The following is a 68,585-nucleotide window of genomic DNA, read 5'->3' as shown; positions in this document are numbered from 1 at the left end:
GCGCAGAGAGAGAAAGAGCGCAGAGAGAAAGAAAGAGCGCAGAGAGAGAGAGAGCGCAGAGAGAGAGAAAAAAAGAGCGCAGAGAGAGAGAAAAAAAGAGCGCAGAGAGAGAGAAAAAAAGAGCGCAGAGAGAGAGAAAGAAAAAGCGCAGAGAGAGAGAGAAAGAGCGCAGAGAGTGAGAAAGAAAGAGTGCAGAGAGAAAGAAAGAGCGCAGAGAGAGAGAGAAAGAAAGAGCGCAGAGAGAGAAAGAAAGACCGCAGAGAGAGAGAGGAAGAAAGAGCGCAGAGAGAGAGAAAGAGCGCAGAGAGAGAGAAAGAGCGCAGCGAGAGAGAGAAAGAGCGCAGAGAGTGAGAAAGAAAGAGTGCAGAGAGAAAGAAAGAGCGCAGAGAGAGAGAGAAAGAAAGAGCGCAGAGAGAGAAAGAAAGACCGCAGAGAGAGAGAGGAAGAAAGAGCGCAGAGAGAGAGAAAGAGCGCAGAGAGAGAGAAAGAGCGCAGAGAGAGAGAAAGAGCGCAGAGAGGGAGAAAGAGCACAGAGAGAGAGAAAGAGCACAGAGAGAGAGAAAGAGCACGGAGAGAAAGAAAGAGCGCAGAGAGAGAGAAAGAAAGAGCGCAGAGAGAGAAATAAAGAGCGCAGAGAGAGAAATATAGAGCGCAGAGAGAGAAATAAAAAGCGCAGAGAGAGAAATAAAGAGCGCAGAGAGAGAAATAAAGAGCGCAGAGAGAGAAATAAAAAGCGCAGAGAGAGAAATAAAGAGCGCAGAGAAAGAAAGAGCGCAGAGAGAGAGAAAGAAAGAGCGCAGAGAGAGAGAAAAAGAGCGCAAAGAGAGAAAAAAAGAGCGCAGAGAGAAAGAAAGAAAGAGCGCAGAGAGAAAGAAAGAGCGCAGAGAGAGAGAGCGCAGAGAGAGATAGAGAAAGAAAAAGAAAGAGCGCAGAGAGAGAGAGAGAGAAAGAGCGCCGAGAGAGAGAGAGAAAGAGCGCAGAGAGAGAGAGAAAGAGAAAGAAAGAGCGCAGAGAGAGAAAGTGCGCAGAGAGAGAAAGAGCGCAGAGAGAAAGAAAGAGCGCAGAGAGAGAGAGAGAGAGAAAGAGCGCAGAGAGAGAAAGAAAGAGCGCAAAGAGAGAAAAAAAGAGCGCAGAAAGAAAGAAAGAGCGCAGAGAGAGAGAGAGAGCGCAGAGAGAGAAAGAGAAAGAAAGAGCGCAGAGAGAGAAAGAGCGCAGAGAGAGAAAGAGCGCAGAGAGAGAAGGAGCGCAGAGAGAGAAAGAGCGCAGAGAGAGAAAGAGCGCAGAGAGAAAGATAGAGCGCAGAGAGAAAGAAAGAGCGCAGAGAGAAAGAAAGAGCGCAGAGAGAAAGAAAGAGCGCAGAGAGAAAGAAAGAGCGCAGAGAGAGAGAAAGAGCGCAGAGAGAGAGAAAGAGCGCAGAGAGAGAGAAAAAAAGAGTGCAGAGAGAGAAAGAAAAAGCGCAGAGAGACAAAGAGCGCAGAGAGAGAGAAATAAAGAGCGCAGAGAGAGAAAGAAAGAGCGCAGAGAGAGAAAGAAAGAGCACAGAGAGTGAGAGAGAAAGAGCGCAAAGAGAAAGAAAGAGCGCAGAGAGAGAGAGAAAGAAAGAGCGCAGAGAGAGAGAGAAAGAAAGAGCGCAGAGAGAGAAAGAAAGAGTGCAAAGAGGGAGAAAGAGCGCAGAGAGAGAGAAATAGCGCAGAGAGAGAGAAATAGCGCAGAGAGAGAGAAAGAGCGCAGAGAGAGAAAGAGCGCAGAGAGAGAAAGAGCGCAGAGAGAAAGAAAGAGCGCAGAGAGAGAGAGAGCGCAGAGAGAGAGAAAAAAAGAGCGCAGAGAGAGAGAAAAAAAGAGCGCAGAGAGAGAGAAAAAAAGAGCGCAGAGAGAGAGAAAGAAAAAGCGCAGAGAGAGAGAGAAAGAGCGCAGAGAGTGAGAAAGAAAGAGTGCAGAGAGAAAGAAAGAGCGCAGAGAGAGAGAGAAAGAAAGAGCGCAGAGAGAGAAAGAAAGACCGCAGAGAGAGAGAGGAAGAAAGAGCGCAGAGAGAGAGAAAGAGCGCAGAGAGAGAGAAAGAGCGCAGAGAGAGAGAAAGAGCGCAGAGAGAGAGAAAGAGCACAGAGAGAGAGAAAGAGCACAGAGAGAGAGAAAGAGCACAGAGAGAAAGAAAGAGCGCAGAGAGAGAGAAAGAAAGAGCGCAGAGAGAGAAATAAAGAGCGCAGAGAGAGAAATATAGAGCGCAGAGAGAGAAATAAAAAGCGCAGAGAGAGAAATAAAGAGCGCAGAGAGAGAAATAAAGAGCGCAGAGAGAGAAATAAAAAGCGCAGAGAGAGAAATAAAGAGCGCAGAGAAAGAAAGAGCGCAGAGAGAGAGAAAGAAAGAGCGCAGAGAGAGAGAAAAAGAGCGCAAAGAGAGAAAAAAAGAGCGCAGAGAGAAAGAAAGAAAGAGCGCAGAGAGAAAGAAAGAGCGCAGAGAGAGAGAGCGCAGAGAGAGATAGAGAAAGAAAAAGAAAGAGCGCAGAGAGAGAGAGAGAGAGAAAGAGCGCCGAGAGAGAGAGAGAAAGAGCGCAGAGAGAGAGAGAAAGAGAAAGAAAGAGCGCAGAGAGAGAAAGAGTGCAGAGAGAGAAAGAGCGCAGAGAGAGAAAGAGCGCAGAGAGAAAGAAAGAGCGCAGAGAGAAAGAAAGAGCGCCGAGAGAAAGAAAGAGCGCAGAGAGAGAAGAACGCAGAGAGAAAGAAAGAGCGCAGAGAGAGAGAGAGCGCAGAGAGAGAGAAAAAAAGAGCGCAGAGAGAGAGAAAAAAAGAGCGCAGAGAGAGAGAAAAAAAGAGCGCAGAGAGAGAGAAAGAAAAAGCGCAGAGAGAGAGAGAAAGAGCGCAGAGAGTGAGAAAGAAAGAGTGCAGAGAGAAAGAAAGAGCGCAGAGAGAGAGAGAAAGAAAGAGCGCAGAGAGAGAAAGAAAGACCGCAGAGAGAGAGAGGAAGAAAGAGCGCAGAGAGAGAGAAAGAGCGCAGAGAGAGAGAAAGAGCGCAGAGAGAGAGAAAGAGCACAGAGAGAGAGAAAGAGCACAGAGAGAAAGAAAGAGCGCAGAGAGAGAGAAAGAAAGAGCGCAGAGAGAGAAATAAAGAGCGCAGAGAGAGAAATATAGAGCGCAGAGAGAGAAATAAAAAGCGCAGAGAGAGAAATAAAGAGCGCAGAGAGAGAAATAAAGAGCGCAGAGAGAGAAATAAAAAGCGCAGAGAGAGAAATAAAGAGCGCAGAGAAAGAAAGAGCGCAGAGAGAGAGAAAGAAAGAGCGCAGAGAGAGAGAAAAAGAGCGCAAAGAGAGAAAAAAAGAGCGCAGAGAGAAAGAAAGAAAGAGCGCAGAGAGAAAGAAAGAGCGCAGAGAGAGAGAGCGCAGAGAGAGATAGAGAAAGAAAAAGAAAGAGCGCAGAGAGAGAGAGAGAGAGAAAGAGCGCCGAGAGAGAGAGAGAAAGATCGCAGAGAGAGAGAGAAAGAGAAAGAAAGAGCGCAGAGAGAGAAAGTGCGCAGAGAGAGAAAGAGCGCAGAGAGAAAGAAAGAGCGCAGAGAGAGAGAGAGAGAGAAAGAGCGCAGAGAGAGAAAGAAAGAGCGCAAAGAGAGAAAAAAAGAGCGCAGAAAGAAAGAAAGAGCGCAGAGAGAAAGAAAGAAAGAGCGCCGAGAGAGAGAAAGAGCGCAGAGAGAGAAAGAGAAAGAAAGAGCGCAGAGAGAGAGAGAGAGAGTGCAGAGAGAGAGAGAAAGAGCGCAGAGAGAGAGAGAGAGCGCAGAGAGAGAAAGAGAAAGAAAGAGCGCAGAGAGAGAAAGAGTGCAGAGAGAGAAAGAGCGCAGAGAGAGAAAGAGCGCAGAGAGAAAGAAAGAGCGCAGAGAGAAAGAAAGAGCGCCGAGAGAAAGAAAGAGCGCAGAGAGAGAAGAGCGCAGAGAGAAAGAAAGAGCGCAGAGAGAGAGAGAGCGCAGAGAGAGAGAAAAAAAGAGCGCAGAGAGAGAGAAAAAAAGAGCGCAGAGAGAGAGAAAAAAAGAGCGCAGAGAGAGAGAAAGAAAAAGCGCAGAGAGAGAGAGAAAGAGCGCAGAGAGTGAGAAAGAAAGAGTGCAGAGAGAAAGAAAGAGCGCAGAGAGAGAGAGAAAGAAAGAGCGCAGAGAGAGAAAGAAAGACCGCAGAGAGAGAGAGGAAGAAAGAGCGCAGAGAGAGAGAAAGAGCGCAGAGAGAGAGAAAGAGCGCAGAGAGAGAGAAAGAGCACAGAGAGAGAGAAAGAGCACAGAGAGAAAGAAAGAGCGCAGAGAGAGAGAAAGAAAGAGCGCAGAGAGAGAAATAAAGAGCGCAGAGAGAGAAATATAGAGCGCAGAGAGAGAAATAAAAAGCGCAGAGAGAGAAATAAAGAGCGCAGAGAGAGAAATAAAGAGCGCAGAGAGAGAAATAAAAAGCGCAGAGAGAGAAATAAAGAGCGCAGAGAAAGAAAGAGCGCAGAGAGAGAGAAAGAAAGAGCGCAGAGAGAGAGAAAAAGAGCGCAAAGAGAGAAAAAAAGAGCGCAGAGAGAAAGAAAGAAAGAGCGCAGAGAGAAAGAAAGAGCGCAGAGAGAGAGAGCGCAGAGAGAGATAGAGAAAGAAAAAGAAAGAGCGCAGAGAGAGAGAGAGAGAGAAAGAGCGCCGAGAGAGAGAGAGAAAGAGCGCAGAGAGTGAGAAAGAAAGAGTGCAGAGAGAAAGAAAGAGCGCAGAGAGAGAGAGAAAGAAAGAGCGCAGAGAGAGAAAGAAAGACCGCAGAGAGAGAGAGGAAGAAAGAGCGCAGAGAGAGAGAAAGAGCGCAGAGAGAGAGAAAGAGCGCAGAGAGAAAGAAAGAGCGCAGAGAGAGAGAAAGAGCGCAGAGAGAGAGAAAGAGCGCAGAGAGAGAGAAAAAAAGAGTGCAGAGAGAGAAAGAAAAAGCGCAGAGAGACAAAGAGCGCAGAGAGAGAGAAATAAAGAGCGCAGAGAGAGAAAGAAAGAGCGCAGAGAGAGAAAGAAAGAGCGCAGAGAGTGAGAGAGAAAGAGCGCAAAGAGAAAGAAAGAGCGCAGAGAGAGAGAGAAAGAAAGAGCGCAGAGAGAGAGAGAAAGAAAGAGCGCAGAGAGAGAAAGAAAGAGTGCAAAGAGGGAGAAAGAGCGCAGAGAGAGAGAAATAGCGCAGAGAGAGAGAAATAGCGCAGAGAGAGAGAAAGAGCGCAGAGAGAGAAAGAGCGCAGAGAGAGAAAGAGCGCAGAGAGAAAGAAAGAGCGCAGAGAGAGAGAGAGCGCAGAGAGAGAGAAAAAAAGAGCGCAGAGAGAGAGAAAAAAAGAGCGCAGAGAGAGAGAAAAAAAGAGCGCAGAGAGAGAGAAAGAAAAAGCGCAGAGAGAGAGAGAAAGAGCGCAGAGAGTGAGAAAGAAAGAGTGCAGAGAGAAAGAAAGAGCGCAGAGAGAGAGAGAAAGAAAGAGCGCAGAGAGAGAAAGAAAGACCGCAGAGAGAGAGAGGAAGAAAGAGCGCAGAGAGAGAGAAAGAGCGCAGAGAGAGAGAAAGAGCGCAGAGAGAGAGAAAGAGCGCAGAGAGAGAGAAAGAGCACAGAGAGAGAGAAAGAGCACAGAGAGAGAGAAAGAGCACAGAGAGAAAGAAAGAGCGCAGAGAGAGAGAAAGAAAGAGCGCAGAGAGAGAAATAAAGAGCGCAGAGAGAGAAATATAGAGCGCAGAGAGAGAAATAAAAAGCGCAGAGAGAGAAATAAAGAGCGCAGAGAGAGAAATAAAGAGCGCAGAGAGAGAAATAAAAAGCGCAGAGAGAAATAAAGAGCGCAGAGAAAGAAAGAGCGCAGAGAGAGAGAAAGAAAGAGCGCAGAGAGAGAGAAAAAGAGCGCAAAGAGAGAAAAAAAGAGCGCAGAGAGAAAGAAAGAAAGAGCGCAGAGAGAAAGAAAGAGCGCAGAGAGAGAGAGCGCAGAGAGAGATAGAGAAAGAAAAAGAAAGAGCGCAGAGAGAGAGAGAGAGAGAAAGAGTGCCGAGAGAGAGAGAGAAAGAGCGCAGAGAGAGAGAGAAAGAGAAAGAAAGAGCGCAGAGAGAGAAAGTGCGCAGAGAGAGAAAGAGCGCAGAGAGAAAGAAAGAGCGCAGAGAGAGAGAGAGAGAGAAAGAGCGCAGAGAGAGAAAGAAAGAGCGCAAAGAGAGAAAAAAAGAGCGCAGAAAGAAAGAAAGAGCGCAGAGAGAAAGAAAGAAAGAGCGCCGAGAGAGAGAAAGAGCGCAGAGAGAGAAAGAGAAAGAAAGAGCGCAGAGAGAGAGAGAGAGAGTGCAGAGAGAGAGAGAAAGAGCGCAGAGAGAGAGAGAGAGCGCAGAGAGAGAAAGAGAAAGAAAGAGCGCAGAGAGAGAAAGAGTGCAGAGAGAGAAAGAGCGCAGAGAGAGAAAGAGCGCAGAGAGAAAGAAAGAGCGCAGAGAGAAAGAAAGAGCGCCGAGAGAAAGAAAGAGCGCAGAGAGAGAAGAGCGCAGAGAGAAAGAAAGAGCGCAGAGAGAGAGAGCGCAGAGAGAGAGAAAAAAAGAGCGCAGAGAGAGAGAAAAAAAGAGCGCAGAGAGAGAGAAAAAAAGAGCGCAGAGAGAGAGAAAGAAAAAGCGCAGAGAGAGAGAGAAAGAGCGCAGAGAGTGAGAAAGAAAGAGTGCAGAGAGAAAGAAAGAGCGCAGAGAGAGAGAGAAAGAAAGAGCGCAGAGAGAGAAAGAAAGACCGCAGAGAGAGAGAGGAAGAAAGAGCGCAGAGAGAGAGAAAGAGCGCAGAGAGAGAGAAAGAGCGCAGAGAGAGAGAAAGAGCACAGAGAGAGAGAAAGAGCACAGAGAGAAAGAAAGAGCGCAGAGAGAGAGAAAGAAAGAGCGCAGAGAGAGAAATAAAGAGCGCAGAGAGAGAAATATAGAGCGCAGAGAGAGAAATAAAAAGCGCAGAGAGAGAAATAAAGAGCGCAGAGAGAGAAATAAAGAGCGCAGAGAGAGAAATAAAAAGCGCAGAGAGAGAAATAAAGAGCGCAGAGAAAGAAAGAGCGCAGAGAGAGAGAAAGAAAGAGCGCAGAGAGAGAGAAAAAGAGCGCAAAGAGAGAAAAAAAGAGCGCAGAGAGAAAGAAAGAAAGAGCGCAGAGAGAAAGAAAGAGCGCAGAGAGAGAGAGCGCAGAGAGAGATAGAGAAAGAAAAAGAAAGAGCGCAGAGAGAGAGAGAGAGAGAGAGAAAGAGCGCCGAGAGAGAGAGAGAAAGAGCGCAGAGAGAGAGAGAAAGAGAAAGAAAGAGCGCAGAGAGAGAAAGTGCGCAGAGAGAGAAAGAGCGCAGAGAGAAAGAAAGAGCGCAGAGAGAGAGAGAGAGAGAAAGAGCGCAGAGAGAGAAAGAAAGAGCGCAAAGAGAGAAAAAAAGAGCGCAGAAAGAAAGAAAGAGCGCAGAGAGAAAGAAAGAAAGAGCGCCGAGAGAGAGAAAGAGCGCAGAGAGAGAAAGAGAAAGAAAGAGCGCAGAGAGAGAGAAAGAGAGTGCAGAGAGAGAGAGAAAGAGCGCAGAGAGAGAGAGAGAGCGCAGAGAGAGAAAGAGAAAGAAAGAGCGCAAAGAGAGAAAGAGTGCAGAGAGAGAAAGAGCGCAGAGAGAGAAAGAGCGCAGAGAGAAAGAAAGAGCGCAGAGAGAAAGAAAGAGCGCAGAGAGAAAGAAAGAGCGCCGAGAGAAAGAAAGAGCGCAGAGAGAGAAGAGCGCAGAGAGAAAGAAAGAGCGCAGAGAGAGAGAAAGAGCGCAGAGAGAGAGAAAGAGCACAGAGAGAGAGAAAAAAAGCGTGCAGAGAGAGAAAGAAAAAGCGCAGAGAGAGACAAAGAGCGCAGAGAGAGAGAAATAAAGAGCGCAGAGAGAGAAAGAAAGAGCACAGAGAGAGAAAGAAAGAGCGCAGAGAGTGAGAGAGAAAGAGCGCAGAGAGAAAGAAAGAGCGCAGAGAGAGAGAGAAAGAAAGAGCGCAGAGAGAGAGAGAAAGAAAGAGCGCAGAGAGAGAGAAAGAAAGAGCGCAGAGAGAAAGAAAGAGCGCAGAGAGAGAGAAAGAAAGAGCGCAGAGAGAAAGAAAGAGCACATAGAGAGAGAAAGAGTGCAGAGAGAGAGAGAGAAAGAGCGCAGAGAGAGAGAGCGCAGACAGGGAGAGAGCGCAGAGAGAGAGAGCGCAGAGAGAGAGAAAGAAAGAGCGCAGAGAGAGAGAAAGAGCGTAGAGAAAAAAAGAGCGCAGAGAGAGAGAGAGGAAGAAAGAGCGCAGACAGAGAAAGAAAGAGCGCAGACAGAGAAAGAAAGAGCGCAGAGAGAGAGAAAGAACGCAGAGAGAGAGAAAGAGCGCAGAGAGAGAGAAAGAGCGCAGAGAGAGAGAAAGAGCGCAGAGAGAGAAAGAGCGCAGAGAGAGAAAGAGCGCAGAGAGAGAGAAAGAGCGCAGAGAGAGAGAAAGAGCGCAGAGAGAGAGAAAGAGCGCAGAGAGAGAGAAAGAGCGCAGAGATCGAAAGAAACAGCGCAGAGAGAGAAAGAAAGAGCGCAGAGAGAGAGCGCAGAGAGAGAGCGCAGAGAGAGAGAGAGAGCGCAGAGAAAGAAATAAAGAGCGCAGAGAGAGAAAGAAAGAGCGCAGAGAAAGAAAGAGCGCAGAGAGAGAAAGAAAGAGCGCAGAGAGAAAGAAAGAGTGCAGCGAGAAATAAAGAGCGCAGAGAGAGAGAGCGCAGAGAGAGAGAGAGCGCAGAGAGAGAAAGAGAAAGAAAGAGCGCAGAAAGAGAGAGAGAAAGAGCGCAGAGAGAGAGAAAGAAAGAGCGCAGAGAGAGAAAGAAAGAGCGCAGAGAGAGAGAGCGCAGAGAGAAAGAAAGAGCGCAGAGAGAGAGAAAGAAAGTGCGCAGAGAGAAAGAAAGAGCGCAGAGAGAGAGAAAGAGCGCAAAGAGAGAGAAAGAAAGTGCGCAGAGAGAAAGAAAGAGCGCAGAGAGAAAGAGCGCAGAGAGAGAAGGAGAAAGAAAGAGCGCAGAGAGAGAAAGAGAAAGAAAGAGCGCAGAGAGAGAGAGAGAAAGAGCGCAGAGAGAGAGAGAGAAAGAGCGCAGAGAGAGAGAGAGAAAGAGCGCAGAAAGAGAGAAAGAAAGAGCGCAGAGAGAGAAAGAAAGAGCGCAGAGAGAAAGAAAGAGCGCAGAGAGAGAGAAAGAGCGCAGAGAGAGAGAGAAAGTGCGCAGAGAGAAAGAAAGAGCGCAGAGAGAAAGAGCGCAGAGAGAGAAAGAGAAAGAAAGAGCGCAGAGAGAGAGAGAGAAAGAGCGCAGAGAGAGAGAGAGAAAGAGCGCAGAGAGAGAGAAAGAGAAAGAAAGAGCGCAGAGAGAAAGAAAGAGCGCAGAGAGAGAGAAAGAAAGAGCGCAGAGAGAGCGCAGAGAGAGAGAGCGCAGAGAGAGAAATAAAGAGCGCAGAGAGAAAGAAAGAGCGCAGAGAAAGAAAGAGCGCAGAGAGAGAGAAAGAAAGAGCGCAGAGAGAGAAAGAAAGAGCGCAAAGAGAGAAAAAAAGAGCGCAGAAAGAAAGAAAGAGCGCAGAGAGAAAGAAAGAAAGAGCGCCGAGAGAGAGAAAGAGCGCAGAGAGAGAAAGAGAAAGAAAGAGCGCAGAGAGAGAGAGAGTGCAGAGAGAAAGAGCGCAGAGAGAGAGAGAGAGCGCAGAGAGAGAAAGAGAAAGAAAGAGCGCAGAGAGAGAAAGAGCGCAGAGAGAGAAAGAGCGCAGAGAGAGAAAGAGCGCAGAGAGAGAAAGAGCGCAGAGAGAAAGAAAGAGCGCAGAGAGAAAGAAAGAGCGCAGAGAGAAAGAAAGAGCGCAGAGAGAGAAGAGCGCAGAGAGAAAGAAAGAGCGCAGAGAGAAAGAAAGAGCACATAGAGAGAGAAAGAGTGCAGAGAGAGAGAGAGAAAGAGCGCAGAGAGAGAGAGCGCAGACAGAGAGAGAGCGCAGAGAGAGAGAGCGCAGAGAGAGAGAAAGAAAGAGCGCAGAGAGAGAGAAAGAGCGTAGAGAAAAAAAGAGCGCAGAGAGAGAGAGAGGAAGAAAGAGCGCAGACAGAGAAAGAAAGAGCGCAGACAGAGAAAGAAAGAGCGCAGAGAGAGAGAAAGAACGCAGAGAGAGAGAAAGAGCGCAGAGAGAGAGAAAGAGCGCAGAGAGAGAGAAAGAGCGCAGAGAGAGAAAGAGCGCAGAGAGAGAAAGAGCGCAGAGAGAGAGAAAGAGCGCAGAGAGAGAGAAAGAGCGCAGAGAGAGAGAAAGAGCGCAGAGAGAGAGAAAGAGCGCAGAGATCGAAAGAAACAGCGCAGAGAGAGAAAGAAAGAGCGCAGAGAGAGAGCGCAGAGAGAGAGCGCAGAGAGAGAGAGAGAGCGCAGAGAAAGAAATAAAGAGCGCAGAGAGAGAAAGAAAGAGCGCAGAGAAAGAAAGAGCGCAGAGAGAGAAAGAAAGAGCGCAGAGAGAAAGAAAGAGTGCAGCGAGAAATAAAGAGCGCAGAGAGAGAGAGCGCAGAGAGAGAGAGAGCGCAGAGAGAGAAAGAGAAAGAAAGAGCGCAGAAATAGAGAGAGAAAGAGCGCAGAGAGAGAGAAAGAAAGAGCGCAGAGAGAGAAAGAAAGAGCGCAGAGAGAGAGAGCGCAGAGAGAAAGAAAGAGCGCAGAGAGAGAGAAAGAAAGTGCGCAGAGAGAAAGAAAGAGCGCAGAGAGAGAGAAAGAGCGCAAAGAGAGAGAAAGAAAGTGCGCAGAGAGAAAGAAAGAGCGCAGAGAGAAAGAGCGCAGAGAGAGAAAGAGAAAGAAAGAGCGCAGAGAGAGAAAGAGAAAGAAAGAGCGCAGAGAGAGAGAGAGAAAGAGCGCAGAGAGAGAGAGAGAAAGAGCGCAGAGAGAGAGAGAGAAAGAGCGCAGAAAGAGAGAAAGAAAGAGCGCAGAGAGAGAAAGAAAGAGCGCAGAGAGAAAGAAAGAGCGCAGAGAGAGAGAAAGAGCGCAGAGAGAGAGAAAGAAAGTGCGCAGAGAGAGAGAAAGAGAAAGAAAGAGCGCAGAGAGAAAGAAAGAGCGCAGAGAGAGAGAAAGAAAGAGCGCAGAGAGAGAGAAAGAAAGAGCGCAGAGAGAGCGCAGAGAGAGAGAGCGCAGAGAGAGAAATAAAGAGCGCAGAGAGAAAGAAAGAGCGCAGAGAAAGAAAGAGCGCAGAGAGAGAGAAAGAAAGAGCGCAGAGAGAGAAAGAAAGAGCGCAAAGAGAGAAAAAAAGAGCGCAGAAAGAAAGAAAGAGCGCAGAGAGAAAGAAAGAAAGAGCGCCGAGAGAGAGAAAGAGCGCAGAGAGAGAAAGAGAAAGAAAGAGCGCAGAGAGAGAGAGTGCAGAGAGAGAGAGAAAGAGCGCAGAGAGAGAGAGAGAGCGCAGAGAGAGAAAGAGAAAGAAAGAGCGCAGAGAGAGAAAGAGCGCAGAGAGAGAAAGAGCGCAGAGAGAGAAGGAGCGCAGAGAGAGAAAGAGCGCAGAGAGAGAAAGAGCGCAGAGAGAGAAAGAGCGCAGAGAGAAAGAAAGAGCGCAGAGAGAAAGAAAGAGCGCAGAGAGAAAGAAAGAGCGCAGAGAGAGAAGAGCGCAGAGAGAAAGAAAGAGCGCAGAGAGAGAGAAAGAGCGCAGAGAGAGAGAAAGAGCACAGAGAGAGAGAAAAAAAGAGTGCAGAGAGAGAAAGAAAAAGCGCAGAGAGAGACAAAGAGCGCAGAGAGAGAGAAATAAAGAGCGCAGAGAGAGAAAGAAAGAGCGCAGAGAGAGAAAGAAAGAGCGCAGAGAGTGAGAGAGAAAGAGCGCAGAGAGAAAGAAAGAGCGCAGAGAGAGAGAAAGAAAGAGCGCAGAGAGAGAGAGAGAAAGAAAGAGCGCAGAGAGAGAGAAAGAAAGAGCGCAGAGAGAAAGAAAGAGCGCAGAGAGAGAGAAATAAAGAGCGCAGAGAGAGAAAGAAAGAGCGCAGAGAGAGAAAGAAAGAGCGCAGAGAGTGAGAGAGAAAGAGCACAGAGAGAAAGAAAGAGCGCAGAGAGAGAGAGAAAGAAAGAGCGCAGAGAGAGAGAGAAAGAAAGAGCGCAGAGAGAGAGAAAGAAAGAGCGCAGAGAGAAAGAAAGAGCACATAGAGAGAGAAAGAGTGCAGAGAGAGAGAGAAAGAGCGCAGAGAGAGAGAGCGCAGACAGAGAGAGAGCGCAGAGAGAGAGAGCGCAGAGAGAGAGAGCGCAGAGAGAGAGAGAAAGAAAGAGCGCAGAGAGAGAGAAAGAGCGTAGAGAAAAAAAGAGCGCAGAGAGAGAGAGAGGAAGAAAGAGCGCAGACAGAGAAAGAAAGAGCGCAGACAGAGAAAGAAAGTGCGCAGAGAGGGGAGAGAGAGAGCGCAGAGAGAGAAAGAGCGCAGAGAAAGAAAGAGAAAGAAAGAGCGCAGAGAGAGAAAGAGAGAGCGCAGAGAGAGAAAGAAAGAGCGCAAAGAGAGAAAAAAAGAGCGCAGAAAGAAAGAAAGAGCGCAGAGAGAAAGAAAGAAAGAGCGCAGAGAGAGAGAAAGAGCGCAGAAAGAAAGAAAGAGAAAGTAAGAGCGCAGAGAGAGAGAGAAAAAGAGCGCAGAGAGAGAGAGAGAAAGAGCGCAGAGAGAGAGAAAGAGCGCAGAGAAAGAAAGAGAAAGAAAGAGTGCAGAGAGAGAAAGAGCGCAGAGAGAGAAAGAGCGCAGAGAGAGAAAGAGCGCAGAGAGAGAAAGAGCGCAGAGAGAGAAAGAGCGCAGAGAGAGAGCGCAGAGAGAGAGCGCAGAGAGAGAAAGAGCGCAGAGAGAGAGAAAGAGCGCAGAGAGAGAGAAAGAGTGCAAAGAGAGAGAAAGAGCGCAGAGAGAGAGAAAGAGCGCAGAGAGAGAGAAAGAAAGAGCGCAGAGAGAGAAAGAAAGAGCGCAGAGAGAGAAAGAAAGAGCGCAGAGAGAGAAAGAAAGAGCGCAGAGAGAGAAAGAAAGAGCGCAGAGAGAGAAAGAAAGAGCGCAGAGAGAGAAAGAAAGAGCGCAGAGAGTGAGAGAAAGAGCACAGAGAGAAAGAAAGAGCGCAGAGAGAGAGAGAAAGAAAGAGCGCAGAGAGAGAGAGAAAGAAAGAGCGCAGAGAGAGAAAGAGCGCAGAGAGAGAGAGAGGAAGAAAGAGCACAGAGAGAGAGAAAGAAAGAGCGCAGAGAGAAAGAAAGAGCGCAGAGAGAGAGAAAGAAAGAGCACAGAGAGAGAAAGAAAGAGAGCAGAGAGAGAAAGAAAGAGCGCAAAGAGAGAAAAAAAGAGCGCAGAGAGAAAGAAAGAAAGAGCGCAGAGAGAAAGATAGAGCGCAGAGAGAGAGAGCGCAGAGAGAGAAAGAGAAAGAAAGAGCGCAGAGAGAGAAAGAGAAAGAAAGAGCGCAGAGAGAGAGAGAGAAAGAGCGCAGAGAGAGAGAGAAAGAGCGCAGAGAGAGAGAAAGAGAAAGAAAGAGCGCAGAGAGAGAAAGAAAGAGCGCAGAGAGAGAAAGAAAGAGCGCAGAGAGAGAGAAAGAGCGCAGAGAGAGAGAAAGAGCGCAGAGAGAGAGAAAGAGCACAGAGAGAGAGAAAGAGCACAGAGAGAGAGAAAGAAAGAGCGCAGAGAGAGAAAGAGCGCAGAGAGAGAAAGAAAGAGCGCAGAGAGAGAGAGAGAAAGAGCGCAGAGAGAGAGCGCATAGAGAGAGAGAAAGAGCGCAGAGAGAGAAATAAAGAGCGCAGAGAGAGAAATAAAGAGGGCAGAGAGAGAAATAAAGAGCGCAGAGAAAGAAAAGCGCAGAGAGAGAGAAAGAAAGAGCGCAGAGAGAGAAAGAAAGAGCGCAAAGAGAGAAAAAAAGAGCGCAAAGAGAGAAAAAAAGAGCGCAGAGAGAAAGAAAGAAAGAGCGCAGAGAGAAAGAAAGAGCACAGATAGAGAGAGCGCAGAGAGAGAAAGAGAAAGAAAGAGCGCAGAGAGAGAGAGAGAAAGAGCGCTGAGAGAGAGAAAGAGCGCAGAGAGAGAGAAAGAGAAAGAAAGAGCGCAGAGAGAGAGAGAGAAAGAGCGCAGAGAGAGAGAAAGAGCGCAGAGAAAGAAAGAGAAAGAAAGAGCGCAGAGAGAGATAGAGCGCAGAGAGAGAAAGAGCGCAGGGAGAGAGAGAGCGCAGAGAGAGAAAGAGCGCAGAGAAAGAAAGAGAAAGAAAGAGCGCAGAGAGAGAAAGAGAGAGCGCAGAGAGAGAAAGAGCGCAGAGATAGAAAGAAAGAAAGAGCGCAGAGAGAGAAAGAAAGAGCGCAGAGAGAGAGAAAGAGCGCAGAGAGAGAAAGAGAAAGTAAGAGCGCAGAGAGAGAGAGAGAAAGAGCGCAGAGAGAGAGAGAAAGAGCGCAGAGAGAGAGAAAGAGCGCAGAGAGAGAGAAAGAGCGCAGAGAAAGAAAGAGAAAGAAAGAGTGCAGAGAGAGAAAGAGCGCAGAGAGAGAAAGAGCGCAGAGAGAGAGCGCAGAGAGAGAGCGCAGAGAGAGAAAGAGCGCAGAGAGAGAGAAAGAGCGCAGAGAGAGAGAAAGAGAGCAAAGAGAGAGAAAGAGCGCAGAGAGAGAGAAAGAGCGCAGAGAGAGAGAAAGAGCGCAGAGAGAGAGAAAGAGCGCAGAGAGAGAGAAAGAAAGAGCGCAGAGAGAGAAAGAAAGAGCGCAGAGAGAGAAAGAAAGAGCGCAGAGAGAGAAAGAAAGAGCGCAGAGAGAGAAAGAAAGAGCGCAGAGAGAGAAAGAAAGAGCGCAGAGAGTGAGAGAGAAAGAGCACAGAGAGAAAGAAAGAGCGCAGAGAGATAGAGAAAGAAAGAGCGCAGAGAGAGAGAGAAAGAAAGAGCGCAGAGAGAGAAAGAGCGCAGAGAGAGAGAGGAAGAAAGAGCGCAGAGAGAGAGAAAGAAAGAGCGCAGAGAGAAAGAAAGAGCACATAGAGAGAGAAAGAGCGCAGAGAGAGAGAAAGAAAGAGCGCAGAGAGAGAGAAAGAGCGCAGAGAGAGAGAGAAAGAGCGCAGAGAGAGAAATAAAGAGCGCAGAGAGAGAAAGAAAGAGCGCAGAGAAAGAAAGAGCGCAGAGAGAGAGAAAGAAAGAGCGCAGAGAGAGATTGAAAGAGAGCAGAGAGAGAAAGAAAGAGAGCAGAGAGAGAAAGAAAGAGCGCAAAGAGAGAAAAAAAGAGCGCAGAGAGAAAGAAAGAAAGAGCGCAGAGAGAAAGAAAGAGCGCAGAGAGAGAGAGAGCGCAGAGAGAAAGAGAAAGAAAGAGCGCAGAGAGAAAGAGAAAGAAAGAGCGCAGAGAGAGAGAGAGAAAGAGCGCAGAGAGAGAGAAAGAGAAAGAAAGAGCACAGAGAGAGAGAGAGAGCTCAGAGAAAGAGAAAGAAAGAGCGCAGAGAGAGAAAGTGCGCAGAGAGAGAAAGTGCTCAGAGAGAGAAAGAGTGCAGAGAGAAAGAAAGAGCGCAGAGAGAGAGAGAGAGAAAGAGCGCAAAGAGAGAAAAAAAGAGCGCAGAAAGAAAGAAACAGCGCAGAGAGAAAGAAAGAAAGAGCGCAGAGAGTGAGAGAGAAAGAGCACAGAGAGAAAGAAAGAGCGCAGAGAGAGAGAAAGAAAGAGCGCAGAGAGAGAGAAAGAGAAAGAAAGAGCGCAGAGAGAGAGAGAGAAAGAGCGCAGAGAGAGAGAAAGAGCGCAGAGAAAGAAAGAGAAAGAAAGAGCGCAGAGAGAGAAAGAGCGCAGGGAGAGAAAGAGCGCAGGGAGAGAGAGAGCGCAGAGAGAGAAAGAGCGCAGAGAAAGAAAGAGAAAGAAAGAGCGCAGAGAGAGAAAGAGAGAGCGCAGAGAGAGAAAGAAAGAGCGCAAAGAGAGAAAAAAAGAGCGCAGAAAGAAAGAAAGAGCGCAGAGAGAAAGAAAGAAAGAGCGCAGAGAGAGAGAAAGAGCGCAGAGAGAGAAAGAGAAAGTAAGAGCGCAGAGAGAGAGAGAGAAAGAGCGCAGAGAGAGAGAGAGAAAGAGCGCAGAGAAAGAAAGAGAAAGAAAGAGTGCAGAGAGAGAAAGAGCGCAGAGAGAGAAAGAGCGCAGAGAGAGAAAGAGCGCAGAGAGAGAAAGAGCGCAGAGAGAGAAAGAGCGCAGAGAGAGAGCGCAGAGAGAGAGCGCAGAGAGAGAAAGAGCGCAGAGAGAGAGAAAAAGCGCAGAGAGAGAGAAAGAGCGCAAAGAGAGAGAAAGAGCGCAGAGAGAGAGAAAGAGTGCAGAGAGAGAGAAAGAGCGCAGAGAGAGAGAAAGAAAGAGCGCAGAGAGAGAAAGAAAGAGCGCAGAGAGAGAAAGAAAGAGCGCAGAGAGAGAAAGAAAGAGCGCAGAGAGAGAAAGAAAGAGCGCAGAGAGTGAGAGAAAGAGCACAGAGAGAAAGAAAGAGCGCAGAGAGAGAGAGAAAGAAAGAGCGCAGAGAGAGAGAGAAAGAAAGAGCGCAGAGAGAGAAAGAGCGCAGAGAGAGAGAGAGGAAGAAAGAGCGCAGAGAGAGAGAAAGAAAGAGCGCAGAGAGAGAGAAAGAGCGCAGAGAGAGAGAAAGAAAGAGCGCAGAGAGAGAGAAAGAGCGCAGAGAGAGAGAAAGAGCGCAGAGAGAGAGAAAGAGCGCAGAGAGAGAAAGAGCGCAGAGAGAGAAAGAGCACAGAGAGAGAAAGAGCACAGAGAGAGAGAAAGAAAGAGCGCAGAGAGAGAAAGAAAGAGCGCAAAGAGAGAAAAAAAGAGCGCAAAGAGAGAAAAAAAGAGCGCAGAGAGAAAGAAAGAAAGAGCGCAGAGAAAAAGAAAGAGCGCAGAGAGAGAGAGCGCAGAGAGAGAAAGAGAAAGAAAGAGCGCAGAGAGAGAGAGAGAGAAAGAGCGCCGAGAGAGAGAAAGAGCGCAGAGAGAGAGAAAGAGAAAGAAAGAGCGCAGAGAGAGAGAGAGAAAGAGCGCAGAGAGAGAGAAAGAGCGCAGAGAAAGAAAGAGAAAGAAAGAGCGCAGAGAGAGAAAGAGCGCAGAGAGAGAAAGAGCGCAGAGAAAGAAAGAGAAAGAAAGAGCGCAGAGAGAGAAAGAGAGAGCGCAGAGAGAGAAAGAGCGCAGAGATAGAAAGAAAGAAAGAGCGCAGAGAGAGAAAGAAAGAGCGCAGAGAGAGAGAAAGAGCGCAGAGAGAGAAAGAGAAAGTAAGAGCGCAGAGAGAGAGAGAAAAAGCGCAGAGAGAGAGAGAAAGAGCGCAGAGAGAGAGAAAGAGCGCAGAGAGAGAGAAAGAGCGCAGAGAAAGAAAGAGAAAGAAAGAGTGCAGAGAGAGAAAGAGCGCAGAGAGAGAAAGAGCGCAGAGAGAGAGCGCAGAGAGAGAGCGCAGAGAGAGAAAGAGCGTAGAGAGAGAGAAAGAGCGCAGAGAGAGAGAAAGAGAGCAAAGAGAGAGAAAGAGCACAGAGAGAGAGAAAGAGCGCAGAGAGAGAAAGAAAGAGCGCAGAGAGTGAGAGAGAAAGAGCACAGAGAGAAAGAAAGAGCGCAGAGAGATAGAGAAAGAAAGAGCGCAGAGAGAGAGAGAAAGAAAGAGCGCAGAGAGAGAAAGAGCGCAGAGAGAGAGAGAGAAAGAGCGCAGAGAGAGAGAAAGAGAAAGAAAGAGCACAGAGAGAGAGAGAGAGAAAGAGCGCCGAGAGAGAGAGAGAGAGCGCAGAGAGAGAGAAAGAAAGAGCGCAGAGAGAGAAAGTGCGCAGAGAGAGAAAGTGCGCAGAGAGAGAAAGAGTGCAGGGAGAAAGAAAGAGTGCAGAGAGAGAGAGAGAGAAAGAGCGCAAAGAGAGAAAAAAAGAGCGCAGAAAGAAAGAAACAGCGCAGAGAGAAAGAAAGAAAGAGCGCAGAGAGAGAGAAAGAGCGCAGAGAGAGAGAGAGAAAGAAAAAGCGCAGAGAAAGAAAGAGCGCAGAGAGAAGAAGAAAGAGCGCAGAGAGAGAGAGAAAGAGCGCAAAGAGAGAGAAAGAGCGCAGAGAAAGAAAGAGAAAGAAAGAGCGCAGAGAGAGAAAGAGCGCAGAGAGAGAAAGAGTGCAGAGAGAGAAAGAGCGCAGAGAGAGAAAGAGCGCAGAGAGAGAAAGAGCGCAGAGAGAGAGAGAGCGCAGAGAGAGAGCGCAGAGAGAAAGAAAGAGCGCAGAGAGAGAGAAAGAGCGCAGAGAGAGAGAAAGAGCGCAGAGAGAGAGAAAGAGCGCAGAGAGAGAAAGAAAGAGCGCAGAGAGAGAAAGAAAGAGCGCAGAGAGAGAAAGAAAGAGCGCAGAGAGAGAAAGAAAGAGCGCAGAGAGAGAAAGAAAGAGCGCAGAGAGAGAAAGAAAGAGCGCAGAGAGTGAGAGAGAAAGAGCACAGAGAGAAAGAAAGAGCGCAGAGAGAGAGAGAAAGAAAGAGCGCAGAGAGAGAGAGAAAGAAAGAGCGCAGAGAGAGAGAGAAAGAAAGAGCGCAGAGAGAGAAAGAGCGCAGAGAGAGAGAGGAAGAAAGAGCGCAGAGAGAGAGAAAGAAAGAGCGCAGAGAGAAAGAAAGAGCACATAGAGAGAGAAAGAGCGCAGAGAGAGAGAAAGAAAGAGCGCAGAGAGAGAGAAAGAGCGCAGAGAGAGAGAGAAAGAGCGCAGAGAGAGAAATAAAGAGCACAGAGAGAGAAAGAAAGAGCGCAGAGAAAGAAAGAGCGCAGAGAGAGAGAAAGAAAGAGCGCAGAGAGAGAAAGAAAGAGAGCAGAGAGAGAAAGAAAGAGAGCAGAGAGAGAAAGAAAGAGCACAAAGAGAGAAAAAAAGAGCGCAGAGAGAAAGAAAGAAAGAGCGCAGAGAGAAAGAAAGAGCGCAGAGAGAGAGAGAGAGCGCAGAGAGAAAGAGAAAGAAAGAGCGCAGAGAGAGAGAGAGAAAGAGCGCCGAGAGAGAGAGAGAGAGCGCAGAGAGAGAGAAAGAGAAAGAAAGAGCGCAGAGAGAGAAAGTGCGCAGAGAGAGAAAGAGCGCAGAGAGAAAGAAAGAGCGCAGAGAAAGAAAGAGCGCAGAGAGAGGAAGAAAGAGCGCAGAGAGAGAGAGAAAGAAAGAGCGCAGAGAGAGAGAAAGAGCGCAGAGAGAGAGAGAAAGAACGCAGAGAGAGAGAAAGAGCGCAGAGAGAAAGAAAGTGCGCAGAGAGAGAGAAAGAGCGCAGAGAGAGAGAGAGAAAGAAAAAGCGCAGAGAAAGAAAGAGCACAGAGAGAGGAAGAAAGAGCGCAGAGAGAGAGAGAAAGAAAGAGCGCAGAGAGAGAGAAAGAGCGCAGAGAGAGAGAGAAAGAAAGAGCGCAGAGAGAGAGAAAGAGCGCAGAGAGAGAGAGAAAGAACGCAGAGAGAGAGAAAGAGCGCAGAGAGAGAGAAAGAGCGCAGAGAGAGAGAAAGAGCGCAGAGAGAGAGAAAGAGCGCAGAGAGAGAGAAAGAAAGAGTGCAGAGAGAGAGAAAGAGCGCAGAGAGAGAGAAAGAAAGAGCACAGAGAGAGAAAGAAAGAGAGCAGAGAGAGAAAGAAAGAGCGCAAAGAGAGAAAAAAAGAGCGCAGAGAGAAAGAAAGAAAGAGCGCAGAGGGAAAGATAGAGCGCAGAGAGAGAGAGCGCAGAGAGAGAAAGAGAAAGAAAGAGCGCAGAGAGAGAGAGAGAAATAAAGAGCGCAGAGAGAGAAATAAAGAGCGCAGAGAGAGAAATAAAGAGCGCAGAGAGAGAAATAAAGAGCGCAGAGAGAGAAATAAAGAGCGCAGAGAAATAAAGAGCGCAGAGAAAGAAAGAGCGCAGAGAGAGAGAAAGAAAGAGAGCAGAGAGAGAAAAAAGAGCGCAAAGAGAGAAAAAAAGAGCGCAAAGAGAGAAAAAAAGAGCGCAAAGAGAAAGAAAGAAAGAGCGCAGAGAGAAAGAAAGAGCGCAGATAGAGAGCGCAGAGAGAGAAAGAGAAAGAAAGAGCGCAGAGAGAGAGAGAGAGAAAGAGCGCCGAGAGAGAGAAAGAGCGCAGAGAGAGAGAAAGAGAAAGAAAGAGCGCAGAGAGAGAGAGAGAAAGAGCGCAGAGAGAGAGAAAGAGCGCAGAGAAAGAAAGAGAAAGAAAGAGCGCAGAGAGAGAAAGAGCGCAGAGAGAGAAAGAGCGCAGAGAGAGAGCGCAGAGAGAGAAAGAGCGCAGAGAAAGAAAGAGAAAGAAAGAGCGCAGAGTGAGAAAGAGAGAGCGCAGAGAGAGAAAGAAAGAGCGCAGAAAGAAAGAAAGAGCGCAGAGAGAGAGAAAGAAAGAGCGCAGAGAGAGAGAAAGAAAGAGCGCAGAGAGAGAGAAAGAAAGAGCGCAGAGAGAGAGAGAAAGAACGCAGAGAGAGAGAAAGAGCGCAGAGAGAGAGAAAGAGCGCAGAGAGAGAGAAAGAGCGCAGAGAGAGAGAAAGAGCGCAGAGAGAGAGAAAGAGCGCAGAGAGAGAAAGAGAAAGTAAGAGCGCAGAGAGAGAGAGAGAAAAAGCGCAGAGAGAGAGAGAAAAAGCGCAGAGAGAGAGAGAAAGAGCGCAGAGAGAGAGAAAGAGCGCAGAGAGAGAGAAAGAGTGCAGAGAAAGAAAGAGAAAGAAAGAGTGCAGAGAGAGAAAGAGCGCAGAGAGAGAAAGAGCGCAGAGAGAGAGCGCAGAGAGAGAGCGCAGAGAGAGAAAGAGCGCAGAGAGAGAGAAAGAGCGCAGAGAGAGAGAAAGAGAGCAAAGAGAGAGAAAGAGCGCAGAGAGAGAGAAAGAGCGCAGAGAGAGAGAAAGAGCGCAGAGAGAGAGAAAGAGCGCAGAGAGAGAGAAAGAAAGAGCGCAGAGAGAGAAAGAAAGAGCGCAGAGAGAGAAAGAAAGAGCGCAGAGAGAGAAAGAAAGAGCGCAGAGAGAGAAAGAAAGAGCGCAGAGAGTGAGAGAGAAAGAGCACAGAGAGAAAGAAAGAGCGCAGAGAGATAGAGAAAGAAAGAGCGCAGAGAGAGAGAGAAAGAAAGAGCGCAGAGAGAGAAAGAGCGCAGAAAGAGAGAGAGAAAGAGCGCAGAGAGAGAGAAAGAGAAAGAAAGAGCACAGAGAGAGAGAGAGAGAAAGAGCGCCGAGAGAGAGAGAGAGAGCGCAGAGAGAGAGAAAGAAAGAGCGCAGAGAGAGAGAGAGAGAAAGAGCGCAAAGAGAGAAAAAAAGAGCGCAGAAAGAAAGAAACAGCGCAGAGAGAAAGAAAGAAAGAGCGCAGAGAGAGAGAAAGAGCGCAGAGAGAGAGAAAGAAAAAGCGCAGAGAAAGAAAGAGCGCAGAGAGAAGAAGAAAGAGCGCAGAGAGAGAGAGAAAGAGCGCAGAGAGAGAGAAAGAGCGCAGAGAAAGAAAGAGAAAGAAAGAGCGCAGAGAGAGAAAGAGCGCAGAGAGAGAAAGAGCGCAGAGAGAGAAAGAGCGCAGAGAGAGAAAGAGCGCAGAGAGAGAGAGCGCAGAGAGAGAGCGCAGAGAGAAAGAAAGAGCGCAGAGAGAGAGAAAGAGCGCAGAGAGAGAGAAAGAGCGCAGAGAGAGAGAAAGAGCGCAGAGAGAGAGAAAGAGCGCAGAGAGAGAGAAAGAGCGCAGAGAGAGAAAGAAAGAGCGCAGAGAGAGAAAGAAAGAGTGCAGAGAGAGAAAGAAAGAGCGCAGAGAGAGAAAGAAAGAGCGCAGAGAGAGAAAGAAAGAGCGCAGAGAGAGAAAGAAAGAGCGCAGAGAGTGAGAGAGAAAGAGCACAGAGAGAAAGAAAGAGCGCAGAGAGAGAGAGAGAAAGAAAGAGCGCAGAGAGAGAGAGAAAGAAAGAGCGCAGAGAGAGAAAGAGCGCAGAGAGAGAGAGGAAGAAAGAGCGCAGAGAGAGAGAAAGAAAGAGCGCAGAGAGAAAGAAAGAGCACATAGAGAGAGAAAGAGCGCAGAGAGAGAGAAAGAAAGAGCGCAGAGAGAGAGAAAGAGCGCAGAGAGAGAGAGAAAGAGCGCAGAGAGAGAAATAAAGAGCACAGAGAGAGAAAGAAAGAGCGCAGAGAAAGAAAGAGCGCAGAGAGAGAGAAAGAAAGAGTGCAGAGAGAGAAAGAAAGAGAGCAGAGAGAGAAAGAAAGAGAGCAGAGAGAGAAAGAAAGAGCGCAAAGAGAGAAAAAAAGAGCGCAGAGAGAAAGAAAGAAAGAGCGCAGAGAGAAAGAAAGAGCGCAGAGAGAGAGAGAGCGCAGAGAGAAAGAGAAAGAAAGAGCGCAGAGAGAGAGAGAGAAAGAGCGCCGAGAGAGAGAGAGAGCGCAGAGAGAGAGAAAGAGAAAGAAAGAGCGCAGAGAGAGAAAGTGCGCAGAGAGAGAAAGAGCGCAGAGAGAAAGAAAGAGCGCAGAGAAAGAAAGAGCGCAGAGAGAGAGAAAGAGCGCAGAGAGAGAGAGAAAGAATGCAGAGAGAGAGAAAAAGCGCAGAGAGAAAGAAAGTGCGCAGAGAGAGAGAAAGAGCGCAGAGAGAGAGAGAGAGAAAGAAAAAGCGCAGAGAAAGAAAGAGCGCAGAGAGAGGAAGAAAGAGCGCAGAGAGAGAGAGAAAGAAAGAGCGCAGAGAGAGAGAAAGAGCGCAGAGAGAGAGAGAAAGAACGCAGAGAGAGAGAAAGAGCGCAGAGAGAGAGAAAGAGCGCAGAGAGAGAGAAAGAGCGCAGAGAGAGAGAAAGAGCGCAGAGAGAGAGAGAGCGCAGAGAAAGAGCGCAGAGAGAGAGAAAGAGCGCAGAGAGAGAAATAAAGAGCGCAGAGAGAGAAATAAAGAGCGCAGAGAGAGAAATAAAGAGCGCAGAGAGAGAAATAAAGAGCGCAGAGAAATAAAGAGCGCAGAGAAAGAAAGAGCGCAGAGAGAGAGAAAGAAAGAGTGCAGAGAGAGAAAAAAGAGCGCAAAGAGAGAAAAAAAGAGCGCAAAGAGAGAAAAAAAGAGCGCAAAGAGAAAGAAAGAAAGAGCGCAGAGAGAAAGAAAGAGCGCAGATAGAGAGCGCAGAGAGAGAAAGAGAAAGAAAGAGCGCAGAGAGAGAGAGAGAGAAAGAGCGCAGAGAGAGAGAAAGAGCGCAGAGAGAGAGAAAGAGAAAGAAAGAGCGCAGAGAGAGAGAGAGAAAGAGCGCAGAGAGAGAGAAAGAGCGCAGAGAAAGAAAGAGAAAGAAAGAGCGCAGAGAGAGAAAGAGTGCAGAGAGAGAAAGAGCGCAGAGAGAGAAAGAGCGCAGAGAGAGAGAGAGCGCAGAGAGAGAGCGCAGAGAGAAAGAAAGAGCGCAGAGAGAGAGAAAGAGCGCAGAGAGAGAGAAAGAGCGCAGAGAGAGAGAAAGAGCGCAGAGAGAGAGAAAGAGCGCAGAGAGAGAGACAGAGCGCAGAGAGAGAAAGAAAGAGCGCAGAGAGAGAAAGAAAGAGCGCAGAGAGAGAAAGAAAGAGCGCAGAGAGAGAAAGAAAGAGCGCAGAGAGAGAAAGAAAGAGCGCAGAGAGAGAAAGAAAGAGCGCAGAGAGTGAGAGAGAAAGAGCACAGAGAGAAAGAAAGAGCGCAGAGAGAGAGAGAGAGAGAGAAAGAGCGCAGAGAGAGAGAGGAAGAAAGAGCGCAGAGAGAGAGAAAGAAAGAGCGCAGAGAGAAAGAAAGAGCACATAGAGAGAGAAAGAGCGCAGAGAGAGAGAAAGAAAGAGCGCAGAGAGAGAGAGAAAGAGCGCAGAGAGAGAAATAAAGAGCACAGAGAGAGAAAGAAAGAGCGCAGAGAAAGAAAGAGCGCAGAGAGAGAGAAAGAAAGAGCGCAGAGAGAGAAAGAAAGAGAGCAGAGAGAGAAAGAAAGAGAGCAGAGAGAGAAAGAAAGAGCGCAAAGAGAGAAAAAAAGAGCGCAGAGAGAAAGAAAGAAAGAGCGCAGAGAGAAAGAAAGAGCGCAGAGAGAGAGAGAGCGCAGAGAGAAAGAGAAAGAAAGAGCGCAGAGAGAGAGAGAGAAAGAGCGCCGAGAGAGAGAGAGAGAGCGCAGAGAGAGAGAAAGAGAAAGAAAGAGCGCAGAGAGAGAAAGTGCGAAAAGAGAGAAAGAGCGCAGAGAGAAAGAAAGAGCGCAGAGAAAGAAAGAGCGCAGAGAGAGGAAGAAAGAGCGCAGAGAGAGAGAGAAAGAAAGAGCGCAGAGAGAGAGAAAGAGCGCAGAGAGAGAGAGAAAGAACGCAGAGAGAGAGAAAAAGCGCAGAGAGAAAGAAAGTGCGCAGAGAGAGAGAAAGAGCGCAGAGAGAGAGAGAAAGAAAAAGCGCAGAGAAAGAAAGAGCGCAGAGAGAGGAAGAAAGAGCGCAGAGAGAGAGAGAAAGAAAGAGCGCAGAGAGAGAGAAAGAGCGCAGAGAGAGAGAGAAAGAACGCAGAGAGAGAGAAAGAGCGCAGAGAGAGAGAAAGAGCGCAGAGAGAGAGAAAGAGCGCAGAGAGAGAGAGAGCGCAGAGAAAGAGAAAGAGCGCAGAGAGAGAGAAAGAGCGCAGAGAGAGAAATAAAGAGCGCAGAGAGAGAAATAAAGAGCGCAGAGAGAGAAATAAAGAGCGCAGAGAGAGAAATAAAGAGCGCAGAGAGAGAAAAAAAGAGCGCAAAGAGAGAAAAAAAGAGCGCAAAGAGAAAGAAAGAAAGAGCGCAGAGAGAAAGAAAGAGCGCAGATAGAGAGCGCAGAGAGAGAAAGAGAAAGAAAGAGCGCAGAGAGAGAGAGAGAGAAAGAGCGCAGAGAGAGAGAAAGAGCGCAGAGAGAGAGAAAGAGAAAGAAAGAGCGCAGAGAGAGAGAGAGAAAGAGCGCAGAGAGAGAGAAAGAGCGCAGAGAAAGAAAGAGAAAGAAAGAGCGCAGAGAGAGAAAGAGCGCAGAGAGAGAGAGAGCGCAGAGAGAGAAAGAGCGCAGAGAAAGAAAGAGAAAGAAAGAGCGCAGAGAGAGAAAGAGAGAGCGCAGAGAGAGAAAGAAAGAGCGCAGAAAGAAAGAAAGCGCGCAGAGAGAGAGAAAGAAAGAGCGCAGAGAGAGAGAAAGAAAGAGCGCAGAGAGAAAGAACGCAGAGAGAGAGAAAGAAAGAGCGCAGAGAGAGAGAAAGAGCGCAGAGAGAGAGAGAAAGAGCGCAGAGAGAGAAATAAAGAGCACAGAGAGAGAAAGAAAGAGCGCAGAGAAAGAAAGAGCGCAGAGAGAGAGAAAGAAAGAGCGCAGAGAGAGAAAGAAAGAGAGCAGAGAGAGAAAGAAAGAGCGCAAAGAGAGAAAAAAAGAGCGCAGAGAGAAAGAAAGAAAGAGCGCAGAGAGAAAGAAAGAGCGCAGAGAGAGAGAGAGAGCGCAGAGAGAAAGAGAAAGAAAGAGCGCAGAGAGAGAGAGAGAAAGAGCGCCGAGAGAGAGAGAGAGAGCGCAGAGAGAGAGAAAGAGAAAGAAAGAGCGCAGAGAGAGAAAGTGCGCAGAGAGAGAAAGAGCGCAGAGAGAAAGAAAGAGCGCAGAGAAAGAAAGAGCGCAGAGAGAGGAAGAAAGAGCGCAGAGAGAGAGAGAAAGAAAGAGCGCAGAGAGAGAGAAAAAGCGCAGAGAGAGAGAGAAAGAACGCAGAGAGAGAGAAAGAGCGCAGAGAGAAAGAAAGTGCGCAGAGAGAGAGAAAGAGCGCAGAGAGAGAGAGAGAAAGAAAAAGCGCAGAGAAAGAAAGAGCGCAGAGAGAGGAAGAAAGAGCGCAGAGAGAGAGAGAAAGAAAGAGCGCAGAGAGAGAGAAAGAGCGCAGAGAGAGAGAGAAAGAACGCAGAGAGAGAGAAAGAGCGCAGAGAGAGAGAAAGAGCGCAGAAAGAGAGAAAGAGCGCAGAGACAGAGAAAGAGCGCAGAGAGAGAGAGAGCGCAGAGAAAGAGAAAGAGCGCAGAGAGAGAGAAAGAGCGCAGAGAAAGAAATAAAGAGCGCAGAGAGAGAAATAAAGAGCGCAGAGAGAGAAATAAAGAGCGCAGAGAGAGAAATAAAGAGCGCAGAGAAATAAAGAGCGCAGAGAAAGAAAGAGCGCAGAGAGAGAGAAAGAAAGAGCGCAGAGAGAGAAAAAAGAGCGCAAAGAGAGAAAAAAAGAGCGCAAAGAGAGAAAAAAAGAGCGCAAAGAGAAAGAAAGAAAGAGCGCAGAGAGAAAGAAAGAGCGCAGATAGAGAGCGCAGAGAGAGAAAGAGAAAGAAAGAGCGCAGAGAGAGAGAGAGAGAAAGAGCGCCGAGAGAGAGAAAGAGCGCAGAGAGAGAGAAAGAGAAAGAAAGAGCGCAGAGAGAGAGAGAAAGAGCGCAGAGAGAGAGAGAAAGAGCGCAGAGAGAGAGAAAGAGCGCAGAGAAAGAAAGAGAAAGAAAGAGCGCAGAGAGAGAAAGAGCGCAGAGAGAGAAAGAGCGCAGAGAGAGAAAGAGCGCAGAGAGAGAAAGAGCGCAGAGAGAGAGAAAGAGCGCAGAGAGAGAGAAAGAGCGCAGAGAGAGAGAAAGACCGCAGAGAGAGAGAAAGAGCGCAGAGAGAGAGAAAGAGCGCAGAGAGAGAGAAAGAGCGCAGAGAGAGAAAGAAAGAGCGCAGAGAGAGAAAGAAAGAGCGCAGAGAGAGAAAGAAAGAGCGCAGAGAGAGAAAGAAAGAGCGCAGAGAGAGAAAGAAAGAGCGCAGAGAGAGAAAGAAAGAGCGCAGAGAGTGAGAGAGAAAGAGCACAGAGAGAAAGAAAGAGCGCAGAGAGAGAGAGAAAGAAAGAGCGCAGAGAGAGAGAGAAAGAAAGAGCGCAGAGAGAGAGAGAAAGAAAGAGCGCAGAGAGAGAAAGAGCGCAGAGAGAGAGAGGAAGAAAGAGCGCAGAGAGAGAGAAAGAAAGAGCGCAGAGAGAAAGAAAGAGCACATAGAGAGAGAAAGAGCGCAGAGAGAGAGAAAGAAAGAGCGCAGAGAGAGAGAAAGAGCGCAGAGAGAGAGAGAAAGAGCGCAGAGAGAGAAATAAAGAGCACAGAGAGAGAAAGAAAGAGCGCAGAGAAAGAAAGAGCGCAGAGAGAGAGAAAGAAAGAGCGCAGAGAGAGAAAGAAAGAGAGCAGAGAGAGAAAGAAAGAGCGCAAAGAGAGAGAAAGAGAAAGAAAGAGCGCAGAGAGAGAGAGAGAAAGAGCGCAGAGAGAGAGAAAGAGCACAGAGAAAGAAAGAGAAAGAAAGAGCGCAGAGAGAGAAAGAGCGCAGAGAGAGAGAGAGCGCAGAGAGAGAAAGAGCGCAGAGAAAGAAAGAGAAAGAAAGAGCGCAGAGAGAGAAAGAGAGAGCGCAGAGAGAGAAAGAAAGAGCGCAGAAAGAAAGAAAGCGCGCAGAGAGAGAGAAAGAAAGAGCGCAGAGAGAGAGAAAGAAAGAGCGCAGAGAGAAAGAACGCAGAGAGAGAGAGAAAGAAAGAGCGCAGAGAGAGAGAAAGAGCGCAGAGAGAGAGAGAAAGAGCGCAGAGAGAGAAATAAAGAGCACAGAGAGAGAAAGAAAGAGCGCAGAGAAAGAAAGAGCGCAGAGAGAGAGAAAGAAAGAGCGCAGAGAGAGAAAGAAAGAGAGCAGAGAGAGAAAGAAAGAGCGCAAAGAGAGAAAAAAAGAGCGCAGAGAGAAAGAAAGAAAGAGCGCAGAGAGAAAGAAAGAGCGCAGAGAGAGAGAGAGAGCGCAGAGAGAAAGAGAAAGAAAGAGCGCAGAGAGAGAGAGAGAAAGAGCGCCGAGAGAGAGAGAGAGAGCGCAGAGAGAGAGAAAGAGAAAGAAAGAGCGCAGAGAGAGAAAGTGCGCAGAGAGAGAAAGAGCGCAGAGAGAAAGAAAGAGCGCAGAGAAAGAAAGAGCGCAGAGAGAGGAAGAAAGAGCGCAGAGAGAGAGAGAAAGAAAGAGCGCAGAGAGAGAGAAAAAGCGCAGAGAGAGAGAGAAAGAACGCAGAGAGAGAGAAAGAGCGCAGAGAGAAAGAAAGTGCGCAGAGAGAGAGAAAGAGCGCAGAGAGAGAGAAAGAAAAAGCGCAGAGAAAGAAAGAGCGCAGAGAGAGGAAGAAAGAGCGCAGAGAGAGAGAGAAAGAAAGAGCGCAGAGAGAGAGAAAGAGCGCAGAGAGAGAGAGAAAGAACGCAGAGAGAGAGAAAGAGCGCAGAGAGAGAGAAAGAGCGCAGAAAGAGAGAAAGAGCGCAGAGACAGAGAAAGAGCGCAGAGAGAGAGAGAGCGCAGAGAAAGAGAAAGAGCGCAGAGAGAGAGAAAGAGCGCAGAGAGAGAAATAAAGAGCGCAGAGAGAGAAATAAAGAGCGCAGAGAGAGAAATAAAGAGCGCAGAGAGAGAAATAAAGAGCGCAGAGAAATAAAGAGCGCAGAGAAAGAAAGAGCGCAGAGAGAGAGAAAGAAAGAGCGCAGAGAGAGAAAAAAGAGCGCAAAGAGAGAAAAAAAGAGCGCAAAGAGAGAAAAAAAGAGCGCAAAGAGAAAGAAAGAAAGAGCGCAGAGAGAAAGAAAGAGCGCAGATAGAGAGCGCAGAGAGAGAAAGAGAAAGAAAGAGCGCAGAGAGAGAGGGAGAGAAAGAGCGCCGAGAGAGAGAAAGAGCGCAGAGAGAGAGAAAGAGAAAGAAAGAGCGCAGAGAGAGAGAGAGAAAGAGCGCAGAGAGAGAGAGAAAGAGCGCAGAGAGAGAGAAAGAGCGCAGAGAAAGAAAGAGAAAGAAAGAGCGCAGAGAGAGAAAGAGCGCAGAGAGAGAAAGAGCGCAGAGAGAGAAAGAGCGCAGAGAGAGAAAGAGCGCAGAGAGAGAGAAAGAGCACAGAGAGAGAGAAAGAGCGCAGAGAGAGAGAAAGACCGCAGAGAGAGAGAAAGAGCGCAGAGAGAGAGAAAGAGCGCAGAGAGAGAAAGAAAGAGCGCAGAGAGAGAAAGAAAGAGCGCAGAGAGAGAAAGAAAGAGCGCAGAGAGAGAAAGAAAGAGCGCAGAGAGAGAAAGAAAGAGCGCAGAGAGAGAAAGAAAGAGCGCAGAGAGTGAGAGAGAAAGAGCACAGAGAGAAAGAAAGAGCGCAGAGAGAGAGAGAAAGAAAGAGCGCAGAGAGAGAGAGAAAGAAAGAGCGCAGAGAGAGAGAGAAAGAAAGAGCGCAGAGAGAGAAAGAGCGCAGAGAGAGAGAAAGAAAGAGCGCAGAGAGAGAGAAAGAGCGCAGAGAGAAAGAAAGAGCGCAGAGAAAGAAAGAGCGCAGAGAGAGAGAAAGAAAGAGCGCAGAGAGAGAGAAAGAGCGCAGAGAGAGAGAGAAAGAGCGCAGAGAGAGAAATAAAGAGCACAGAGAGAGAAAGAAAGAGCGCAGAGAAAGAAAGAGCGCAGAGAGAGAGAAAGAAAGAGCGCAGAGAGAGAAAGAAAGAGAGCAGAGAGAGAAAGAAAGAGCGCAAAGAGAGAAAAAAAGAGCGCAGAGAGAAAGAAAGAAAGAGCGCAGAGAGAAAGAAAGAGCGCAGAGAGAGAGAGAGAGCGCAGAGAGAGAGAAAGAAAGAGCGCAGAGAGAGAAAGAAAGAGAGCAGAGAGAGAAAGAAAGAGCGCAAAGAGAGAAAAAAAGAGCGCAGAGAGAAAGAAAGAAAGAGCGCAGAGAGAAAGAAAGAGCGCAGAGAGAGAGAGAGAAAGAGCGCCGAGAGAGAGAGAGAGAGCGCAGAGAGAGAGAAAGAGAAAGAAAGAGCGCAGAGAGAGAAAGTGCGCAGAGAGAGAAAGAGCGCAGAGAGAAAGAAAGAGCGCAGAGAAAGAAAGAGCGCAGAGAGAGGAAGAAAGAGCGCAGAGAGAGAAATAAAGAGCACAGAGAGAGAAAGAAAGAGCGCAGAGAAAGAAAGAGCGCAGAGAGAGAGAAAGAAAGAGCGCAGAGAGAGAAAGAAAGAGAGCAGAGAGAGAAAGAAAGAGCGCAAAGAGAGAGAAAGAGAAAGAAAGAGCGCAGAGAGAGAGAGAGAAAGAGCGCAGAGAGAGAGAAAGAGCACAGAGAAAGAAAGAGAAAGAAAGAGCGCAGAGAGAGAAAGAGCGCAGAGAGAGAGAGCGCAGAGAGAGAAAGAGCGCAGAGAAAGAAAGAGAAAGAAAGAGCGCAGAGAGAGAAAGAGAGAGCGCAGAGAGAGAAAGAAAGAGCGCAGAAAGAAAGAAAGCGCGCAGAGAGAGAGAAAGAAAGAGCGCAGAGAGAGAGAAAGAAAGAGCGCAGAGAGAAAGAACGCAGAGAGAGAGAGAAAGAAAGAGCGCAGAGAGAGAGAAAGAGCGCAGAGAGAGAGAGAAAGAGCGCAGAGAGAGAAATAAAGAGCACAGAGAGAGAAAGAAAGAGCGCAGAGAAAGAAAGAGCGCAGAGAGAGAGAAAGAAAGAGCGCAGAGAGAGAAAGAAAGAGAGCAGAGAGAGAAAGAAAGAGCGCAAAGAGAGAAAAAAAGAGCGCAGAGAGAAAGAAAGAAAGAGCGCAGAGAGAAAGAAAGAGCGCAGAGAGAGAGAGAGAGCGCAGAGAGAAAGAGAAAGAAAGAGCGCAGAGAGAGAGAGAGAAAGAGCGCCGAGAGAGAGAGAGAGAGCGCAGAGAGAGAGAAAGAGAAAGAAAGAGCGCAGAGAGAGAAAGTGCGCAGAGAGAGAAAGAGCGCAGAGAGAAAGAAAGAGCGCAGAGAAAGAAAGAGCGCAGAGAGAGGAAGAAAGAGCGCAGAGAGAGAGAGAAAGAAAGAGCGCAGAGAGAGAGAAAAAGCGCAGAGAGAGAGAGAAAGAACGCAGAGAGAGAGAAAGAGCGCAGAGAGAAAGAAAGTGCGCAGAGAGAGAGAAAGAGCGCAGAGAGAGAGAGAAAGAACGCAGAGAGAGAGAAAAAGCGCAGAGAGAAAGAAAGTGCGCAGAGAGAGAGAAAGAGCGCAGAGAAAGAAGAGAAAGAAAGAGCGCAGAGAGAGAAAGAGCGCAGAGAGAGAGAGAGCGCAGAGAGAGAAAGAGCGCAGAGAAAGAAAGAGAAAGAAAGAGCGCAGAGAGAGAAAGAGAGAGCGCAGAGAGAGAAAGAAAGAGCGCAGAAAGAAAGAAAGCGCGCAGAGAGAGAGAAAGAAAGAGCGCAGAGAGAGAGAAAGAAAGAGCGCAGAGAGAGAGAAAGAGCGCAGAGAGAGAGAAAGAGCGCAGAGAGAGAGAAAGAGCGCAGAGAAAGAGTGCAGAGAGAGAGAAAGAGCGCAGAGAGAGAAATAAAGAGCGCAGAGAGAGAAATAAAGAGCGCAGAGAGAGAAATAAAGAGCGCAGAGAAATAAAGAGCGCAGAGAAAGAAAGAGCGCAGAGAGAGAAAGAAAGAGCGCAGAGAGAGAAAGAAAGAGCGCAAAGAGAGAAAAAAAGAGCGCAAAGAGAGAAAAAAAGAGCGCAGAGAGAAAGAAAGAAAGAGCGCAGAGAGAAAGAAAGAGCGCAGATAGAGAGAGAGAGAAAGAGCGCCGAGAGAGAGAAAGAGCGCAGAGAGAGAGAAAGAGAAAGAAAGAGCGCAGAGAGAGAGAGAGAGAAAGAGCGCAGAGAGAGAGAGAGAGAAAGAGCGCCGAGAGAGAGAAAGAGCGCAGAGAGAGAGAAAGAGAAAGAAAGAGCGCAGAGAGAGAGAGAGAGAAAGAGCGCAGAGAGAGAGAAAGAGCGCAGAGAAAGAAAGAGAAAGAAAGAGCGCAGAGAGAGAAAGAGCGCAGAGAGAGAGAGAGCGCAGAGAGAGAAAGAGCGCAGTGAAAGAAAGAGAAAGAAAGAGCGCAGAGAGAGAAAGAAAGAGCGCAGAAAGAAAGAAAGAGCGCAGAGAGAAAGAAAGAAAGAGCGCAGAGAGAGAGAAAGAGCGCAGAGAGAGAAAGAGAAAGAAAGAGCGCAGAGAGAGAGAGAGAAAGAGCGCAGAGAGAGAGAGAAAGAGTGCAGAGAGAGAGAGAAAGAGCGCAGAGAGAGAGAAAGAGCGCAGATAAAGAAAGAGAAAGAAAGAGCGCAGAGAGAGAAAGAGCGCAGAGAGAGAAAGAGCGCAGAGAGAGAGCACAGAGAGAGAAAGAGCGCAGAGAGAAAGAAAGAGCGCAGAGAGAGAGCGCAGAGAGAGAGAGAAAAAGCGCAGAGAGAGAGAGAAAGAGCGCAGAGAGAGAAATAAAGAGCACAGAGAGAGAAATAAAGAGCGCAGAGAGAGAAATAAAGAGCGCAGAGAAAGAAAGAGTGCAGAGAGAGAAAGAAAGAGCGCAGAGAGAGAAAGAAAGAGCGCAAAGAGAGAAAAAAAGAGCGCAAAGAGAGAAAAAAAGAGCGCAGAGAGAAAGAAAGAAAGAGCGCAGAGAGAAAGAAAGAGCGCAGATAGAGAGCGCAGAGAGAGAAAGAGAAAGAAAGAGCGCAGAGAGAGAGAGAGAGAAAGAGCGCCGAGAGAGAGAAAGAGCGCAGAGAGAGAGAAAGAGAAAGAAAGAGCGCAGAGAGAGAGAGAGAGAAAGAGCGCAGAGAGAGAGAAAGAGCGCAGAGAAAGAAAGAGAAAGAAAGAGCGCAGAGAGAGAAAGAGCGCAGAGAGAGAGAGCGCAGAGAGAGAAAGAGCGCAGAGAAAGAAAGAGAAAGAAAGAGCGCAGAGAGAGAAAGAAAGAGAGCAGAAAGAAAGAAAGAGCGCAGAGAGAAAGAAAGAAAGAGCGCAGAGAGAGAGAAAGAGCGCAGAGAGAGAAAGAGAAAGAAAGAGCGCAGAGAGAGAGAGAGAGAAAGAGCGCAGAGAGAGAGAGAAAGAGCGCAGAGAGAGAGAGAAAGAGCGCAGAGAGAGAGAAAGAGCGCAGATAAAGAAAGAGAAAGAAAGAGCGCAGAGAGAGAAAGAGCGCAGAGAGAGAAAGAGCGCAGAGAGAGAGCGCAGAGAGAGAAAGAGCGCAGAGAGAAAGAAAGAGCGCAGAGAGAGAGAGAATGAGCGCAGAGAGAGAAATAAAGAGCGCAGAGAGAGAAATAAAGAGCGCAGAGAAATAAAGAGCGCAGAGAAAGAAAGAGCGCAGAGAGAGAGAAAGAAAGAGCGCAGAGAGAGAAAAAAGAGCGCAAAGAGAGAAAAAAAGAGCGCAAAGAGAGAAAAAAAGAGCGCAAAGAGAAAGAAAGAAAGAGCGCAGAGAGAAAGAAAGAGCGCAGATAGAGAGCGCAGAGAGAGAAAGAGAAAGAAAGAGCGCAGAGAGAGAGAGAGAGAAAGAGCGCCGAGAGAGAGAAAGAGCGCACAGAGAGAGAAAGAGAAAGAAAGAGCGCAGAGAGAGAGAGAGAAAGAGCGCAGAGAGAGAGAAAGAGCGCAGAGAAAGAAAGAGAAAGAAAGAGCGCAGAGAGAGAAAGAGCGCAGAGAGAGAGAGAGCGCAGAGAGAGAAAGAGCGCAGAGAAAGAAAGAGAAAGAAAGAGCGCAGAGAGAGAAAGAGAGAGCGCAGAGAGAGAAAGAAAGAGCGCAGAAAGAAAGAAAGCGCGCAGAGAGAGAGAAAGAAAGAGCGCAGAGAGAGAGAAAGAAAGAGCGCAGAGAGAGAGAAAGAGCGCAGAGAGAGAGAAAGAGCGCAGAGAGAGAGAAAGAGCGCAGAGAAAGAGCGCAGAGAGAGAGAAAGAGCGCAGAGAGAGAAATAAAGAGCGCAGAGAGAGAAATAAAGAGCGCAGAGAGAGAAATAAAGAGCGCAGAGAAATAAAGAGCGCAGAGAAAGAAAGAGCGCAGAGAGAGAAAGAAAGAGCGCAGAGAGAGAAAGAAAGAGCGCAAAGAGAGAAAAAAAGAGCGCAAAGAGAGAAAAAAAGAGCGCAGAGAGAAAGAAAGAAAGAGCGCAGAGAGAAAGAAAGAGCGCAGATAGAGAGAGAGAGAAAGAGCGCCGAGAGAGAGAAAGAGCGCAGAGAGAGAGAAAGAGAAAGAAAGAGCGCAGAGAGAGAGAGAGAGAAAGAGCGCAGAGAGAGAGAGAGAGAAAGAGCGCCGAGAGAGAGAAAGAGCGCAGAGAGAGAGAAAGAGAAAGAAAGAGCGCAGAGAGAGAGAGAGAGAAAGAGCGCAGAGAGAGAGAAAGAGCGCAGAGAAAGAAAGAGAAAGAAAGAGCGCAGAGAGAGAAAGAGCGCAGAGAGAGAGAGAGCGCAGAGAGAGAAAGAGCGCAGAGAAAGAAAGAGAAAGAAAGAGCGCAGAGAGAGAAAGAAAGAGCGCAGAAAGAAAGAAAGAGCGCAGAGAGAAAGAAAGAAAGAGCGCAGAGAGAGAGAAAGAGCGCAGAGAGAGAAAGAGAAAGAAAGAGCGCAGAGAGAGAGAGAGAAAGAGCGCAGAGAGAGAGAGAAAGAGTGCAGAGAGAGAGAGAAAGAGCGCAGAGAGAGAGAAAGAGCGCAGATAAAGAAAGAGAAAGAAAGAGCGCAGAGAGAGAAAGAGCGCAGAGAGAGAAAGAGCGCAGAGAGAGAGCGCAGAGAGAGAAAGAGCGCAGAGAGAAAGAAAGAGCGCAGAGAGAGAGAGAATGAGCGCAGAGAGAGAGAGAGAGCGCAGAGAGAGAGAAAGAGCGCAGAGAGAGAGAAAGAGCGCAGAGAGAGAGAGAAAGAGCGCAGAGAGAGAGAAAGAGCGCAGAGAGAGAGAAAGAGCGCAGAGAGAAAGAAAGAGCGCAGAGAGAGAGCGCAGAGAGAGAGAGAAAAAGCGCAGAGAGAGAGAGAAAGAGCGCAGAGAGAGAAATAAAGAGCACAGAGAGAGAAATAAAGAGCGCAGAGAGAGAAATAAAGAGCGCAGAGAAAGAAAGAGCGCAGAGAGAGAAAGAAAGAGCGCAGAGAGAGAAAGAAAGAGCGCAAAGAGAGAAAAAAAGAGCGCAAAGAGAGAAAAAAAGAGCGCAGAGAGAAAGAAAGAAAGAGCGCAGAGAGAAAGAAAGAGCGCAGATAGAGAGCGCAGAGAGAGAAAGAGAAAGAAAGAGCGCAGAGAGAGAGAGAGAGAAAGAGCGCCGAGATAGAGAAAGAGCGCAGAGAGAGAGAAAGAGAAAGAAAGAGCGCAGAGAGAGAGAGAGAGAAAGAGCGCAGAGAGAGAGAAAGAGCGCAGAGAAAGAAAGAGAAAGAAAGAGCGCAGAGAGAGAAAGAGCGCAGAGAGAGAGAGCGCAGAGAGAGAAAGAGCGCAGAGAAAGAAAGAGAAAGAAAGAGCGCAGAGAGAGAAAGAAAGAGCGCAGAAAGAAAGAAAGAGCGCAGAGAGAAAGAAAGAAAGAGCGCAGAGAGAGAGAAAGAGCGCAGAGAGAGAAAGAGAAAGAAAGAGCGCAGAGAGAGAGAGAGAAAGAGCGCAGAGAGAGAGAGAAAGAGCGCAGAGAGAGAGAGAAAGAGCGCAGAGAGAGAGAAAGAGCGCAGATAAAGAAAGAGAAAGAAAGAGCGCAGAGAGAGAAAGAGCGCAGAGAGAGAAAGAGCGCAGAGAGAGAGCGCAGAGAGAGAAAGAGCGCAGAGAGAAAGAAAGAGCGCAGAGAGAGAGAGAATGAGCGCAGAGAGAGAGAGCGCAGAGAGAGAGAAAGAGCGCAGAGAGAGAGAAAGAGTGCAGAGAGAGAGAGAAAGAGCGCAGAGAGAGAGAAAGAGCGCAGAGAGAGAGAAAGAGCGCTGAGAGAAAGAAAGAGCGCAGAGAGAGAGCGCAGAGAGAGAGAGAAAGAGCGCAGAGAGAGAGAGAAAGAGCGCAGAGAGAGAAATAAAGAGCGCAGAGAGAGAAATAAAGAGCGCAGAGAGAGAAATAAAGAGCGCAGAGAAAGAAAGAGCGCAGAGAGAGAGAAAGAAAGAGCGCAGAGAGAGAAAGAAAGAGCGCAAAGAGAGAAAAAAAGAGCGCAAAAAAGAAAAAAAGAGCGCAGAGAGAAAGAAAGAAAGAGCGCAGAGAGAAAGAAAGAGCGCAGAGAGAGAGAGCGCAGAGAGAGAAAGAGAAAGAAAGAGCGCAGAGAGAGAGAGAAAGAGCGCCGAGAGAGAGAAAGAGCGCAGAGAGAGAGAAAGAGAAAGAAAGAGCGCAGAGAGAGAAAGTGCGCAGAGAGAGAAAGAGCGCAGAGAGAAAGAAAGAGCGCAGAGAGAGAGAGAGAGAGCGCAGAGAGAGAAAGAATGAGCGCAAACAGAGAAAAAAAGAGCGCAGAAAGAAAGAAAAAGCGCAGAGAGAAAGAAAGAAAGAGCGCAGAGAGAGAGAAAGAGCGCAGAGAGAGAAAGAGAAAGAAAGAGCGCAGAGAGAGAGAGAGAAAGAGCGCAGAGAGAGAGAGAAAGAGCGCAGAGAGAGAGAGCGCAGAGAAAGAAAGAGAAAGAAAGAGCGCAGAGAGAGAAAGAGCGCAGAGAGAGAAAGAGCGCAGAGAGAGAAAGAGCGCAGAGAGAGAGAGAGCGCAGAGAGAGAAAGAGTGCAGAGAGAGAGAGAGAAAGAGCGCAGAGAGAGAGAGAAAGAGCGCAGAGAGAGAGAGAAAGAGCGCAGAGAGAGAGAAAGAGCGCAGAGAGAGAGAAAGAGCGCAGAGAGAAAGAGCGCAGAGAGAGAGAAAGAGCGCAGAGAAAGAGAAAGAGCGCAGAGAGAGAGAAAGAGCGCAGAGAGAGAAATAAAGAGCGCAGAGAGAGAAATAAAGAGCGCAGAGAGAGAAATAAAGAGCGCAGAGAGAGAAATAAAGAGTGCAGAGAGAGAAAGAAGAGCGCAAAGAGAGAAAAAAATTGCGCAAAGAGAGAAAAAAAGAGCGCAGAGAGAAAGAAAGAAAGAGCGCAGAGAGAAAGAAAGAGCGCAGAGAGAGAGAGCGCAGAGAGAGAAAGAGAAAGAAAGAGCGCAGAGAGAGAGAGAGAAAGAGCGCCGAGAGAGAGAAAGAGCGCAGAGAGAGAGAAAGAGAAAGAAAGAGCGCAGAGAGAGAGAGAGAAAGAGCGCAGAGAGAGAGAAAGAGCGCAGAGAAAGAAAGAGAAAGAAAGAGCGCAGAGAGAGAGAGAGCGCAGAGGGAGAAAGAGCGCAGAGAAAGAAAGAGAAAGAAAGAGCGCAGAGAGAGAAAGAGAGAGCGCAGAGAGAGAAAGAAAGAGCGCAGAAAGAAAGAAAGAGCGCAGAGAGAAAGAAAGAAAGAGCGCAGAGAGAGAGAAAGAGCACAGAGAGAGAAAGAGAAAGAAAGAGCGCAGAGAGAGAGAGAGAAAGAGCGCAGAGAAAGAAAGAGAAAGAAAGAGCGCAGAGAGAGAAAGAGCGCAGAGAGAGAAAGTGCGCAGAGAGAGAGAGAGCGCAGAGAGAGAAAGAGCGCAGAGAGAAAGAAAGAGCGCAGAGAGAGAGAGAAAGAGCGCAGAGAGAGAGAAAGAGCTCAGAGAGAGAGAAAGAGCGCAGAGAGAAAGAAATAGCGCAGAGAGAAAGAAATAGCGCAGAGAGAGAGAGGAAGAAAGAGCGCAGAGAGAGAGAAAGAAAGAGCGCAGAGAAAAAAAAAGAGCACATAGAGAGAGAAAGAGCGCAGAGAGAGAGAAAGAAAGAGCGCAGAGAGAGAAAGAAAGAGAGCAGAGAGAGAGAGAAAGAGCGCAGAGCGAGAGAGAAAGAGCGCAGAGAGAGAGAAAGAGAAAGAAAGAGCACAGAGAGAGAAAGAAAGAGCACAGAGAGAGAGAAAGAGCGCAGAGAGAGAGAAAGAAAGAGCGCAGAGAGAGAAAGAGCGCAGAGAGAGAAAGAAAGAGCGCAGAGAGAGAGAAAGAAAGAGCGCAGAGAGAGAGCGCAGAGAGAGAAATAAAGAGCGCAGAGAGAGAAATAAAGAGCGCAGAGAAAGAAAGAGCGCAGAGAGAGAGAGAAAGAAAGAGCGCAGAGAGAGAAAGAAAGAGCGCAGGGAGAGAAAGAAAGAGCGCAAAGAGAGAAAAAAAGAGCGCAAAGAGAGAAAAAAAGAGCGCAGAGAGAAAGAAAGAAAGAGCGCAGAGAGAAAGAAAGAGCGCAGAGAGAGAGAGAGAGAGCGCAGAGAGAGAAAGAGAAAGAAAGAGCACAGAGAGAGAGAGAGAGAAAGAGCGCCGAGAGAGAGAGAGAGAGAGAGAGCGCAGAGAGAGAGAAAGAGAAAGAAAGAGCGCAGAGAGAGAAAGTGCGCAGAGAGAGAAAGTGCGCAGAGAGAGAAAGAGCGCAGAGAGAAAGAAAGAGCGCAGAGAGAGAGAGAGAAAGAGCGCAAAGAGAGAAAGAAAAGAGCGCAGAAAGAAAGAAACAGCGCAGAGAGAAAGAAAGAAAGAGCGCAGAGAGAGAGAAAGAGCGCAGAGAGAGAAAGAGAAAGAAAGAGCGCAGAGAGAGAGAGAAAGAGCACAGAGAGAGAGAGAAAGAGCGCAAAGAGAGAGAAAGAGCGCAGAGAGAGAAAGAGAAAGAAAGAGCGCAGAGAGAGAAAGAGCGCAGAGAGAGAAAGAGCACAGAGAGAGAAAGAGCGCAGAGAGAGAAAGTGCGCAGAGAGAGAAAGTGCGCAGAGAGAGAAAGAGCGCAGAGAGAAAGAAAGAGCGCAGAGAGAGAGAGAGAAAGAGCGCAAAGAGAGAAAAAAAGAGCGCAGAAAGAAAGAAACAGCGCAGAGAGAGAAAGAGAAAGAAAGAGCGCAGAGAGAGAGAGAAAGAGCACAGAGAGAGAGAGAAAGAGCGCAAAGAGAGAGAAAGAGCGCAGAGAGAGAAAGAGAAAGAAAGAGCGCAGAGAGAGAAAGAGCGCAGAGAGAGAAAGAGCACAGAGAGAGAAAGAGCGCAGAGAGAGAAAGAGCGCAGAGAGAGAAAGAGCGCAGAGAGAGAAAGAGCGCAGAGAGAAAGAAGAGCGCAGAGAGAGAAAGAGCGCAGAGAGAAAGAAAGAGCGCAGAGAGAAAGAAAGAGCGCAGAGAGAGAGAGAAATAGCGCAGAGAGAGAGAGAAAGAGCTTAGAGAGAGAGAAAAAAGTGCGCAGAGAGAGAGAAAAAAGAGCGCAGAGAGAAAGAAAGAGCGCAGAGAGAGAAAGAAAGAGCGCAGAGAGAGAAAGAAAGAGCGCAGAGAGTGAGAGAGAAAGAGCACAGAGAGAGAGAGAACGAAAGAGCGCAGAGAGAGGGAGAAAGAAAGAGCGCAGAGATAGAAAGAAATAGCGCAGAGAGAGAAAGAAATAGCGCAGAGAGAGAGAAAGAGCGCAGAGAGAGAGAGGAAGAAAGAGCGCAGAGAGAGAGAAAGAAAGAGCGCAGAGAGAAAGAAAGAGCACATAGAGAGAGAAAGAGCGCAGAGAGAGAGAGAAAGAGCGCAGAGAGAAAGAGAGAGCGCAGAGAGAGAGAGCGCAGACAGAGAGAGCGCAGAGAGAGAGAGCGCAGAGAGAAAGAGAGGAAGAAGAAAAAGAGCGCAGAGAGAGAGAAAGAGCGTAGAGAAAAAAAGAGCGCAGAGAGAGAGAGAGGAAGAAAGAGCGCAGACAGAGAAAGAAAGAGCGCAGAGAGAGAAAGAAAGAGCCACACTGTAATGGGGACCGGTTAGACCACAGGGGCCAATGTGAGATTGGGTGGGTCAGGCCGGGCCAGAAATACCATTACATTTGGAGGCACTGCTGAGATCAGATCTGTCATCAGGACAGGCTCTAGCTAGGCACACTGGGAAACAGGGAGAGTGTCTGCTGCCACTTTGTGCTGCGTAGGGACGGACCTAGGGGTAGTCAGGGGGCTGACGGGATATTGTCAGTTCGCAGGGACAACCTAGGGGCCTGAAGGGAGTGAGGGGTCTGGAGCCGGGCTATAGCTGACCGAGTCACCTTGAGGCAGTGCTAGTTGGTAGGATGCCTGAAGGGATAGCCTGTTAACATGGTCAGGAATCCTGGAGAGGGTCTGCGCTAGGCTGACCAAGACAGGTAGACGCCCCAAGTACTGCATGGCAGAGCCAGAGTACCTAGCCCATTCCAGACACTCACCGTAGGGAGCACAGACTGGGAGGAAGGAGTCACAGCAGACACTGAGAGAGTGAGCCTAGCCTGAGGTAGTGCAACACTGGGTCACACCTAGATAAGGTACACATGTGGTGGTGCATCTGAAGCTAATCTTTATTGTACCGGTGTGGTGGCTGCCCCGCAGAGTGGAGCCCCATGTACGATAACTGTTACGAGAGAGTGGAGGATCCGCGTGGTGCGGAGAACATGAAATGGCGGACAGAGGCTGATGGGGAGGGCACCCGTGGCGTGCAACCCACTGAAGAGCAGACTGTCGCCGAATTGTCATTAACGAATCTGCTCTGGAGCGGAGCGAAGGCCGTGGCTGCCCCGTTTTTATCCTGTCTGGGACAGCGAGGGGCCACCCTTGAAGAGTGTGAGGACATTGTAATAATTGGGGGAGAACCCCGTGAGGAGAGCAAACAAATGGACTTTTTGGGCTTAAAAGTCAACCAAAATGGCGGTTCCCGCTTGCTAGGGAAACCGCATGGGCCAGTCGCAGAGAAAATGGCTGACGCAGGACTTGCAAAGAGCTGGCCGGGAATGGCGCGAACAGCAGAGCCCCGCCCTGATGGGGGGCATGGCGCGAAAGCTATAGCTGCGCCGGGATGGACAGTGACTAATTCAGCCCCTGTGCTGAGTCAACCGCTAAGTCTATGGGACCCTCCCCTGATTTCTACCAGGGGGAGTCATTTTCAACTATGGCCCGTGGGGATGCACCCACTGGGCCCAGGGACTGATATCCAGACGGCGCCACTACAAAAAGTAGTTCTGGCCGCGGGAGTGAATTACCAAAAAGAAGGATACTTTGCACGCAAAGCTGCTGCAAGGAGAAGGCGGGAACTAGCCGCGGGAAAAGACTACAGCTCTGAGGAGGAAACTGGCGCGAAAACGCAGACCGCGCCCACCAGGACTGAGAAAGGCGCGGCCTTAATTAAGGGGCATGATATTCCCCTGTGGGACCCGCCCAATATTGCAACCCCTGGGGGCGGGTTTCACTCTCACAACATTATGGCTGGTTGGAGACAGTCCGAACCACAAGTACCGGGTCCATGGTTCTGGCCGTATACTGGGGGGACGGGGACGACTCCCATTAACCCCTGACTATACCGGGGATACGCTTATCACAATGCCTTTCTGGTCTGTGCTGAAGCAGGGCATTCTGGCAGGCAAGTGGCTTGACCTTTATTAGTGAGCCTGGTTACCCCCTCTCGGAACCACAGACTTAGAAATCGCCAGCTCATATACAGTGCATAAAATATATTTATATATATACCCTTATACACCATTTTAATAAAAAATATCACAAAATTCTTCTAAGTCCCTCGGGAAGAGTGAAAGACGCGTACGTTCATTTTCAGAGCTCCTAGACCTTCCTATAAGAAGTTAGCTAAAAAGTAGCTTCGAAAAACGCTTAGGTTAAGTTTCAGAGTTGCTTCTAATGTACCAAAGCTGGACTTAGACATAATTTCACTCTCACAACATTATGGCTGGTTGGAGACAGTCCGAACCACAAGTACCGGGTCCATGGTTCTGGCCGTATACTGGGGGGACGGGGACGACTCCCATTAACCCCTGACTATACCGGGGATACGCTTATCACAATGCCTTTCTGGTCTGTGCTGAAGCAGGGCATTCTGGCAGGCAAGTGGCTTGACCTTTATTAGTGAGCCTGGTTACCCCCTCTCGGAACCACAGACTTAGAAATCGCCAGCTCATATACAGTGCATAAAATATATTTATATATATACCCTTATACACCATTTTAATAAAAAAATATCACAAAATTCTTCTAAGTCTCTCGGGAAGAGTGAAAGACGCGCACGTTCATTTTCAGAGCTCCTAGACCTTCCTATAAGAAGTTAGCCAAAAAGTAGCTTCGAAAAACGCTTAGGTTAAGTTTCAGAGTTGCTTCTAATGTACCAAAGCTGGACTTAGACATAATTTCACTCTCACAACATTATGGCTGGTTGGAGAGGGTCCGAACCACAAGTACCGGGTCCATGGTTCTGGCCATATACTGGGGGGACGGGGACGACTCCCATTAACCCCTGACTATACCGGGGATACGCTTATCACAATGCCTTTCTGGTCTGTGCTGAAGCAGGGCATTCTGGCAGCCAAGTGGCTTGACCTTTATTAGTGAGCCTGGTTACCCCCTCTCGGAACCACAGACTTAGAAATCGCCAGCTCATATACAGTGCATAAAATATATTTATATATATACCCTTATACACCATTTTAATAAAAAAATATCACAAAATTCTTCTAAGTCTCTCGGGAAGAGTGAAAGACGCGCACGTTCATTTTCAGAGCTCCTAGACCTTCCTATAAGAAGTTAGCCAAAAAGTAGCTTCGAAAAACGCTTAGGTTAAGTTTCAGAGTTGCTTCTAATGTACCAAAGCTGGACTTAGACATAATTTCACTCTCACAACATTATGGCTGGTTGGAGAGGGTCCGAACCACAAGTACCGGGTCCATGGTTCTGGCCGTATACTGGGGGGACGGGGACGACTCCCATTAACCCCTGACTATACCGGGGATACGCTTATCACAGTGCCTTTCTGGTCTGTGCTGAAGCACGGCATTCTGGCAGCCAAGTGGCTTGACCTTTATTAGTGAGCCTGGTTACCCCCTCTCGGAACCACAGACTTAGAAATCGCCAGCTCATATACAGTGCATAAAATATATTTATATATATACCCTTATACACCATTTTAATAAAAAAATATCACAAAATTCTTCTAAGTCTCTCGGGAAGAGTGAAAGACGCGCACGTTCATTTTCAGAGCTCCTAGACCTTCCTATAAGAAGTTAGCCAAAAAGTAGCTTCGAAAAACGCTTAGGTTAAGTTTCAGAGTTGCTTCTAATGTACCAAAGCTGGACTTAGACATAATTTCACTCTCACAACATTATGGCTGGTTGGAGACAGTCCGAACCACAAGTACCGGGTCCATGGTTCTGGCCGTATACTGGGGGGACGGGGACGACTCCCATTAACCCCTGACTATACCGGGGATACGCTTATCACAATGCCTTTCTGGTCTGTGCTGAAGCAGGGCATTCTGGCAGGCAAGTGGCTTGACCTTTATTAGTGAGCCTGGTTACCCCCTCTGGAACCACAGACTTAGAAATCGCCAGCTCATATACAGTGCATAAAATATATTTATATATATACCCTTATACACCATTTTAATAAAAAATATCACAAAATTCTTCTAAGTCCCTCGGGAAGAGTGAAAGACGCGCACGTTCATTTTCAGAGCTCCTAGACCTTCCTATAAGAAGTTAGCCAAAAAGTAGCTTCGAAAAACGCTTAGGTTAAGTTTCAGAGTTGCTTCTAATGTACCAAAGCTGGACTTAGACATAATGTCACTCTCACAACATTATGGCTGGTTGGAGACAGTCCGAACCACAAGTACCGGGTCCATGGTTCTGGCCGTATACTGGGGGGACGGGGACGACTCCCATTAACCCCTGACTATACCGGGGATACGCTTATCACAATGCCTTTCTGGTCTGTGCTGAAGCAGGGCATTCTGGCAGCCAAGTGACTTGACCTTTATTAGTGAGCCTGGTTACCCCCTCTCGGAACCACAGACTTAGAAATTGCCAGCTCATATACAGTGCATAAAATATATTGATATATATACCCTTATACACCATTTTAATAAAAAATATCACAAAATTCTTCTAAGTCTCTCGGGAAGAGTGAAAGACGCGCACGTTCATTTTCAGAGCTCCTAGACCTTCCTATAAGAAGTTAGCTAAAAAGTAGCTTCGAAAAACGCTTAGGTTAAGTTTCAGAGTTGCTTCTAATGTACCAAAGCTGGACTTAGACATAATTTCACTCTCACAACATTATGGCTGGTTGGAGAGGGTCCGAACCACAAGTACCGGGTCCATGGTTCTGGCCGTATACTGGGGGGACGGGGACGACTCCCATTAACCCCTGACTATACCGGGGATACGCTTATCACAATGCCTTTCTGGTCTGTGCTGAAGCAGGGCATTCTGGCAGGCAAGTGGCTTGACCTTTATTAGTGAGCCTGGTTACCCCCTCTCGGAACCACAGACTTAGAAATCGCCAGCTCATATACAGTGCATAAAATATATTTATATATATACCCTTATACACCATTTTAATAAAAAAATATCACAAAATTCTTCTAAGTCTCTCGGGAAGAGTGAAAGACGCGCACGTTCATTTTCAGAGCTCCTAGACCTTCCTATAAGAAGTTAGCCAAAAAGTAGCTTCGAAAAACGCTTAGGTTAAGTTTCAGAGTTGCTTCTAATGTACCAAAGCTGGACTTAGACATAATTTCACTCTCACAACATTATGGCTGGTTGGAGACAGTCCGAACCACAAGTACCGGGTCCATGGTTCTGGCCGTATACTGGGGGGACGGGGACGACTCCCATTAACCCCTGAGTATACCGGGGATACGCTTATCACAATGCCTTTCTGGTCTGTGCTGAAGCAGGGCATTCTGGCAGGCAAGTGGCTTGACCTTTATTAGTGAGCCTGGTTACCCCCTCTCGGAACCACAGACTTAGAAATCGCCAGCTCATATACAGTGCATAAAATATATTTATATATATACCCTTATACACCATTTTAATAAAAAAATATCACAAAATTCTTCTAAGTCTCTCGGGAAGAGTGAAAGACGCGCACGTTCATTTTCAGAGCTCCTAGACCTTCCTATAAGAAGTTAGCCAAAAAGTAGCTTCGAAAAACGCTTAGGTTAAGTTTCAGAGTTGCTTCTAATGTACCAAAGCTGGACTTAGACATAATTTCACTCTCACAACATTATGGCTGGTTGGAGAGGGTCCGAACCACAAGTACCGGGTCCATGGTTCTGGCCATATACTGGGGGGACGGGGACGACTCCCATTAACCCCTGACTATACCGGGGATACGCTTATCACAATGCCTTTCTGGTCTGTGCTGAAGCAGGGCATTCTGGCAGCCAAGTGGCTTGACCTTTATTAGTGAGCCTGGTTACCCCCTCTCGGAACCACAGACTTAGAAATCGCCAGCTCATATACAGTGCATAAAATATATTTATATATATACCCTTATACACCATTTTAATAAAAAAATATCACAAAATTCTTCTAAGTCTCTCGGGAAGAGTGAAAGACGCGCACGTTCATTTTCAGAGCTCCTAGACCTTCCTATAAGAAGTTAGCCAAAAAGTAGCTTCGAAAAACGCTTAGGTTAAGTTTCAGAGTTGCTTCTAATGTACCAAAGCTGGACTTAGACATAATTTCACTCTCACAACATTATGGCTGGTTGGAGAGGGTCCGAACCACAAGTACCGGGTCCATGGTTCTGGCCGTATACTGGGGGGACGGGGACGACTCCCATTAACCCCTGACTATACCGGGGATACGCTTATCACAGTGCCTTTCTGGTCTGTGCTGAAGCAGGGCATTCTGGCAGGCAAGTGGCTTGACCTTTATTAGTGAGCCTGGTTACCCCCTCTGGAACCACAGACTTAGAAATCGCCAGCTCATATACAGTGCATAAAATATATTTATATATATACCCTTATACACCATTTTAATAAAAAATATCACAAAATTCTTCTAAGTCCCTCGGGAAGAGTGAAAGACGCGCACGTTCATTTTCAGAGCTCCTAGACCTTCCTATAAGAAGTTAGCCAAAAAGTAGCTTCGAAAAACGCTTAGGTTAAGTTTCAGAGTTGCTTCTAATGTACCAAAGCTGGACTTAGATATAATGTCACTCTCACAACATTATGGCTGGTTGGAGACAGTCCGAACCACAAGTACCGGGTCCATGGTTCTGGCCGTATACTGGGGGGACGGGGACGACTCCCATTAACCCCTGACTATACCGGGGATACGCTTATCACAATGCCTTTCTGGTCTGTGCTGAAGCAGGGCATTCTGGCAGCCAAGTGACTTGACCTTTATTAGTGAGCCTGGTTACCCCCTCTCGGAACCACAGACTTAGAAATTGCCAGCTCATATACAGTGCATAAAATATATTTATATATATACCCTTATACACCATTTTAATAAAAAATATCACAAAATTCTTCTAAGTCTCTCGGGAAGAGTGAAAGACGCGCACGTTCATTTTCAGAGCTCCTAGACCTTCCTATAAGAAGTTAGCTAAAAAGTAGCTTCGAAAAACGCTTAGGTTAAGTTTCAGAGTTGCTTCTAATGTACCAAAGCTGGACTTAGACATAATTTCACTCTCACAACATTATGGCTGGTTGGAGAGGGTCCGAACCACAAGTACCGGGTCCATGGTTCTGGCCGTATACTGGGGGGACGGGGACGACTCCCATTAACCCCTGACTATACCGGGGATACGCTTATCACAGTGCCTTTCTGGTCTGTGCTGAAGCACGGCATTCTGGCAGCCAAGTGGCTTGACCTTTATTAGTGAGCCTGGTTACCCCCTCTCGGAACCACAGACTTAGAAATCGCCAGCTCATATACAGTGCATAAAATATATTTATATATATACCCTTATACACCATTTTAATAAAAAAATATCACAAAATTCTTCTAAGTCTCTCGGGAAGAGTGAAAGACGCGCACGTTCATTTTCAGAGCTCCTAGACCTTCCTATAAGAAGTTAGCCAAAAAGTAGCTTCGAAAAACGCTTAGGTTAAGTTTCAGAGTTGCTTCTAATGTACCAAAGCTGGACTTAGACATAATTTCACTCTCACAACATTATGGCTGGTTGGAGACAGTCCGAACCACAAGTACCGGGTCCATGGTTCTGGCCGTATACTGGGGGGACGGGGACGACTCCCATTAACCCCTGACTATACCGGGGATACGCTTATCACAATGCCTTTCTGGTCTGTGCTGAAGCAGGGCATTCTGGCAGGCAAGTGGCTTGACCTTTATTAGTGAGCCTGGTTACCCCCTCTGGAACCACAGACTTAGAAATCGCCAGCTCATATACAGTGCATAAAATATATTTATATATATACCCTTATACACCATTTTAATAAAAAATATCACAAAATTCTTCTAAGTCCCTCGGGAAGAGTGAAAGACGCGCACGTTCATTTTCAGAGCTCCTAGACCTTCCTATAAGAAGTTAGCCAAAAAGTAGCTTCGAAAAACGCTTAGGTTAAGTTTCAGAGTTGCTTCTAATGTACCAAAGCTGGACTTAGACATAATGTCACTCTCACAACATTATGGCTGGTTGGAGACAGTCCGAACCACAAGTACCGGGTCCATGGTTCTGGCCGTATACTGGGGGGACGGGGACGACTCCCATTAACCCCTGACTATACCGGGGATACGCTTATCACAATGCCTTTCTGGTCTGTGCTGAAGCAGGGCATTCTGGCAGCCAAGTGACTTGACCTTTATTAGTGAGCCTGGTTACCCCCTCTCGGAACCACAGACTTAGAAATTGCCAGCTCATATACAGTGCATAAAATATATTGATATATATACCCTTATACACCATTTTAATAAAAAATATCACAAAATTCTTCTAAGTCTCTCGGGAAGAGTGAAAGACGCGCACGTTCATTTTCAGAGCTCCTAGACCTTCCTATAAGAAGTTAGCTAAAAAGTAGCTTCGAAAAACGCTTAGGTTAAGTTTCAGAGTTGCTTCTAATGTACCAAAGCTGGACTTAGACATAATTTCACTCTCACAACATTATGGCTGGTTGGAGAGGGTCCGAACCACAAGTACCGGGTCCATGGTTCTGGCCGTATACTGGGGGGACGGGGACGACTCCCATTAACCCCTGACTATACCGGGGATACGCTTATCACAATGCCTTTCTGGTCTGTGCTGAAGCAGGGCATTCTGGCAGGCAAGTGGCTTGACCTTTATTAGTGAGCCTGGTTACCCCCTCTCGGAACCACAGACTTAGAAATCGCCAGCTCATATACAGTGCATAAAATATATTTATATATATACCCTTATACACCATTTTAATAAAAAAATATCACAAAATTCTTCTAAGTCTCTCGGGAAGAGTGAAAGACGCGCACGTTCATTTTCAGAGCTCCTAGACCTTCCTATAAGAAGTTAGCCAAAAAGTAGCTTCGAAAAACGCTTAGGTTAAGTTTCAGAGTTGCTTCTAATGTACCAAAGCTGGACTTAGACATAATTTCACTCTCACAACATTATGGCTGGTTGGAGACAGTCCGAACCACAAGTACCGGGTCCATGGTTCTGGCCGTATACTGGGGGGACGGGGACGACTCCCATTAACCCCTGAGTATACCGGGGATACGCTTATCACAATGCCTTTCTGGTCTGTGCTGAAGCAGGGCATTCTGGCAGGCAAGTGGCTTGACCTTTATTAGTGAGCCTGGTTACCCCCTCTCGGAACCACAGACTTAGAAATCGCCAGCTCATATACAGTGCATAAAATATATTTATATATATACCCTTATACACCATTTTAATAAAAAAATATCACAAAATTCTTCTAAGTCTCTCGGGAAGAGTGAAAGACGCGCACGTTCATTTTCAGAGCTCCTAGACCTTCCTATAAGAAGTTAGCCAAAAAGTAGCTTCGAAAAACGCTTAGGTTAAGTTTCAGAGTTGCTTCTAATGTACCAAAGCTGGACTTAGACATAATTTCACTCTCACAACATTATGGCTGGTTGGAGAGGGTCCGAACCACAAGTACCGGGTCCATGGTTCTGGCCATATACTGGGGGGACGGGGACGACTCCCATTAACCCCTGACTATACCGGGGATACGCTTATCACAATGCCTTTCTGGTCTGTGCTGAAGCAGGGCATTCTGGCAGCCAAGTGGCTTGACCTTTATTAGTGAGCCTGGTTACCCCCTCTCGGAACCACAGACTTAGAAATCGCCAGCTCATATACAGTGCATAAAATATATTTATATATATACCCTTATACACCATTTTAATAAAAAAATATCACAAAATTCTTCTAAGTCTCTCGGGAAGAGTGAAAGACGCGCACGTTCATTTTCAGAGCTCCTAGACCTTCCTATAAGAAGTTAGCCAAAAAGTAGCTTCGAAAAACGCTTAGGTTAAGTTTCAGAGTTGCTTCTAATGTACCAAAGCTGGACTTAGACATAATTTCACTCTCACAACATTATGGCTGGTTGGAGAGGGTCCGAACCACAAGTACCGGGTCCATGGTTCTGGCCGTATACTGGGGGGACGGGGACGACTCCCATTAACCCCTGACTATACCGGGGATACGCTTATCACAGTGCCTTTCTGGTCTGTGCTGAAGCAGGGCATTCTGGCAGGCAAGTGGCTTGACCTTTATTAGTGAGCCTGGTTACCCCCTCTGGAACCACAGACTTAGAAATCGCCAGCTCATATACAGTGCATAAAATATATTTATATATATACCCTTATACACCATTTTAATAAAAAATATCACAAAATTCTTCTAAGTCCCTCGGGAAGAGTGAAAGACGCGCACGTTCATTTTCAGAGCTCCTAGACCTTCCTATAAGAAGTTAGCCAAAAAGTAGCTTCGAAAAACGCTTAGGTTAAGTTTCAGAGTTGCTTCTAATGTACCAAAGCTGGACTTAGATATAATGTCACTCTCACAACATTATGGCTGGTTGGAGACAGTCCGAACCACAAGTACCGGGTCCATGGTTCTGGCCGTATACTGGGGGGACGGGGACGACTCCCATTAACCCCTGACTATACCGGGGATACGCTTATCACAATGCCTTTCTGGTCTGTGCTGAAGCAGGGCATTCTGGCAGCCAAGTGACTTGACCTTTATTAGTGAGCCTGGTTACCCCCTCTCGGAACCACAGACTTAGAAATTGCCAGCTCATATACAGTGCATAAAATATATTTATATATATACCCTTATACACCATTTTAATAAAAAATATCACAAAATTCTTCTAAGTCTCTCGGGAAGAGTGAAAGACGCGCACGTTCATTTTCAGAGCTCCTAGACCTTCCTATAAGAAGTTAGCTAAAAAGTAGCTTCGAAAAACGCTTAGGTTAAGTTTCAGAGTTGCTTCTAATGTACCAAAGCTGGACTTAGACATAATTTCACTCTCACAACATTATGGCTGGTTGGAGAGGGTCCGAACCACAAGTACCGGGTCCATGGTTCTGGCCGTATACTGGGGGGACGGGGACGACTCCCATTAACCCCTGACTATACCGGGGATACGCTTATCACAATGCCTTTCTGGTCTGTGCTGAAGCAGGGCATTCTGGCAGGCAAGTGGCTTGACCTTTATTAGTGAGCCTGGTTACCCCCTCTCGGAACCACAGACTTAGAAATCGCCAGCTCATATACAGTGCATAAAATATATTTATATATATATACCCTTATACACCATTTTAATAAAAAAATATCACAAAATTCTTCTAAGTCTCTCGGGAAGAGTGAAAGACGCGCACGTTCATTTTCAGAGCTCCTAGACCTTCCTATAAGAAGTTAGCCAAAAAGTAGCTTCGAAAAACGCTTAGGTTAAGTTTCAGAGTTGCTTCTAATGTACCAAAGCTGGACTTAGACATAATTTCACTCTCACAACATTATGGCTGGTTGGAGAGGGTCCGAACCACACGTACCGGGTCCATGGTTCTGGCCGTATACTGGGGGGACGGGGACGACTCCCATTAACCCCTGACTATACCGGGGATACGCTTATCACAATGCCTTTCTGGTCTGTGCTGAAGCAGGGCATTCTGGCAGGCAAGTGGCTTGACCTTTATTAGTGAGCCTGGTTACCCCCTCTGGAACCACAGACTTAGAAATCGCCAGCTCATATACAGTGCATAAAATATATTTATATATATACCCTTATACACCATTTTAATAAAAAATATCACAAAATTCTTCTAAGTCTCTCGGGAAGAGTGAAAGACGCGCACGTTCATTTTCAGAGCTCCTAGACCTTCCTATAAGAAGTTAGCTAAAAAGTAGCTTCGAAAAACGCTTAGGTTAAGTTTCAGAGTTGCTTCTAATGTACCAAAGCTGGACTTAGACATAATTTCACTCTCACAACATTATGGCTGGTTGGAGAGGGTCCGAACCACAAGTACCGGGTCCATGGTTCTGGCCGTATACTGGGGGGACGGGGACGACTCCCATTAACCCCTGACTATACCGGGGATACGCTTATCCCAATGCCTTTCTGGTCTGTGCTGAAGCAGGGCATTCTGGCAGCCAAGTGGCTTGACCTTTATTAGTGAGCCTGGTTACCCCCTCTCGGAACCACAGACTTAGAAATCGCCAGCTCATATACAGTGCATAAAATATATTTATATATACCCTTATACACCATTTTAATAAAAAAATATCACAAAATTCTTCTAAGTCTCTCGGGAAGAGTGAAAGACGCGCACGTTCATTTTCAGAGCTCCTAGACCTTCCTATAAGAAGTTAGCCAAAAAGTAGCTTCGAAAAACGCTTAGGTTAAGTTTCAGAGTTGCTTCTAATGTACCAAAGCTGGACTTAGACATAATTTCACTCTCACAACATTATGGCTGGTTGGAGAGGGTCCGAACCACAAGTACCGGGTCCATGGTTCTGGCCGTATACTGGGGGGACGGGGACGACTCCCATTAACCCCTGACTATACCGGGGATACGCTTATCACAATGCCTTTCTGGTCTGTGCTGAAGCAGGGCATTCTGGCAGCCAAGTGGCTTGACCTTTATTAGTGAGCCTGGTTACCCCCTCTCGGAACCACAGACTTAGAAATCGCCAGCTCATATACAGTGCATAAAATATATTTATATATATACCCTTATACACCATTTTAATAAAAAAATATCACAAAATTCTTCTAAGTCTCTCGGGAAGAGTGAAAGACGCGTACGTTCATTTTCAGAGCTCCTAGACCTTCCTATAAGAAGTTAGCCAAAAAGTAGCTTCGAAAAACGCTTAGGTTAAGTTTCAGAGTTGCTTCTAATGTACCAAAGCTGGACTTAGACATAATTTCACTCTCACAACATTATGGCTGGTTGGAGAGGGTCCGAACCACAAGTACCGGGTCCATGGTTCTGGCCGTATACTGGGGGGACGGGGACGACTCCCATTAACCCCTGACTATACCGGGGATACGCTTATCACAATGCCTTTCTGGTCTGTGCTGAAGCAGGGCATTCTGGCAGCCAAGTGGCTTGACCTTTATTAGTGAGCCTGGTTACCCCCTCTCGGAACCACAGACTTAGAAATCGCCAGCTCATATACAGTGCATAAAATATATTTATATATATACCCTTATACACCATTTTAATAAAAAAATATCACAAAATTCTTCTAAGTCTCTCGGGAAGAGTGAAAGACGCGCACGTTCATTTTCAGAGCTCCTAGACCTTCCTATAAGAAGTTAGCCAAAAAGTAGCTTCGAAAAACGCTTAGGTTAAGTTTCAGAGTTGCTTCTAATGTACCAAAGCTGGACTTAGACATAATGTCACTCTCACAACATTATGGCTGGTTGGAGACAGTCCGAACCACAAGTACCGGGTCCATGGTTCTGGCCGTATACTGGGGGGACGGGGACGACTCCCATTAACCCCTGACTATACCGGGGATACGCTTATCACAATGCCTTTCTGGTCTGTGCTGAAGCAGGGCATTCTGGCAGCCAAGTGGCTTGACCTTTATTAGTGAGCCTGGTTACCCCCTCTCGGAACCACAGACTTAGAAATCGCCAGCTCATATATAGTGCATAAAATATATTTATATATATACCCTTATACACCATTTTAATAAAAAAATATCACAAAATTCTTCTAAGTCTCTCGGGAAGAGTGAAAGACGCGCACGTTCATTTTCAGAGCTCCTAGACCTTCCTATAAGAAGTTAGCCAAAAAGTAGCTTCGAAAAACGCTTAGGTTAAGTTTCAGAGTTGCTTCTAATGTACCAAAGCTGGACTTAGACATAATTTCACTCTCACAACATTATGGCTGGTTGGAGACAGTCCGAACCACAAGTACCGGGTCCATGGTTCTGGCCGTATACTGGGGGGACGGGGACGACTCCCATTAACCCCTGACTATACCGGGGATACGCTTATCACAATGCCTTTCTGGTCTGTGCTGAAGCAGGGCATTCTGGCAGGCAAGTGGCTTGACCTTTATTAGTGAGCCTGGTTACCCCCTCTGGAACCACAGACTTAGAAATCGCCAGCTCATATACAGTGCATAAAATATATTTATATATATATACCCTTATACACCATTTTAATAAAAAAATATCACAAAATTCTTCTAAGTCTCTCGGGAAGAGTGAAAGACGCGCACGTTCATTTTCAGAGCTCCTAGACCTTCCTATAAGAAGTTAGCCAAAAAGTAGCTTCGAAAAACGCTTAGGTTAAGTTTCAGAGTTGCTTCTAATGTACCAAAGCTGGACTTAGACATAATTTCACTCTCACAACATTATGGCTGGTTGGAGAGGGTCCGAACCACACGTACCGGGTCCATGGTTCTGGCCGTATACTGGGGGGACGGGGACGACTCCCATTAACCCCTGACTATACCGGGGATACGCTTATCACAATGCCTTTCTGGTCTGTGCTGAAGCAGGGCATTCTGGCAGGCAAGTGGCTTGACCTTTATTAGTGAGCCTGGTTACCCCCTCTGGAACCACAGACTTAGAAATCGCCAGCTCATATACAGTGCATAAAATATATTTATATATATACCCTTATACACCATTTTAATAAAAAATATCACAAAATTCTTCTAAGTCTCTCGGGAAGAGTGAAAGACGCGCACGTTCATTTTCAGAGCTCCTAGACCTTCCTATAAGAAGTTAGCTAAAAAGTAGCTTCGAAAAACGCTTAGGTTAAGTTTCAGAGTTGCTTCTAATGTACCAAAGCTGGACTTAGACATAATTTCACTCTCACAACATTATGGCTGGTTGGAGAGGGTCCGAACCACAAGTACCGGGTCCATGGTTCTGGCCGTATACTGGGGGGACGGGGACGACTCCCATTAACCCCTGACTATACCGGGGATACGCTTATCCCAATGCCTTTCTGGTCTGTGCTGAAGCAGGGCATTCTGGCAGCCAAGTGGCTTGACCTTTATTAGTGAGCCTGGTTACCCCCTCTCGGAACCACAGACTTAGAAATCGCCAGCTCATATACAGTGCATAAAATATATTTATATATATACCCTTATACACCATTTTAATAAAAAATATCACAAAATTCTTCTAAGTACCTCGGGAAGAGTGAAAGACGCGCACGTTCATTTTCAGAGCTCCTAGACCTTCCTATAAGAAGTTAGCCAAAAAGTAGCTTCGAAAAACGCTTAGGTTAAGTTTCAGAGTTGCTTCTAATGTACCAAAGCTGGACTTAGACATAATTTCACTCTCACAACATTATGGCTGGTTGGAGACAGTCCGAACCACAAGTACCGGGTCCATGGTTCTGGCCGTATACTGGGGGGACGGGGACGACTCCCATTAACCCCTGACTATACCGGGGATACGCTTATCACAATGCCTTTCTGGTCTGTGCTGAAGCAGGGCATTCTGGCAGGCAAGTGGCTTGACCTTTATTAGTGAGCCTGGTTACCCCCTCTGGAACCACAGACTTAGAAATCGCCAGCTCATATACAGTGCATAAAATATATTTATATATATACCCTTATACACCATTTTAATAAAAAATATCACAAAATTCTTCTAAGTCCCTCGGGAAGAGTGAAAGACGCGCACGTTCATTTTCAGAGCTCCTAGACCTTCCTATAAGAAGTTAGCCAAAAAGTAGCTTCGAAAAACGCTTAGGTTAAGTTTCAGAGTTGCTTCTAATGTACCAAAGCTGGACTTAGATATAATTTCACTCTCACAACATTATGGCTGGTTGGAGACAGTCCGAACCACAAGTACCGGGTCCATGGTTCTGGCCGTATACTGGGGGGACGGGGACGACTCCCATTAACCCCTGACTATACCGGGGATACGCTTATCACAATGCCTTTCTGGTCTGTGCTGAAGCAGGGCATTCTGGCAGCCAAGTGGCTTGACCTTTATTAGTGAGCCTGGTTACCCCCTCTCGGAACCACAGACTTAGAAATCGCCAGCTCATATACAGTGCATAAAATATATTTATATATATACCCTTATACACCATTTTAATAAAAAAATATCACAAAATTCTTCTAAGTCTCTCGGGAAGAGTGAAAGACGCGCACGTTCATTTTCAGAGCTCCTAGACCTTCCTATAAGAAGTTTGCCAAAAAGTAGCTTCGAAAAACGCTTAGGTTAAGTTTCAGAGTTGCTTCTAATGTACCAAAGCTGGACTTAGACATAATGTCACTCTCACAACATTATGGCTGGTTGGAGACAGTCCGAACCACAAGTACCGGGTCCATGGTTTTGGCCGTATACTGGGGGACGGGGACGACTGCCATTAACCCCTGACTATACCGGGGATACGCTTATCACAATGCCTTTCTGGTCTGTGCTGAAGCAGGGCATTCTGGCAGCCAAGTGGCTTGACCTTTATTAGTGAGCCTGGTTACCCCCTCTCGGAACCACAGACTTAGAAATCGCCAGCTCATATACAGTGCATAAAATATATTTATATATATACCCTTATACACCATTTTAATAAACAATATCACAAAATTCTTCTAAGTCTCTCGGGAAGAGTGAAAGACGCGCACGTTCATTTTCAGAGCTCCTAGACCTTCCTATAAGAAGTTAGCTAAAAAGTAGCTTCGAAAAACGCTTAGGTTAAGTTTCAGAGTTGCTTCTAATGTACCAAAGCTGGACTTAGACATAATTTCACTCTCACAACATTATGGCTGGTTGGAGACAGTCCGAACCACAAGTACCGGGTCCATGGTTCTGGCCGTATACTGGGGAGACGGGGACGACTCCCATTAACCCCTGACTATACCGGGGATACGCTTATCACAATGCCTTTCTGGTCTGTGCTGAAGCAGGGCATTCTGGCAGCCAAGTGGCTTGACCTTTATTAGTGAGCCTGGTTACCCCCTCTCGGAACCACAGACTTAGAAATCGCCAGCTCATATACAGTGCATAAAATATATTTATATATATACCCTTATACACCATTTTAATAAAAAAATATCACAAAATTCTTCTAAGTCTCTCGGGAAGAGTGAAAGACGCGCACGTTCATTTTCAGAGCTCCTAGACCTTCCTAAAAGAAGTTAGCCAAAAAGTAGCTTCGAAAAACGCTTAGGTTAAGTTTCAGAGTTGCTTCTAATGTACCAAAGCTGGACTTAGACATAATTTCACTCTCACAACATTATGGCTGGTTGGAGACAGTCCGAACCACAAGTACCGGGTCCATGGTTCTGGCCGTATACTGGGGAGACGGGGACGACTCCCATTAACCCCTGACTATACCGGGGATACGCTTATCACAATGCCTTTCTGGTCTGTGCTGAAGCAGGGCATTCTGGCAGCCAAGTGGCTTGACCTTTATTAGTGAGCCTGGTTACCCCCTCTCGGAACCACAGACTTAGAAATCGCCAGCTCATATACAGTGCATAAAATATATTTATATATATACCCTTATACACCATTTTAATAAAAAATATCACAAAATTCTTCTAAGTCCCTCGGGAAGAGGGAAAGAAGCGCACGTTCATTTTCAGAGCTCCTAGACCTTCCTATAAGAAGTTAGCCAAAAAGTAGCTTCGAAAAACGCTTAGGTTAAGTTTCAGAGTTGCTTCTAATGTACCAAAGCTGGACTTAGACATAATGTCACTCTCACAACATTATGGCTGGTTGGAGACAGTCCGAACCACAAGTACCGGGTCCATGGTTCTGGCCGTATACTGGGGGGACGGGGACGACTCCCATTAACCCCTGACTATACCGGGGATACGCTTATCACAATGCCTTTCTGGTCTGTGCTGAAGCAGGGCATTCTGGCAGCCAAGTGGCTTGACCTTTATTAGTGAGCCTGGTTACCCCCTCTCGGAACCACAGACTTAGAAATCGCCAGCTCATATACAGTGCATAAAATATATTTATATATATACCCTTATACACCATTTTAATAAAAAATATCACAAAATTCTTCTAAGTCCCTCGGAAAGAGTGAAAGACGCGCACGTTCATTTTCAGAGCTCCTAGACCTTCCTATAAGAAGTTAGCCAAAAAGTATCTTCGAAAAACGCTTAGGTTAAGTTTCAGAGTTGCTTCTAATGTACCAAAGCTGGACTTAGATATAATTTCACTCTCACAACATTATGGCTGGTTGGAGACAGTCCGAACCACAAGTACCGGGTCCATGGTTCTGGCCGTATACTGGGGGGACGGGGACGACTCCCATTAACCCCTGACTATACCGGGGATACGCTTATCACAATGCCTTTCTGGTCTGTGCTGAAGCAGGGCATTCTGGCAGCCAAGTGGCTTGACCTTTATTAGTGAGCCTGGTTACCCCCTCTGGAACCACAGACTTAGAAATCGCCAGCTCATATACAGTGCATAAAATATATTTATATATATACCCTTATACACCATTTTAATAAAAAATATCACAAAATTCTTCTAAGTCTCTCGGGAAGAGTGAAAGACGCGCACGTTCATTTTCAGAGCTCCTAGACCTTCCTATAAGAAGTTAGCTAAAAAGTAGCTTCGAAAAACGCTTAGGTTAAGTTTCAGAGTTGCTTCTAATGTACCAAAGCTGGACTTAGACATAATTTCACTCTCACAACATTATGGCTGGTTGGAGAGGGTCCGAACCACAAGTACCGGGTCCATGGTTCTGGCCGTATACTGGGGGGACGGGGACGACTCCCATTAACCCCTGACTATACCGGGGATACGCTTATCACAATGCCTTTCTGGTCTGTGCTGAAGCAGGGCATTCTGGCAGCCAAGTGGCTTGACCTTTATTAGTGAGCCTGGTTACCCCCTCTCGGAACCACAGACTTAGAAATCGCCAGCTCATATACAGTGCATAAAATATATTTATATATATACCCTTATACACCATTTTAATAAAAAATATCACAAAATTCTTCTAAGTACCTCGGGAAGAGTGAAAGACGCGCACGTTCATTTTCAGAGCTCCTAGACCTTCCTATAAGAAGTTAGCCAAAAAGTAGCTTCGAAAAACGCTTAGGTTAAGTTTCAGAGTTGCTTCTAATGTACCAAAGCTGGACTTAGACATAATGTCACTCTCACAACATTATGGCTGGTTGGAGACAGTCCGAACCACAAGTACCGGGTCCATGGTTCTGGCCGTATACTGGGGGGACGGGGACGACTCCCATTAACCCCTGACTATACCGGGGATACGCTTATCACAATGCCTTTCTGGTCTGTGCTGAAGCAGGGCATTCTGGCAGGCAAGTGGCTTGACCTTTATTAGTGAGCCTGGTTACCCCCTCTGGAACCACAGACTTAGAAATCGCCAGCTCATATACAGTGCATAAAATATATTTAAATATATACCCTTATACACCATTTTAATAAAAAAATATCACAAAATTCTTCTAAGTCCCTCGGGAAGAGTGAAAGACGCGCACGTTCATTTTCAGAGCTCCTAGACCTTCCTATAAGAAGTTAGCCAAAAAGTAGCTTCGAAAAACGCTTAGGTTAAGTTTCAGAGTTGCTTCTAATGTACCAAAGCTGGACTTAGACATAATGTCACTCTCACAACATTATGGCTGGTTGGAGACAGTCCGAACCACAAGTACCGGGTCCATGGTTCTGGCCGTATACTGGGGGGACGGGGACGACTCCCATTAACCCCTGACTATACCGGGGATACGCTTATCACAATGCCTTTCTGGTCTGTGCTGAAGCAGGGCATTCTGGCAGCCAAGTGGCTTGACCTTTATTAGTGAGCCTGGTTACCCCCTCTCGGAACCACAGACTTAGAAATCGCCAGCTCATATACAGTGCATAAAATATATTTATATATATACCCTTATACACCATTTTAATAAAAAATATCACAAAATTCTTCTAAGTACCTCGGGAAGAGTGAAAGACGCGCACGTTCATTTTCAGAGCTCCTAGACCTTCCTATAAGAAGTTAGCCAAAAAGTAGCTTCGAAAAACGCTTAGGTTAAGTTTCAGAGTTGCTTCTAATGTACCAAAGCTGGACTTAGACATAATGTCACTCTCACAACATTATGGCTGGTTGGAGACAGTCCGAACCACAAGTACCGGGTCCATGGTTCTGGCCGTATACTGGGGGGACGGGGACGGGGACGACTCCCATTAACCCCTGACTATACCGGGGATACGCTTATCACAATGCCTTTCTGGTCTGTGCTGAAGCAGGGCATTCTGGCAGGCAAGTGGCTTGACCTTTATTAGTGAGCCTGGTTACCCCCTCTCGGAACCACAGACTTAGAAATCGCCAGCTCATATACAGTGCATAAAATATATTTATATATATACCCTTATACACCATTTTAATAAAAAATATCACAAAATTCTTCTAAGTCTCTCGGGAAGAGTGAAAGACGCGCACGTTCATTTTCAGAGCTCCTAGACCTTCCTATAAGAAGTTAGCCAAAAAGTAGCTTCGAAAAACGCTTAGGTTAAGTTTCAGAGTTGCTTCTAATGTACCAAAGCTGGACTTAGACATAATTTCACTCTCACAACATTATGGCTGGTTGGAGACAGTCCGAACCACAAGTACCGGGTCCATGGTTCTGGCCGTATACTGGGGGGACGGGGACGACTCCCATTAACCCCTGACTATACCGGGGATACGCTTATCACAATGCCTTTCTGGTCTGTGCTGAAGCAGGGCATTCTGGCAGGCAAGTGGCTTGACCTTTATTAGTGAGCCTGGTTACCCCCTCTGGAACCACAGACTTAGAAATCGCCAGCTCATATACAGTGCATAAAATATATTTATATATATACCCTTATACACCATTTTAATAAAAAATATCACAAAATTCTTCTAAGTCCCTCGGAAAGAGTAAAAGACGCGCACGTTCATTTTCAGAGCTCCTAGACCTTCCTATTAGAAGTTAGCCAAAAAGTATCTTCGAAAAACGCTTAGGTTAAGTTTCAGAGTTGCTTCTAATGTACCAAAGCTGGACTTAGATATAATTTCACTCTCACAACATTATGGCTGGTTGGAGACAGTCCGAACCACAAGTACCGGGTCCATGGTTCTGGCCGTATACTGGGGGGACGGGGACGACTCCCATTAACCCCTGACTATACCGGGGATACGCTTATCACAATGCCTTTCTGGTCTGTGCTGAAGCAGGGCATTCTGGCAGCCAAGTGGCTTGACCTTTATTAGTGAGCCTGGTTACCCCCTCTCGGAACCACAGACTTAGAAATCGCCAGCTCATATACAGTGCATAAAATATATTTATATATATACCCTTATAACCCATTTTAATAAAAAAATATCACAAAATTCTTCTAAGTCTCTCGGGAAGAGTGAAAGACGCGCACGTTCATTTTCAGAGCTCCTAGACCTTCCTATAAGAAGTTAGCTAAAAAGTAGCTTCGAAAAACGCTTAGGTTAAGTTTCAGAGTTGCTTCTAATGTACCAAAGCTGGACTTAGACATAATTTCACTCTCACAACATTATGGCTGGTTGGAGAGGGTCCGAACCACAAGTACCGGGTCCATGGTTCTGGCCGTATACTGGGGGGACGGGGACGACTCCCATTAACCCCTGACTATACCGGGGATACGCTTATCACAATGCCTTTCTGGTCTGTGCTGAAGCAGGGCATTCTGGCAGCCAAGTGGCTTGACCTTTATTAGTGAGCCTGGTTACCCCCTCTCGGAACCACAGACTTAGAAATCGCCAGCTCATATACAGTGCATAAAATATATTTATATATATACCCTTATACACCATTTTAATAAAAAATATCACAAAATTCTTCTAAGTCCCTCGGAAAGAGTAAAAGACGCGCACGTTCATTTTCAGAGCTCCTAGACCTTCCTATTAGAAGTTAGCCAAAAAGTATCTTCGAAAAACGCTTAGGTTAAGTTTCAGAGTTGCTTCTAATGTACCAAAGCTGGACTTAGATATAATTTCACTCTCACAACATTATGGCTGGTTGGAGACAGTCCGAACCACAAGTACCGGGTCCATGGTTCTGGCCGTATACTGGGGGGACGGGGACGACTCCCATTAACCCCTGACTATACCGGGGATACGCTTATCACAATGCCTTTCTGGTCTGTGCTGAAGCAGGGCATTCTGGCAGCCAAGTGGCTTGACCTTTATTAGTGAGCCTGGTTACCCCCTCTCGGAACCACAGACTTAGAAATCGCCAGCTCATATACAGTGCATAAAATATATTTATATATATACCCTTATAACCCATTTTAATAAAAAAATATCACAAAATTCTTCTAAGTCTCTCGGGAAGAGTGAAAGACGCGCACGTTCATTTTCAGAGCTCCTAGACCTTCCTATAAGAAGTTAGCCAAAAAGTAGCTTCGAAAAACGCTTAGGTTAAGTTTCAGAGTTGCTTCTAATGTACCAAAGCTGGACTTAGACATAATGTCACTCTCACAACATTATGGCTGGTTGGAGACAGTCCGAACCACAAGTACCGGGTCCATGGTTTTGGCCGTATACTGGGGGGACGGGGACGACTCCCATTAACCCCTGACTATACCGGGGATACGCTTATCACAATGCCTTTCTGGTCTGTGCTGAAGCAGGGCATTCTGGCAGCCAAGTGGCTTGACCTTTATTAGTGAGCCTGGTTACCCCCTCTCGGAACCACAGACTTAGAAATCGCCAGCTCATATACAGTGCATAAAATATATTTATATATATACCCTTATACACCATTTTAATAAAAAAATATCACAAAATTCTTCTAAGTCTCTCGGGAAGAGTGAAAGACGCGCACGTTCATTTTCAGAGCTCCTAGACCTTCCTATAAGAAGTTAGCCAAAAAGTAGCTTCGAAAAACGCTTAGGTTAAGTTTCAGAGTTGCTTCTAATGTACCAAAGCTGGACTTAGACATAATTTCACTCTCACAACATTATGGCTGGTTGGAGACAGTCCGAACCACAAGTACCGGGTCCATGGTTCTGGCCGTATACTGGGGGGACGGGGACGACTCCCATTAACCCCTGACTATACCGGGGATACGCTTATCACAATGCCTTTCTGGTCTGTGCTGAAGCAGGGCATTCTGGCAGCCAAGTGGCTTGACCTTTATTAGTGAGCCTGGTTACCCCCTCTCGGAACCACAGACTTAGAAATCGCCAGCTCATATACAGTGCATAAAATATATTTATATATATACCCTTATACACCATTTTAATAAAAAAATATCACAAAATTCTTCTAAGTCTCTCGGGAAGAGTGAAAGACGCGCACGTTCATTTTCAGAGCTCCTAGACCTTCCTATAAGAAGTTAGCCAAAAAGTAGCTTCGAAAAACGCTTAGGTTAAGTTTCAGAGTTGCTTCTAATGTACCAAAGCTGGACTTAGACATAATGTCACTCTCACAACATTATGGCTGGTTGGAGACAGTCCGAACCACAAGTACCGGGTCCATGGTTTTGGCCGTATACTGGGGGGACGGGGACGACTCCCATTAACCCCTGACTATACCGGGGATACGCTTATCACAATGCCTTTCTGGTCTGTGCTGAAGCAGGGCATTCTGGCAGCCAAGTGGCTTGACCTTTATTAGTGAGCCTGGTTACCCCCTCTCGGAACCACAGACTTAGAAATCGCCAGCTCATATACAGTGCATAAAATATATTTATATATATACCCTTATACACCATTTTAATAAAAAATATCACAAAATTCTTCTAAGTCTCTCGGGAAGAGTGAAAGACGCGCACGTTCATTTTCAGAGCTCCTAGACCTTCCTATAAGAAGTTAGCCAAAAAGTAGCTTCGAAAAACGCTTAGGTTAAGTTTCAGAGTTGCTTCTAATGTACCAAAGCTGGACTTAGACATAATTTCACTCTCACAACATTATGGCTGGTTGGAGACAGTCCGAACCACAAGTACCGGGTCCATGGTTCTGGCCGTATACTGGGGGGACGGGGACGACTCCCATTAACCCCTGACTATACCGGGGATACGCTTATCACAATGCCTTTCTGGTCTGTGCTGAAGCAGGGCATTCTGGCAGGCAAGTGGCTTGACCTTTATTAGTGAGCCTGGTTACCCCCTCTGGAACCACAGACTTAGAAATCGCCAGCTCATATACAGTGCATAAAATATATTTATATATATACCCTTATACACCATTTTAATAAAAAATATCACAAAATTCTTCTAAGTCCCTCGGGAAGAGTGAAAGACGCGCACGTTCATTTTCAGAGCTCCTAGACCTTCCTATAAGAAGTTAGCCAAAAAGTAGCTTCGAAAAACGCTTAGGTTAAGTTTCAGAGTTGCTTCTAATGTACCAAAGCTGGACTTAGACATAATTTCACTCTCACAACATTATGGCTGGTTGGAGACAGTCCGAACCACAAGTACCGGGTCCATGGTTCTGGCCGTATACTGGGGAGACGGGGACGACTCCCATTAACCCCTGACTATACCGGGGATACGCTTATCACAATGCCTTTCTGGTCTGTGCTGAAGCAGGGCATTCTGGCAGCCAAGTGGCTTGACCTTTATTAGTGAGCCTGGTTACCCCCTCTCGGAACCACAGACTTAGAAATCGCCAGCTCATATACAGTGCATAAAATATATTTATATATATACCCTTATACACCATTTTAATAAAAAATATCACAAAATTCTTCTAAGTCCCTCGGAAAGAGTAAAAGACGCGCACGTTCATTTTCAGAGCTCCTAGACCTTCCTATTAGAAGTTAGCCAAAAAGTATCTTCGAAAAACGCTTAGGTTAAGTTTCAGAGTTGCTTCTAATGTACCAAAGCTGGACTTAGATATAATTTCACTCTCACAACATTATGGCTGGTTGGAGACAGTCCGAACCACAAGTACCGGGTCCATGGTTCTGGCCGTATACTGGGGGGACGGGGACGACTCCCATTAACCCCTGACTATACCGGGGATACGCTTATCACAATGCCTTTCTGGTCTGTGCTGAAGCAGGGCATTCTGGCAGCCAAGTGGCTTGACCTTTATTAGTGAGCCTGGTTACCCCCTCTCGGAACCACAGACTTAGAAATCGCCAGCTCATATACAGTGCATAAAATATATTTATATATATACCCTTATAACCCATTTTAATAAAAAAATATCACAAAATTCTTCTAAGTCTCTCGGGAAGAGTGAAAGACGCGCACGTTCATTTTCAGAGCTCCTAGACCTTCCTATAAGAAGTTAGCTAAAAAGTAGCTTCGAAAAACGCTTAGGTTAAGTTTCAGAGTTGCTTCTAATGTACCAAAGCTGGACTTAGACATAATTTCACTCTCACAACATTATGGCTGGTTGGAGAGGGTCCGAACCACAAGTACCGGGTCCATGGTTCTGGCCGTATACTGGGGGGACGGGGACGACTCCCATTAACCCCTGACTATACCGGGGATACGCTTATCACAATGCCTTTCTGGTCTGTGCTGAAGCAGGGCATTCTGGCAGCCAAGTGGCTTGACCTTTATTAGTGAGCCTGGTTACCCCCTCTCGGAACCACAGACTTAGAAATCGCCAGCTCATATACAGTGCATAAAATATATTTATATATATACCCTTATACACCATTTTAATAAAAAATATCACAAAATTCTTCTAAGTCCCTCGGAAAGAGTAAAAGACGCGCACGTTCATTTTCAGAGCTCCTAGACCTTCCTATTAGAAGTTAGCCAAAAAGTATCTTCGAAAAACGCTTAGGTTAAGTTTCAGAGTTGCTTCTAATGTACCAAAGCTGGACTTAGATATAATTTCACTCTCACAACATTATGGCTGGTTGGAGACAGTCCGAACCACAAGTACCGGGTCCATGGTTCTGGCCGTATACTGGGGGGACGGGGACGACTCCCATTAACCCCTGACTATACCGGGGATACGCTTATCACAATGCCTTTCTGGTCTGTGCTGAAGCAGGGCATTCTGGCAGCCAAGTGGCTTGACCTTTATTAGTGAGCCTGGTTACCCCCTCTCGGAACCACAGACTTAGAAATCGCCAGCTCATATACAGTGCATAAAATATATTTATATATATACCCTTATAACCCATTTTAATAAAAAAATATCACAAAATTCTTCTAAGTCTCTCGGGAAGAGTGAAAGACGCGCACGTTCATTTTCAGAGCTCCTAGACCTTCCTATAAGAAGTTAGCCAAAAAGTAGCTTCGAAAAACGCTTAGGTTAAGTTTCAGAGTTGCTTCTAATGTACCAAAGCTGGACTTAGACATAATGTCACTCTCACAACATTATGGCTGGTTGGAGACAGTCCGAACCACAAGTACCGGGTCCATGGTTTTGGCCGTATACTGGGGGGACGGGGACGACTCCCATTAACCCCTGACTATACCGGGGATACGCTTATCACAATGCCTTTCTGGTCTGTGCTGAAGCAGGGCATTCTGGCAGCCAAGTGGCTTGACCTTTATTAGTGAGCCTGGTTACCCCCTCTCGGAACCACAGACTTAGAAATCGCCAGCTCATATACAGTGCATAAAATATATTTATATATATACCCTTATACACCATTTTAATAAAAAAATATCACAAAATTCTTCTAAGTCTCTCGGGAAGAGTGAAAGACGCGCACGTTCATTTTCAGAGCTCCTAGACCTTCCTATTAGAAGTTAGCCAAAAAGTATCTTCGAAAAACGCTTAGGTTAAGTTTCAGAGTTGCTTCTAATGTACCAAAGCTGGACTTAGATATAATTTCACTCTCACAACATTATGGCTGGTTGGAGACAGTCCGAACCACAAGTACCGGGTCCATGGTTCTGGCCGTATACTGGGGGGACGGGGACGACTCCCATTAACCCCTGACTATACCGGGGATACGCTTATCACAATGCCTTTCTGGTCTGTGCTGAAGCAGGGCATTCTGGCAGCCAAGTGGCTTGACCTTTATTAGTGAGCCTGGTTACCCCCTCTCGGAACCACAGACTTAGAAATCGCCAGCTCATATACAGTGCATAAAATATATTTATATATATACCCTTATAACCCATTTTAATAAAAAAATATCACAAAATTCTTCTAAGTCTCTCGGGAAGAGTGAAAGACGCGCACGTTCATTTTCAGAGCTCCTAGACCTTCCTATAAGAAGTTAGCCAAAAAGTAGCTTCGAAAAACGCTTAGGTTAAGTTTCAGAGTTGCTTCTAATGTACCAAAGCTGGACTTAGACATAATGTCACTCTCACAACATTATGGCTGGTTGGAGACAGTCCGAACCACAAGTACCGGGTCCATGGTTTTGGCCGTATACTGGGGGGACGGGGACGACTCCCATTAACCCCTGACTATACCGGGGATACGCTTATCACAATGCCTTTCTGGTCTGTGCTGAAGCAGGGCATTCTGGCAGCCAAGTGGCTTGACCTTTATTAGTGAGCCTGGTTACCCCCTCTCGGAACCACAGACTTAGAAATCGCCAGCTCATATACAGTGCATAAAATATATTTATATATATACCCTTATACACCATTTTAATAAAAAAATATCACAAAATTCTTCTAAGTCTCTCGGGAAGAGTGAAAGACGCGCACGTTCATTTTCAGAGCTCCTAGACCTTCCTATAAGAAGTTAGCCAAAAAGTAGCTTCGAAAAACGCTTAGGTTAAGTTTCAGAGTTGCTTCTAATGTACCAAAGCTGGACTTAGACATAATTTCACTCTCACAACATTATGGCTGGTTGGAGACAGTCCGAACCACAAGTACCGGGTCCATGGTTCTGGCCGTATACTGGGGGGACGGGGACGACTCCCATTAACCCCTGACTATACCGGGGATACGCTTATCACAATGCCTTTCTGGTCTGTGCTGAAGCAGGGCATTCTGGCAGCCAAGTGGCTTGACCTTTATTAGTGAGCCTGGTTACCCCCTCTCGGAACCACAGACTTAGAAATCGCCAGCTCATATACAGTGCATAAAATATATTTATATATATACCCTTATACACCATTTTAATAAAAAAATATCACAAAATTCTTCTAAGTCTCTCGGGAAGAGTGAAAGACGCGCACGTTCATTTTCAGAGCTCCTAGACCTTCCTATAAGAAGTTAGCCAAAAAGTAGCTTCGAAAAACGCTTAGGTTAAGTTTCAGAGTTGCTTCTAATGTACCAAAGCTGGACTTAGACATAATGTCACTCTCACAACATTATGGCTGGTTGGAGACAGTCCGAACCACAAGTACCGGGTCCATGGTTTTGGCCGTATACTGGGGGACGGGGACGACTGCCATTAACCCCTGACTATACCGGGGATACGCTTATCACAATGCCTTTCTGGTCTGTGCTGAAGCAGGGCATTCTGGCAGCCAAGTGGCTTGACCTTTATTAGTGAGCCTGGTTACCCCCTCTCGGAACCACAGACTTAGAAATCGCCAGCTCATATACAGTGCATAAAATATATTTATATATATACCCTTATACACCATTTTAATAAAAAATATCACAAAATTCTTCTAAGTCTCTCGGGAAGAGTGAAAGACGCGCAGGTTCATTTTCAGAGCTCCTAGACCTTCCTATAAGAAGTTAGCTAAAAAGTAGCTTCGAAAAACGCTTAGGTTAAGTTTCAGAGTTGCTTCTAATGTACCAAAGCTGGACTTAGACATAATTTCACTCTCACAACATTATGGATGGTTGGAGACAGTCCGAACCACAAGTACCGGGTCCATGGTTTTGGCCGTATACTGGGGGGACGGGGACGACTCCCATTAACCCCTGACTATACCGGGGATACGCTTATCACAATGCCTTTCTGGTCTGTGCTGAAGCAGGGCATTCTGGCAGCCAAGTGGCTTGACCTTTATTAGTGAGCCTGGTTACCCCCTCTCGGAACCACAGACTTAGAAATCGCCAGCTCATATACAGTGCATAAAATATATTTATATATATACCCTTATACACCATTTTAATAAAAAAATATCACAAAATTCTTCTAAGTCTCTCGGGAAGAGTGAAAGACGCGCACGTTCATTTTCAGAGCTCCTAGACCTTCCTATAAGAAGTTAGCCAAAAAGTAGCTTCGAAAAACGCTTAGGTTAAGTTTCAGAGTTGCTTCTAATGTACCAAAGCTGGACTTAGACATAATGTCACTCTCACAACATTATGGCTGGTTGGAGACAGTCCGAACCACAAGTACCGGGTCCATGGTTTTGGCCGTATACAGGGGGGACGGGGACGACTCCCATTAACCCCTGACTATACCGGGGATACGCTTATCACAATGCCTTTCTGGTCTGTGCTGAAGCAGGGCATTCTGGCAGCCAAGTGGCTTGACCTTTATTAGTGAGCCTGGTTACCCCCTCTCGGAACCACAGACTTAGAAATCGCCAGCTCATATACAGTGCATAAAATATATTTATATATATACCCTTATACACCATTTTAATAAAAAATATCACAAAATTCTTCTAAGTCTCTCGGGAAGAGTGAAAGACGCGCACGTTCATTTTCAGAGCTCCTAGACCTTCCTATAAGAAGTTAGCCAAAAAGTAGCTTCGAAAAACGCTTAGGTTAAGTTTCAGAGTTGCTTCTAATGTACCAAAGCTGGACTTAGACATAATTCCACTCTCACAACATTATGGCTGGTTGGAGACAGTCCGAACCACAAGTACCGGGTCCATGGTTCTGGCCGTATACTGGGGGGACGGGGACGACTCCCATTAACCCCTGACTATACCGGGGATACGCTTATCACAATGCCTTTCTGGTCTGTGCTGAAGCAGGGCATTCTGGCAGCCAAGTGGCTTGACCTTTATTAGTGAGCCTGGTTACCCCCTCTCGGAACCACAGACTTAGAAATCGCCAGCTCATATACAGTGCATAAAATATATTTATATATATACCCTTATACACCATTTTAATAAAAAAATATCACAAAATTCTTCTAAGTCTCTCGGGAAGAGTGAAAGACGCGCACGTTCATTTTCAGAGCTCCTAGACCTTCCTATAAGAAGTTAGCCAAAAAGTAGCTTCGAAAAACGCTTAGGTTAAGTTTCAGAGTTGCTTCTAATGTACCAAAGCTGGACTTAGACATAATGTCACTCTCACAACATTATGGCTGGTTGGAGACAGTCCGAACCACAAGTACCGGGTCCATGGTTTTGGCCGTATACTGGGGGGACGGGGACGACTCCCATTAACCCCTGACTATACCGGGGATACGCTTATCACAATGCCTTTCTGGTCTGTGCTGAA

Source organism: Ascaphus truei, unplaced genomic scaffold (genome assembly GCF_040206685.1).
Source record: "Ascaphus truei isolate aAscTru1 unplaced genomic scaffold, aAscTru1.hap1 HAP1_SCAFFOLD_83, whole genome shotgun sequence".
In the NCBI taxonomy this organism is placed as follows: Eukaryota; Metazoa; Chordata; class Amphibia; order Anura; family Ascaphidae; genus Ascaphus; species Ascaphus truei.
This window is presented reverse-complemented; position numbering follows the sequence as displayed.